A 72,089-nucleotide genomic window follows, 5' to 3' on the forward strand; every position below is an offset into this window, starting at 1 on the left:
AAATGCAAGAGCAGTTGTGAATACTATTGCTGATGTGTGTTATAAAACAGACTGTGGGAGGTTGTTTTTAAAGGAGATCTCTAAATACTCCTTCTAGACATACACTGATGGACCCTGAATTATAATCCAGTAATATGGAGAAGATTGTGGGCCACGGAGACAGACGCTAGTGTCTTTCAACGGCCTTGACCAAAAATATTCTGAATTTACTAATAATTCTCTGCTGCTATGTGTTTGGAACCAGAAAAGGTGATATGTACAAGTGCTGCACTCCTATTCCTATGGATTTCACAAAGCACAAAGTTTTAATATTCTTCAGAGGTCCTGGATTTATCCATCTTCACCTAACTGGCTTGGAGGTGAAGAAGACTCTCACAGTGCTGTGAGGATGTAGACACATTGCTTTACTGGCTCCATTTCAGCAACTGGCTCTGTGCTCAACAGCTGATTTGCTTCTTCCTCCTGTGTTGTGTTTTATGCTTGTTCACATCACATGATGTTGCTGACCTGTTTTTCTTGCTGCGTCCTGCTGAAGTAAATGCCTAAAGAATTATTGTATTAATGACCTTGGACATCGCTAGATAAGGAATATAAAAACCTGCATCCAGCTAAGAGGTATCAGGTTTTTTTTTCCACATTCAGTGGCTGGCAAGGATGCTGCCCACCGTGAGCTTTCACATGCTTGGGACTGAAGGGGTAGGAGAGTTTTTCACTCTTCAGCTGCGTGTCCATTGACACTCTTTGCAATGGATGGGACAATGAATAGGACCCAGCTGTGTTTTCACACAGGGGACAGCTGAAAAGGTTTGGGCCTCCCATGAAGAAAAAGCTGAGTTTTGTTGAGGCAAATGCTGCCTTCAGCGCTAGTGCAGAGGGTAGACGTTTGGCTCCAGACAGGCGGCACAGGTTAATGTGACTAAAACATCCTGAAGTGCTATGGGAAGTTCTGCTCGGTAGCAGGGAGGCAATGGCAGTCGCTGCTGACCTATAAACAGGATGAGGGAGCAGCAGCAGCAAAGTGGAGAGACAGTCGCTGGCGCTACGTTGACAGGCAGACACATAAACAAAGCGAGGGAGGAAGCTCTGTTTATATCTGGAAAAGAATCCCCAAGCTATAGGATGCAAGCGATGGATGTACATGGCTATAAATAGCTACAAAAGCATAATGTGACTTAAGAGATTTAGTTGTGCCGTAAAGACTCCATCTCTGTACTTAGAATGGACTGCATACACATTATTTTTATTTGATTTGCTTATTTTTCACATATTTAGTATTACTTAGTATACTTTAACGGAGCTTTTTTAGACAGGGAGGAGAAAATTTGCATAAATCAAATAGTAATCTTGACTTCTTTTACAGAAAGGAAGAGGCTAAAATTGTTGTGAGACTGCCAGACAACTTTTCAGGTAGTGGCCTAAGAGACCCTGTCACCAGTAGTTTGGTACTTGGGTATGAAATTGTGTTTTACTAGGTTAATAATAATACTTTGGAAGTCAAAGGGTAAGGAGAATACAAGCAATATTTTGTTGGGCTTTTGATTGTGTTCTCAGGGTTTGGAGATATTAATCAGAAGGCAAGTGAGAGTGTCATTCTCTAAACATTATTCTGCCGAGGAAACATAAAGGAGAAACAACCTGTATGCAGCCACTCCCAGGTGCAGGTAGAGATCTTATTCTTTCTACCTTTACATGTAGGTAGTTACGGACCTTCACCTCCAGCTTTCGTTGGAATACCAGATAGATCTCAGCATGGGTTTTTTTGGAGTCAGTTGAGTGGGGTTTTTCATCAGTTGTGGTAGTTAAGAAGGTTGTGAACAAGAATAGGTCAAGATACTTTTATTATAAATAGTTTTTCTGCTGAACTGGAAGTGGTGATATAGTGCTGACAAGGTACATATACTTAAAGTATTTGTGGATGTGGTCATTTTTTTCTTAGTGGAATTATTTATGTGGTATAAAAGAAGATTAATTGTGTTTAAAAAACAAACAGTCACTGGGAATAAGATGCCTGCTGGCACTTTTTTACCAGATAACAGCTCTGTGACCTTTGAGGAATTTTGTCTAGCAGTCCTACTATGGGTTGCTATGCTTGTAGTTTTTAATTTTCCATTTTCATTTGTAACACCCAAACTGCTTTCACAATGGCCTTTCTGGCTTTTCTAAAAAAACCTAACGAGTATTATTGTTTATACATACAACATAAAAACCTGTGTTTAGTACTTTCTGGTATTATGTGCAGACATGAATACCTGGTTTAAGGAACAAAACAAATTAGCAGCCGTTCTGTGTTACAGTAACATGCTGAGTCAGACTTTGTCTCGCAAAAAAAAAAAAAAAAAAGCTTTTCATTCCCACAAGTCACCTGGCCTAATAGATACTGCATAACAATTCCAGTTTCATTTGGAGTGGCATTATGATTTCCAACTTGACTGTCAGACTCATTTCTTTCACAGCAGGGCATGCTGTCTTTTCTGCACTGTGCAACTTCCACAACTGAGTTTCTTTACTGAGGTTCAGAGAGGAAATGTCAGACCCTCTGAAGCAACGTGGTTCTCCACCTGACAAACATCCTCAGCCTGTCAAATCTTTCTTTCATGGCTTCAGGATCAGCCCAAGAAGAAGTAAGACTTTCATTGTTAAATCTCTACAGGAGCTGTTTAAACACACAAAAATAACGTTGTTAGCTTGCTTTCTTTACAGCTGTCTTTCTTCTAACTGGAGGGGAGAGTTTTGCTCTGTCCTTGGCAGAGCATTTGGAGCAGGATCTGACCAGAAGGCAGGAACCCAATGGCCTACCCACAGCTTGGTCTTCAGGACAAAGGTGAATGCCTTCTTTTCCTTCTCTGAAGAAAAAGGAAAAATCAAACAAACAATCGAGGAGCAATCTTGATGGGAGGGAACACAACTTCTCTTTTCCTGTCTGTGGTAGTGGGACTGACGTGATACATCAACATATGGCCTTCACCAGTGAAGATATTAAGCAGTAGTGGCCCTGGGGTGCACCACTAGTGTCTTGCCTCCAACTGGACTTCGTGCTGCTGATCACCACCCTCTGGGCCCAGCTGTTCATCTAGTTCTCAGTCCACCTCACTCTGCACTTTTCTAACCTGTATTTTGTCAGTTTGACTATAAGGATGTGGTGGGAGACAGTGTCAAAAGCATCCTTCTCTCAAAATCTGCCTTGCTTTTTTCTCTGCAGTAGTCCTGACATTTCTGTTTTGGTTTGCTTTGTTTGAAACTGTTTTTAACTATTGACTTCAATGGTTTGCTCTAATAGGGACATTTCTGTTCTCTTTTTTGGTGAGCAAAGTGTGATTTCATGTGTTAAAACCCATTGGCAGTTATGTGCTCTGCAATGCAGTCATTGCTGTGTAAGCCCCCTTCCTTAGCTCAGACATGTTTGTGCCCAAGCGCTATTTTCCTTACAGCATTGAAGGGACTGAGGCTTAGTCTGGGAAGTGGAAGACCACTGCCACAGGCAGCAGCATTCGCCACCGACCAAACACAGCTTGCACAAGTGTTTACATAACATGTAAGACTTTCAGCTGCAATTTCCAATTCTAACATCCCTCTGGTGCTTTCTGCATTTTACTCAGTATGTTAGTAATAGGTTAGTCGCATTTCACAGAATCACAGAATCACAGAATCACAGAATCACAGAATGTTAGGGATTGGAAGGGACCTCGAAAGATCATCTAGTCCAATCCCCCTGCCGGGGCAGGATTGCCTAGACCATATCACACAGGAACGCGTCCAGGCGGGTTTTGAATGTCTCCAGAGAAGGAGACTCCACAACCTCTCTGGGCAGCCTGTTCCAGTGTTCAGTCACCCTCACCGTAAAGAAGTTTTTCCTCAAATTTAAGTGGAACCTCCTGTGTTCCAGCTTGCACCCATTGCCCCTTGTCCTGTCAAGGGATGTCACTGAGAAGAGCCTGGCTCCATCCTCATGACACTTGCCCTTTACATATTTATAAACATTAATGAGGTCACCCCTCAGTCTCCTCTTCTCTAAGCTAAAGAGACCCAGCTCCCTCAGCCTCTCCTCATAAGGGAGATGTTCCACTCCCTTAATCATCTTCGTGGCTCTGTGCTGGACTCTCTCTAGCAGTTCCCTGTCCTTCTTGAACTGAGGGGCCCAGAACTGGACACAATATTCCAGATGCGGCCTCACCAGGGCAGAGTAGAGGGGGAGGAGAACCTCTCTCGACCTGCTGACCACACCCCTTCTAATACACCCCAGGATGCCATTGGCCTTCTTGGCCACAAGGGCACACTGCTGGCTCATGGTCATCCTGTTGTCCACTAGGACCCCCAGGTCCCTTTCCCCTACGCTGGTCTCCAACATCTCTGTCCCCAACTTGTACTGGTACATGGGGTTGTTCTTGCCCAGATGCAGGACTCTACACTTGCCCTTGTTATATTTCATTAAATTTCTCCCCGCGCAACTCTCCAGCCTGTCCAGGTCTCTCTGAATGGCTGCGCAGCCTTGCGGCACATCAGCCACTCCTCCCAGTTTTGTGTCATCAGCGAACTTGCTGACAGCGCACTCTAATCCCTCATCCAAGTCATTAATGAATATATTGAATAGAACTGGTCCTAGAACCGACCCTTGCGGAACTCCACTAGACACAGACCTCCAACTGGACTCTGTCCCGCTGACCACTACTCTCTGGCTTCTTTCCTTCAGCCAGTTCACAATCCACCTCACTACCCGATCATCCAGATTTGGACTAGCTCATGAGTAATATGTGATAAGTGACCTAGGGAGAAGTTTATCAAAGACACAGTTTGGCAGCTATTCCCCTGCTATGAAGTGCTGGAACTTTTTGGGGTGATGCACCAAGTCCCTGCTTGTGACTCCTGGGTCTTCTTGCCCCAGCTCATTATTGACCAAATTCTTTTCTGAAGAGCTTATCTGGGCACGGGGTCATTGGGTGCTGGGCATCTCTGAATAGCTCTGCCACATTTCTAAGTTACCTATTTGAACCAGGCCATGTTTGGAGGGCTAGACTGACCACTGCCATTAAAATAATTTCTGTTGCTCTGCTATTAAAAAGGAACAAGGCCTTTGCAATGTGGATATAAACTGTGGCATTTGTAACATACTTAGCAATTTTGTTAGTTCCCTATTAGTCATTGCATTTGCATTCATTGCCTTAAGTTGTCTTAGAGAGTTAAAATATGAGCAAAGAGAAAGTGTCAAGAAAATGCTCTGAAAAGGTATTAAAATTTTCTCTTCTGTTTTTCTCAGATGGAGGAGTTCGTTGTTATGTGCTGCTCTGCTCGGTGGATATGTGCCTGGCTACACTAGGTTAAAAGGAAATCAAGGGTGGTGCTGGTAACATTCCACCCTCAGCTCCCTATTCACCTCTCGTCATCCACCCTTGTGTTTGAACTCAATCGTTTTACCCACCCATCTAGTTTCCATGTGAAATTGCACTCATGGAGATCTGTCCCACAACATGTGGAGGGACTTGAGCTGTTTTTGTAATTTCCAACTTTTTTTTTGAATTTCAAGTGTTTCCGACTTGCTAAATCCTGATCTGGGCCAACATCCGGATTCCGTCCACACGTGTGTAATTCAAGGATCATGCCACATTGAAGTAAGAGACTGATTATGCCTCAGATCTAAACTTTGTTGTGGTTCAGGGACATTACATACTGGGATTTTGGTATAATTCTGTGTCTGCCAGGAAGGAAAAGGAGAGAAAGGGATCTGATAATGATTTGAATGGAGTAGGACCTTGGGCATTTGCATTCTGCATGCCCTGCAAGCTTTGCACACCCATCAGTGCTGATGCAGTGTTAGAGACATGCCTGGAGCCAGAGGGAGGTCAGTCCTTTCAGGAATACTTGCTATATTTTTATATCCCGTCATCTTCTACCTGTGTCTTGGCAGAACTAGAGCAATGCAGTGTAACACCAGGCTTTACACACCTTATCCATGTTTCTCTCTTCCAAAGGTCTTCCACTTCCCCTTCTCAGTCCAGGCTTCCCTTTCTCTTTCTTTTGTCTTCTTCTTTCAGTTTCCCTCCCCCTCCACTTCAGGAGAGGCCAAAGCTGGAGTTGTATCAACAGGGTATCTTGTAGGAAATAAGCACTGGGTTGCAGTGTGAGCTTTTATGGTACTCGCAGCACAGACTGCTTTTACACTCAGCTGTCAGGAGAAGATGTGCAAGAGGACGTGCTTGGCAAGAGCTCAGGGCATAGCAGTGGGGTGAAACACCTGGTGTGGAGCTGGCCAAAGCTCCCTGCCCAGGGAAAGGAAAACACATTTTATTCTGGGCCGCAGAGGAGTCTTTGACTCTGACTGGATTTAACACGCTGAATGTTTTCTGGTGCTGGGGCCTGTAGCAGCCCTCACTTAAATGTGTGGGAGAGGAGCTAGGCAGAGGTGACAGCAACCCTACACTTATTATCAGCGGTCAGAGCATGCCTGGCTGTGTGCAGGGGCCAGCAGGGACTGGGCTCTGTTTCTTTCCTCTGCCTACCATGAGCTCACATTTTACCTGACTTCTGGTGTTACAGACTGTCCCAGCTTCTAGGCTGCAGGTTTATTCTCGTCCAATAAATATTTAATCAGTCTGTGCAAAGTGGAATTACTTCAGGAAGAGCTGCCTTTTTATGTCTGTTTAGAGCGCTCACGGGTGACATGCAATCTTAGGTATTTTCAGGCTGAGGAAAGACCCTGAGTTTAAGTGCCGCTCAGCTGGATCAGGGACCTCAGCTACTGGCAGGAGGTTTGTCCAAAGGTAAGGTCCTTGTGGGGTCATTTTGAAAACACCTGCCTGTTGGATTTCTGCCCTATTACTACAATTCAGGAAGCTAAAAGGTTGTTTAGACACACTCAATCTTGGGCTTGCTTCTTTACATATCTGGAGGATTTAACTGCTAGAGATGTAGGAAGAAGCTGGATGAAGCCATATATCATCCTTTCACAGATAACTTAGGAAAACTGTCTTGCTAAACTACACACCCTCCTATGGCTATTTCTGGGGCAAAACCAAATGAATATGAGAGAACAGAAACAATGGAAACTGCAACAACTGTATAAATTGTATTCTAACACAAGGCCTAGACTTCAGAAGTGTTTACTCCATCCTCAAATCCCTCAGCTTTCATCCTCATCCTCTCCTATTTGTTCACCTATCAGAGCCCTGACTGTATGTGCTAAGATAGAGCAGCAACCTGTCATACCTCAGCTCTTTCTGCAGAAATGCTGAGTAATATTTAATTTCCAAAAAACTCTTAGCTGCAAAAGCATTAGCTTAAGAACTGTTCCTTAGTTTGACACTGACACTTGGCCAGGTGTTTAATGCTCACAGCTATAGGATAGTGTTTCTCTGTCACGGGAAACATTTAAAAGCCTGACAAATAATAAACCAAAGAATGTAAAAACAAAAAAATGGAAGCAAAACCATAATTTAGGGACTGTTAGACTGTTCTGTAAAGTTTTGGTGCAAACTTTATTCTACATGTTAACAAAGCCATAGTTCAAAATTTGCTTGCCATTTCTTTCTACCAAAGTGTGAAGTGTTCATTATCAAATTGCTCATGCATCTTATAAACTTGACATGTTTCATTTTGTAAGAGCAAGCTTTCCTCAGAAACCTATTTTCCACTGCTTGCTGCAAATATAATTCTACTAGCCAGTCTCTTTTGTCATAAAACCTGGCTCTTATAATGGATACTGAAACTATTAGGATAAAATAAGAAATTGACTGGTTTTGCTCAAAGCTGTTGATGCTGGATTGAGGTGATTATTATTGTTGTTAGTCTTGTTTTGAGATAGATTTCACACCTCCTGACTCACCAAATGTGAAAGGCATCTTAAAGCACTTTAGAGCTTCCAAATCTCCTGAACAGGGGGATTTTCTGGGGTGACCCAAAGAGTAGAGGGACATCACTGACTCCAGCAAATCTAACTGACATCAATCACTTTATGCAAACTCAGTTACTCTATATGACTGTGCTAAAAACATTCACAATTAACTGGTTGTGTCCTTCTCTCTCCTTTGGTCAGCAATGACATAATTTTTTTAAAAATATGGCATACACATATGTATATTGCTATGTGACAGCAGAAAATTGTATTCTGTCATTGTGATTATCTGTTGTCTGTTTTTTTCTTTCATCTGTGGTATGTTTTATCCACAGTTTATTTTCTATTTTCAAAAGCCAAAGCCAAAACCACAATGATCGTGTTAGATGTGTCTTGCCGCAAAGGAGGCTAATGGTGTCCTGGGCTGCATTAGGAGGAATATCGCCAGCAGGTGAAGGGATTTGATCCTTCCCCTCTACTTAGCACTGGTGAGGCCACACCTGGAGTGCTGGGGCCAGTGCTGGGCTCCTCAGTACAGGAAAGACATTGACATACCAGAGAGAGTCCATTGAAGGGCCACAAAGATGATTAAGGGATAGGAGCATCTCTCCTAAGAGGAAAGGCTGAGACAGCTGGGACTGTTCAGCCTAGAGAAGAGCAGGCTCAGGGGGATCTTATCAGTGTATATAAATACCTGAAAGAGGATGTAAAGAGGATGGAGCCTGGCTCTTTTCAGTGGTGCCCAGTGACAAGACAAGAAGCAATGGGCACAAACTGAAATACAGGAAGTGTCATCTGAACATCAGGAAACACTTTTCTATTGTGGAGGTGACTAAGCACTGGCACACGTTGGCCAGAGTTGTGGAGTCTCCATCCTTGAAGATACTCAAAAGCTGTCTGGACATGGTGCAACTGGCTCTAGATTATGTTGGACCAGATGACCTCCAGAGGTCCCTTCCAACCTCAGCCATTTTGTGATTCTGTGATTCTGTCTTCAGTAAGGCCTAAGGAACCAAAGAAGGAACAGAAACAATATTTTGTGTCTTCAGTGAGATGAGCAAGCAGTCGTATTGGGTAAATATTGAAAAATGAACTTAATTTGCCAATAGTCTGCATCAATACATGAGCCTCAAAGAAAAAATCCATCTTTCCTTGCTTCTTTCCTTGCTTCTTTCCTTGCTTCTTCCTTGCTTCTTCCTTGCTTCTTTCCTTGCTTCTTTCCTTGCTTTTTCCTTGCTTCTTTCCTTGCTTCTTTCCTTGCTTCTTTCCTTGCTTCTTTCTTTCCCTCCCTCTCCCTCTCCCTCTCCCTCTCCCTCTCCCTCTCCCTCTCCCTCTCCCTCTCCCTCTCCCTCTCCCTCTCCCTCTCCCTCTCCCTCTCCCTCTCCCTCTCTCTTCTTTTTATATATGTTTAGGAGAAACTTCCTGAAAAGTTTCCTGACCCTCCATCAAACAAATCACAGATAGAATCCATTGGCCTCCTTTTCCCTGTTTCACTGTGGCATGTGATATTTATCTTCTATCAGACTTTGTTGTACAGTCTCGTGGAGGCCACAGTTAACTTTGGCAGACATTATATCAGTGACTCAGTCTGCCCTGGCCCCAAATCAGAGTAGAAACAGGAATGTCACGCACCTAAATTAGAAATGATAAAATGATGAAAATGGAGAAAGGAAAGGGGTTAAAAAATATTTATTCTGGGTAGGATTCAGAGAAGCCTCTGACCTTGGCCTCTTTGCTTACTGGAGAGGACACTGTACTCAACTTGATTATGAGATAGAACTGAAATGCAATGTAGAAGTGATTCCAAATATCTGTTGGCAGGAAGCAGATGACATACTAAATTGCTCTGTAGATTGAATGCTTAATTCAGCGATTTCCTGCTGCAGGAGTTGCCAGTATACAGCCATTTTGTCTTTTTTGGCAAAGTGGCTGCTTTTGGACGGCTGTCTCCAGTAGTCTTTCCTATGCTTCCTGTTGTAGGAAGGCCTGTTTCCTGCCACGAGATTCCTGATTAGGCTCTGCACTATTTTAGTCTGCAAAATGCCTGTGTAGCAGGTTGCTTCTCTGCATTTGATACTGATTTGTGGGAAGTGAAGCCAGATCACAGTCTGGTCACAATAGAGCATCTGAATCCTTTGAGAAATCTAAAAAAATACCATAGCTCAACTGAAAAGAACTGATGCTTAAAGTAGTATTCAGAGGTACAATGGAGATCCAAGTATTTATTTTTTTAGTGAAGTTTCACTCTCTTTGTTTCTTTTGGCTTTGGTAACCAGGGCCTATCAGCTTCACACTGTCTTTTTTAAGTATCTATCTCCCATATTTCTCCCATATCTTTTAAGTATCTCCCTGCCTTTAATGTTCACAAGATCTCCTGGTCTAGATCTTTTGTACCTCTATAGGTATAAAGATATTTTCCATCTCCTACTCAGTATATTGTAGACTTAGATTTTTAGCTCTGCTGGTAGTGGGGGTGGGAATACAGTCCTGACACGACTGGAAAGACTTTGCAGCTGTATGACTTACTTCTTTTGATGTGGGAGTGTATGCTCAATGGCTGGTACTAAAAAGGAGTAAGAGGCCTTTGATACATTCCCTATAGTCACAATAGTGAGGTCCTATTCTAGGTCTGAACAAACTATGAGATAGTATTCCTCAACTCTCCAGATATTTCTACTGCCCAGTTACAAATGGCAAGAAATAAAATAAAGTTTTGTCCTGACTGCTATTGGTACCATTAACATGGAAGGGGACTTGTAAAAAAACAAAAGTATTTACTTTGGAATAATGTTTCATTCATATGTCTTGTTAACACGTTCTATTTCCCCCATGTTTGGAAGTTTCCTGCATGCCTGGCCACGGATACCCCATTGCTGCATCTGACTGTAGGATAAGGGTCCTTGAATTCCCAAAGGCAGAGAGAAGACAATTCAAGAGTTTCTTCATTTCTCTGATGAGTTGCTCTTCAGTCTACATCCTTCTGCTGTAAAGCAGTCATGTAATGCCTGTTGCTTGCTCTTGACCTCATGTTTTCCATATTTAGCGGTGAGGAGACAAATGCTGACTTCAGTGACGCTGGAGTTCATGTTGTCATGGCCTTGCAACGTAAGAAAGCAAGGTGCTGTTCCCCCTGGGTTGCAACACAAGACATTGTTTCTTGAGGTCTCTTCCCCCTTCTCACTATTCACTTTTTGTATTGTTTTCTCATTATTATTTTTCTTCATCCTCTTCTTGAGAATCCCAACCTCTTTTTCCTTTATCATGCTTCATCTCTCTTCACTTCCCAGCTGAGATGATGGAAAACATGAGTCTTTTCTGCATGCAAATTTGTATGAAAGATTCTTTAATTTTCTTAAAAAAAATATGAGGAAGTTAACCCCAGCAGTCCTTATCTGATATTTTAATAAATGAGAGGCTTAGGCAGAGGCCAGGAAATTTGAAGTTAATTTAACACTGATCCAAACTGCTGCATTTGTGGGAAAGTGAAGCTGTTCTGTAGCCCTGGTGGAGGCCTGTATTCACTTTAGCTTTGCTGAACCCTTTGTAGTGTCTTCTGTAGCATTGTTATGATTTAGACAGTTTTTTGGTGTTATTGTTTAAGTGTATATATTGTCTCTTGCATACCTTTGCTACTCCAACTCACTTTTGTCAGAAAAGAATTAGGTTATGCTTCAGCAGCGTCAACTGCAGTCCCAATCTGAAAGTCCCTGTGGTTGTGTCAGGAGCACTCTGACACACAGACACACACACACTCAGTGATTTGTACTAACTGTCAAGCCGCAGCTCTGTGACTTTGCCCCTCCTTCCATGAAACAAGACTGTTTCTGCTGCTGCATTTGCAGCTGTCTGAGGGCAGCACAACCTGGATTGCCAATAGCAGATGTGGTCAGCTTGTCTGTGATGGTCTTTCAGTGAAAAATGTTGTCCTCATAACGTAAATGAAATCCTCATACATTAGAGGATCTGAGTGTATATTTTTCTAGGATGGGGTTCCTTGAAGGAAGAACTAAAAATGGCATTCAGTAAACTACTCCAGGGAGTCACAAGATAGACAACAACCTCCTTTGCCATATGTTGTAGCTATGAGCCCAATATAACTTATATGGAGAATACAGTAAGGCCTCTGCATTCATTTCGGGTTTTGGAAGAGCAGAGCAAAAAGGGTTTTAAAGTGTTAAAGTCTAAGGTCATCTGCAGAAGTCATCTGTCCTCTAATCAACATAAATTAGAAAAGGTTTCCCTAGTTCTTCTGCTCTAATGTTCTCAAGTTCTGCTCTAACAGCAACATTTCTGAGGCAAAGGCAGCTGAGCATAAGGTACCCTTTTTGCTTTGTTGCTACTTTCTTGGACAGTCAGTATTTGTTATTGACTGGTCACCAGAGTCCCACCTGTCTTCTTGTATCACTCACTCCCTGAATCCCATCCCCTTGCCAGTCACGCTTCGATGGTTGGTCAGAAATCCTACAAGGTCTTTGGCCCTTCTGCCTCATTGACTCCAAAGGGACAGTGGGCTACAGGGCTACGAAATAGGGGCATTGCTGTTGAGGGAGAGAGGTCAGCATGGGGTTTATGGCACGTGCTTGTTTGAGTGAGCTACCAGCGTGCTGCTACCACACCATTCACCAGGGTATGTGTCACTGCAGCAGTGTTGTAGTCTAGTTGCTCTGTTGTATACTGTCCGAGGAAGGTCTGGATGGGATTACTGGCATTAGCACGGGCATTTCTCTTTTAAACTGAACAGCCATCAGGGAGCTCGGAGGAGATCAGCAAAATCATTGGCAAATAAAACCAACAGTAGGAGACAAAACTGGGGGAAGCTAATTGAACAAAAGATTGAAGGGCCATGACTATATATCTGGCTTGGGAAAGGGATATTATGAAGAAGGCGATTACTCTTATTTGCCGGAGAGGAAAGAGGCAACAGGGTAAAATTGCTGAAATGACTTACTGAAATCGTAAGAGGAAAAATACAGCCTCCTGACTCAGCTGAGCGCTCTCGCTTGGAAGTGCAGTCCTATGCTAAGTGCCAATTGATATTTTCTGTTTGCTACCTTTGTCTGCCCGTCTAATCTCTGCCGGTATCTTACACTTGGCTTCCATCTCCCCTCCTATCCATCTCTATTAACGTCACCAGCATCCACCTGCAGCTAAGTAAACGTTAGCTCTAGCAACAGTATGTTCTTTGGAGCAAACTGCCTGGCTACACAACCAAGGCTGGCTCTGCAGAAAATGTTAACCAGAAATACTTTAGGAATCATGGATTTGATCCCCCAGTGCAGGAAAATGGATCAGTGGCTGCTCCTTAAGTGACCCATGACAGGACAGTCTGACAAGAGTTGTCTCTTCATCTAGCTTTTGACCTTTTTTCTGAGGATACCATTATATGGTTGAGTAACGGCAAGGTTAGTCTGAACAAAGACAGGGGCTCCTCATTTTTTTTTAAAGGCAGGACTCAAAGTTTCCATCTTTTTCTCCACAAACCCTTCAGGACCATCAGCCTTGGAATCTCTTGCAGGTCTTTGCCTCTCTTGCATTGTATCCCTGGCACTGCCGGCTTTCTCCTGTCCCCTGCATTGCCTAGCATCTCAGAGCTGTCCCTTGAACTTACTATTTTGCCACATCCCAGTCCTGTCCTCTCCAAGAACAGAACGTGTGGTGTGTGCTTTGCTTTTGATGTTGGCTAGCTTCACTGCCAAAGTATGTCTCAGTCTGGGTGTAAGCTTATAGCACTGTGACTACCTTGCAGTAATTGCCTTGGTAGAAACAAGTGCCATAGATACGAAATAGTTTATTCCGCTTTCACTTAGGAGACAGGTAATGCACAGCTGTGGTTGGGGAAGAACTTGTGCACATGTTGGTGATCTGGAGTAGCAAACAGGCAAAGGAATTGCGGTTGACAATTTGTTTAGCTGTGTCTGTAATTTGGCTAATTCACAGTTCTCTGTTTCAGGTACGCATCTCCATTTTCAACAACAAAATCCTGTACAGAGTAAAGACAGAGTAAACTGTTTTACTGTACTGCTGAGCAGTAATGACAACTGCATCTTCTCTGCTTCAGAGAAAAGTAGGCCCTGTGTATCTCCAGAGAGGGCATTAGTATCTGAATTATGAAACTTTTAATATTTGACAGTGGCTTCTGGGCTTGAATTTTATAACTTCTGTGTTGGAACAAAACAATGAAAAAAATTCCCAATATTTATAACAAAATTAATAAAAATAGAATTCCTTCTACGAAAAAGGCTTAACAATGGTGTTTAAAGAATACGTGCAAAACCAGACAGAACTGTATCATCAAACATTGTATTTTGATGAAAGCACAACCTGTGTTGAGTGTCAATCACTGTATTTACTGCTTGCTGCATTTGCAGACTTACTTGATACCTGACAATATCTCAATCTTTGCTTACATCTACCCTCTTATTCTTCCTCATTACCGTCATTAATATCTACTTGAATTCCTTGCAGGCAGAAAGACGAAGTGCCAGTGTGCAGTAAGTGCAAAGAGTACTTGTCACCATGGCTAAGAGTTAACGTAAATCAGCAGGGTTAATATGTAAGCTTATCAGATGCTTTCAAATGTGAGTGAAGTCCTACCTGCTAATACCACTGTCGTCCAGCTGTTCTAATTCTTGCATATTGCCAAAACACAGAGGGAGCCAAGAGTTTTCCCACTTGATACTGTTTGTTTTTTTTTTTAATGAAAGGACAGACATGACCCACAGTCCTTTCTTTCTCCATAATCTGCAAAGGTCGAGCAGCTCTGGCACTCACAATAGAACAGGCATTTATTTAGGAAGAGTGAAGAGGAATCATTGCCTGGCTTTTCATGGGCTGTCAAAGGACAGCAGAACAACCTGGACTGTGTGCATGCATGCTGGTACAAGGTATAAGAGGGTTTATTTTTCTGTGCAGCCCACCAGGCTTTGAGAGTGGGAACATATGAGTTCTGAAAACCGACTTTGAGGGCATTGTATCACTCTTGATCACAGTGTGGTGTGTTTCCTACTGACCTCAATGTACAACTTAGAGACCTAAAACAAAATTTTGTTATGTATTTTATATAATTATAAAGGTGTCAGAACCTCACTTTCACTCTTCCTTCAAGAAACAGAGTTTGTTACAACAGAGCAAATCACACGTCCTTTAAATGCAGTTTTCTTTTCATGATGCCATGATTCAGAGGGAGGAAATTCCATTATTAATGCACCTGGCCAAACATCCAGGGCTATAAGCAGGGAGGGAGGGGAGAGAGGAACCTATGCTGGCTGCAGGCAGCACGGATGTAGAGCAGTGGTGCTGCAGAGGCAGCTGCAGTGCCTGCAGAGCACTTTAATATAAATATGAGCCACATTGAGGTCCTTGGTACCCAGAACAAGTTAGCAGCTTAGTGACATTCCTCACCTCTGACTTAAACAGAGGGTCAATGGGTTTGGGAAAGCTCATCTCCAGGTGGGTGAGGACACCTGGCACATCCAGGGTTGCTGACACCAAGGTGTCTGCCAGGGATCATGGCCAGCAGGGACCTAGGAGAGGAGACTGTCACACAGGGCACTGCTCTGTTGGCTCTGGAGAGGGTGCAGTGACCTCTAGGGCTGTCTGGAGTTGAGTGTGCTCGATGTGAACGAAGTCTTGATGTCTCAGCCTGGCTGTGGTGTGGAAAAGCTTCAGCAGAACAGAAACAGGCCTAGGAAACACAAGATCTTGCCGCCCAGTTGTCTAGTTGTGACATAAACAATGATCTGTGTAGACATGATTAAAAAGCAGTATTTAAAAAAAAAAAATACTGCAGTATAAATCAGAAAGGGAGATCTCAGTCCTTTTTTTAATGATTTTTCTCCTATGGCACTTTTTTTATCACTGCTAGGTAGCTTATTAATGCAGGGTTGCTGGTTGACACTGATATGTATTTAATGAAGGCAAAGCATGGTTTCAATGCTTTTTAAACATCCGGTTTTTCTCTTTTTCCTCCAGTCCCTGTAAAAAGATACATAAAGTTTAGAAATCAATATAATGAAAAGTGCAGGAAGATGTTAGGTCCACTGTGATAAGACAAGAACCATTCAGCTGATGTCGAGTGGTAGCTGAGTTTTTTAGAAATCAGGGGAGATTGTATAATTATTCACACCATTGATATTCTTTGGCTTTCACTAGGCCTGTGAAAAAAGGTAGGTGCCTAGCACAATTTTTTTCCTGGTTAGAAGTAAATAAAAATAATGGTTCTAGGGATGAAGGGAAGTAAGTCTCCACTGAGTAAGTCTCAACAGTTACCTTGTCAGTTTGTCACATTAACATTTGTCCTTCAGAGTTGTGCAACTAGCGCTGAGACTTTGGGGTCTGGACCTTGCATTGAAAAACCCATTCTCTTCCGCAGCACTTAGCAGCTCATGTTTAAAAGAGAATTTAATTTGTTCTACCACTGCAATAAGTCATCTTCCCACATACATCAATAAGCCAATGCTATTTAAAGAGCTGAGAGAAATATTTATGACAGATCAAACAATGAAAATGCTTTGTGATGAGGAAGTGAAACCAGCTCATTTAAGACATAGTGACACATCTTTTGTATTTTTCTTGTTGTATCATGAATAATTGCTTACCCTCAAGGTGTATGTGTTATAAGGCTGTACGTTTATTTGGGGCCTTAGACAAAAATGCAAATCATTCAAAGGTCACTTGGGAGCTCTCCCATTCCAGATGGGAGAGGTGTTTTCCCAGCCCCTTTAGACTTAGGGCAAAATCAAGTGCTCTGAACCAAGGCTAAATCAAACACAGAGTTTAAACACTGTTTTAAAGTAATCTGTAGTTTTAGACCAGTATCTGGACTGCATGCTGGAATAAAATAGAAGAGGAGCATGACACAGTCAGGTGTTAATCTCAGCTCAAAGATGATACCTAATTCCTCAAATCAAAGCTGATGCTACTGCCTCCCGGCTGAAAATCTCAGATGCCAGTTTATCACTTTTAAACCATCAGAGTCAAGGACTTGCTGGGACAAAATATAGGCCATGTTCATGTGAGCTGCTTAGTGCCTGATCTGGGTTGTTTCATCCAAGCTGGCAGGGAGCTCGAGCTGTTTTATTTCTCAAACCACATCTCTGGGCACTAGATTTATTACATATTTTACAAGCCATAGGTTATATTTCAAGATCATGAGACTTATGTTCTGTTTGCAAGTCTCAGAACTTGCTCTGCCTATGCCAGAGCTTCTGCTACTTTGACCTGGCCAAGTTGTGACTCTCCACTCCCAAACTAAGAAAAATGGGTTGGCAGGAGGAAATGAGCATTTCTAGGTTTTGGGCAAGGAGGTGTTTCTGGCGAATATGGGTTTAATGCACTAGGAAAGAGGATGGTTTGGCTTTTCTTTCTGTCCACACAGCAGAACTGTGCCAGTGTACTGTTCCTAAGGAACCGAAAAGAGATAAACATAGGCAGGGAAGTTAATTCTGGTGATGTAAGGGTCAGATTTTCATACACAGAGAGAATTTTATACCACAGTAAATACACATATGTGTATTTTTATTCAAGCAGATGCAATGAAACACAGCAAAATCTCATGCTGCCTGCCACCGTAGGTATCATGTCACTCTGATACCTAGCCAAAAGCAAGCAAAATCTGCACTCCTGCTCATCGCATGAATCCCAAGAGAACACTTCATTGCTCTAATCAAACTACTAGTTTCATACTTTAAAAGCTGCTAAGTATTGTTATTATCATTATGACAAAGAGGTCAGTGTTTTCTGACTCTTCCAGCTGGTGCCTTATTTGAATGGAGATCAGCATGAGACAAGTACAGAACATTGCTGGTTTTGGTGCATTAGGACTGCGTAGACCACTCTCATCACAGAGCTCAGTCTGAATTTCTTCTGCTGCTAGTACCATCCTTTTTGCTGTTTATATAGGTATCACAAATGAAAGAAGAGAGGCCAGGTGTTAATTGCTTTCTGCACAGTTGGTATTGAAGTGTAAACAGCAAAAGGATCTTTCCCAAACATCCTGCTAGATAATTGGCCACCCACAACTGCAAGCCTGTTTAAGGTCTTCCCTCCTGTCCTGTTGCTTCAAAAAAATGGGACAGCAGGATGTGTAATTATAGTCACATTCAAAACAGCATCATCTCTGCTGCCACCAAGATCCATAAACACATGGGGAAGCAACTTCTCCTGCTCAGACAGCAGGCTCACGCTGCAGTGCATTGAGTAAGTTGGAGGAAATCTGTCTGTCTAGGACATAGTGCCACTCCATCCCCTGATGGGAACTCCTTCAGAACTTTATCTTCCTGTCTCATTGCACTGAGCACATCACCATTAAAGAAGAGGAGAAACAGACCTATTCATACCAGTGGAGACAAGTGATTCAAAACCCATCTGTATATTAATAGCCTATGTAAATGGCTGACTGAATGACTTGTCTGTGAAAAGTAGAGGTTTCTGTTTCTAGCTGTTCCTTATTCCCCAGTAAATAAAGTCTGAGACATCTTGGTCACTTCATTTATTACAGTTAGTCACCATAGTTACCGATAAAGTTCAGGCTAAATTCTGTGGAATTGGTGAAACTTAAATGCATAGTGTAGCAAACAAAGTAATACCTTAGATTCCAGATCCTTTACAGTTTCTATGTATTTGCACAAGCAAAACAATTCCTTAACACTGAAAATAGTAGTTAAGGCTTTTATTTAATTTTGACCCAATCTGGAATATACTGTGACTATTTTGGGGGTACCCACTTATTTTTCTTTTGATTGAGTGTCTAGCAGTCCTACTTATGTACAACAAACAGTGGTGGTAGGTGCAATACAAAACTCAAGCATAGTTTGTGTCTCAGGCATTTTACAACCTGAATTATAAAGGGAGGAACAGATATAGAATTACAGTCAGAGAAACAAGTAGACACAGTGACTATCTACATCTTGACAAATTACTTCTGTAGGTTTTGTGGTCTGCAACAAAGAGTTTTCAGGAGACTCTTGAAGAGGGGAGCTTTGCAGAAGTTTGTAGGGAGATTTTCCTAGGCATGGGGAGAAGGTTGGAAAGATAACTCCTAGGTGGCATAAACTGCTAGCAATGTTTTTTGGAAGGAAGAGTCATCAAGTCAGTAATGAATCAGACATGGTAGATAAGATCACTGAATCACAGAATCGTTGAGGTGGGAAGGGACCTCTTGAGATCATCTAGTCCAACCCTCTCTTCAAGCAGGGTCAGTGAGAGTAGTTTGCCCAGGACTGTGTCTAGTCAGGTTTTGAATATCTCCAAGGATGGAGACTCTACAACCTCCCTGGGCAACCTGTTCCTGTGTTCAACCACTCTCACCATAAGAAAGTGTTTTATAATGTTTAAGTGGATTTTATTGTGTTTCAATGTGTTTCCATTGCCTCTTTTCATATTACTTGAATCTTCTGAGAAGAGTCTGAGAATAAGCATGATGGTCTGTGAAGAGCTATAAAGGTAAAAAGAACCTGTCTCTATTTCATATCTTAGAGAAAATGAAGAAGTGTGAAACACATCTTAGATGAACACAAACCATAAGAGAACAAGCTATATGAATAGAAATGAGTGGAACAAGACATATTTGTCCATGTCAGAGCTAACGATGCTACTGGGATGTGGGATGTGAGAACTACTGAGATGTGAGAACTTAGTGGAAGACCTTAGCTGTGTGGATGGACTGAAAGGCTATGCCTTATAAAGCAGTCTGGACCACAGGGCAGAAGTACATGTTAGCTTTTGATCCATCTGATATAAATTAAGTCATGAATGAGCCTGCCTATTCTTCTACTATGAAATCCACTATATATGTAGAAGATGGATGTTTGGATCCAGCTGCAGGATCTGACATAATACAGCTACAGGTTCTCTCACATGTGGTATTGACTCCTATTCACTGACTACTGCTATTGAATGTCCAAGTCACCTTGGCTAGCTATTTCCAGCTTGGCAGCAAATTGTTGTACCGGCTCATGTATCAAACATAGTCTGTGAGCATAATGTAGTAAGGCAGGTGCCTTCGAGTTCTTTCCTTCCTATCCCTCGATATGTATCAGCTGCACACAGTATGGTGATTAACCATCTTGAACACCTGGCAATATTAAAATCCGAGATTAATTTAAGATTAAAATAGCAACAAGACTATTCATATATATGTATATGCGTGTGCATGTCTGTGTATTTGATATATACGGGTACATGATGCTGACTGTAACAATCCATTGCAAATTAAAATAGCTTTTTTAGTAATTCTTATCTTGATATTCCTGAAACTCATTAGGCTCTTTTGACATCATTCCTTTACTTATCCTCATTCCTAAGTTGCTTCTAAATGCATTCTGTTTTCTGTCTATGCTGTTATCTACCCAGTTTATTATAACTCATCTTGATTTCCCTGGGAGTTACTGATCAACAGCTAAACCACTGAAAGAGGTGAAGATAAGAGTGCTTCCCCAACATGGGATTCATTCATTTGCTTTAAGTGATCGTTTCATTGTAGACAGCTCTCCATGTTTGGATTAGCTTTGTCTGTTGGGAAGGGAAGGGAAGGGAAAGGGGAAAGCCTCTACAAACAAATGTTTGGAAGTAGAGTGCCCAGAACGTGAGGCACTGACAAGTACTTTCTCAAGGGGAGATCTGAAAATGCTTCATCTTCGACTATGTTGAAATAGAAGTTAGTGGAAAGCATGTTCCCTCTGAACTGGTGGGGCTGCTGAATTAGATCGTGTATGTCCCATTAACTGCCATCAGACAGTTTTTTCCTAGTTTCCATGAACAATATCACTCCTACATTTCCAAACTCCTTGTTACTTGGTGAGCAGTTCGTCTGCTGACTCAGACGAAAGAGCACGTCCCTGTCTGATGAGCTGCTCAGTTCAATCTGCTCTGCTCAATGTCTATATGACCTCTGGCAAGTTATTAAGGTGCCCTTCAGGTGAATAAAATTTGAAGATGAAATGCATCTGAGGCTGTAGCTCTTCATAAGCAATACACTTGGCATGAGATTGAATATTTTCAGAGGAACTGCGACATGTTTGATGGATTACTATTCTTTAAGTCAGTGCTGCTGTTTGATAAGGCAGGGTGGGAAAGAGGTGATATTGGTCAGGAAAATCTCACTCAAATAAAACAAAGTTAAAAAATTCACAGTAAATCTATTCAAAACAAAACCATGATTTTTTATGCCAAAATGAAATGCAAGTTTGTTACTTTGCTGATGACACAAAACTGGGAGGAGTGGCCGATACACCAGAAGGCTGTGCTGCCATTCAGTGGGACCTGGCAAGCTAGAGAGTTGGCTGGAGAGGAACCTCATGAAGTTCAACACAGGCAAGTGCAGGGTCCTGCACCTAGGGAGGAATAACCCCATGCACCAGTACAGGTTGGGGGCTGACCTGCTGGAAAGCAGCTCTGCAGAGAAAGACCTGGGTGTTCTGGTGGACAACAAGTTCAGCATGAGCCAACAATGTGCCCTTGTGGCCAAGAAGTCCAATGGTATCCTGGGGTGCATTAGAAAGAGTGTGGCCAGCAGGTTGAGGGAGGTTATCCTCCCCCTCTACACTGCCCTAGTGAGGCCACACCTGGAGTGCTGTGTCCAGTTCTGGGCCTCCCAGTTCAAGAAAAGCAAGGAACTACTGGAGAAAGTCCAGCGGAGGGCTACAAAGATGATCAGAGGACTGGAGCATCTCCCCTGAGAGGAGAGGCTGAGGGAGCTGGGTCTGTTTAGCCTGGAGAAGAGAAGACTGAGAGGGAATCTCATCAATATTCACAAATGCCTTAAGGGTGGGTGTCAAGAGGGTGGGGTCAGACTCTTCTCAATGGTGCCAGTGACAGGACAAGGGGCAATAGACACAAACTGAAACATGGGAAGTTCCATCTCAATATGAGGAAAAACTTCTGTACTTTGAGGGTGACAGAGCACTGGAACAGGCTGCCCAGGGAGGTTGTGGAGTCTCCTTCTCTGGAGATATTCAAAACCCACCTGTATGTGACCCCGGGCTACATGCTTTAGGTGAACCTCCTCTGGCAGGGGGTTGGACTAGGTGAAGTCCAGAGGTCCCTTCCAACCCCAACCGTTCTGTGATACTGTGATTCTGTAAACCAAGTCAATGTAGTTTTTCAGTTTTGCATTCATCCATTCTCCCTGTTCCTCAAGAACTATAAATAAAAAATGCTATGATGTGGTTTGAAAAAGCTTTTCTCTGATAACACTATTAGATAAAACCAGACTTACTGGTTATTCTTTTCATCGTTTCAGATCCCATTATTCCAGAAGGTGCAGTTTTTCTGTCCTTTATGTAAATGTTACCATGATACATAACTCCATACGAAATTATAAATACCACCTGAAGACTGCAGGAGGAATTACTGCATGTTGTTAGCACACCAGTAATATGTGAGACAGTTGCCATATTTCTGTCTGGAAGTTCCCAGCAAGATGTATGTCCAGATGTTTGGAAGTCATGGAAAACTGGAAAAAAAACAACCCTCAAATTCTGCACAAACCAACTTTCAGAGCAGAAAAAAAAGTTGTGCCCAGGAATCCCAAGAGTAATAGTGGGTCTGTAAACTGAGTTATACCAAACTGAATGAGATTTTTCCTGTTGCTATTTCATAGAACTCTCTGTTACTAGCTGTTGTGAAAAGTAGTTTATGTGCACTAGACCCTCTTTTTTTTCCAGTAATGATAATGTCTCTGATTCTGTTTTTCCCTTTATCCAACAGAAAATCCTAGTCCAAATAATTGGCTAGGCAGCCTCCATTTAAAATAGGGAAGCCTAGTTTTGCTCTTTTGCTTTTATGGTCCTCCCCACGTCTTCCCCAAAGTTGATGGAATTACATGTATGCATGAAGGACAAGAATAATGCCTACTTGTTATAGAAATAAAAGAGAGGGTTTTTTTCTGCTAAGAAAAATACTAATAATCTATTTTTGTTTTTGTTCTTCAGTCTTTAAAGAAAAAAAATAGCTAAGCTGATTTAAATTAAATTTTCCAAAGCATATGCTCCTGGGCAGAAATCTTATAAATCCACTTTCAGCCCAAAGCACATTTTTATGGCCAAGCTACAATAAACCACTCAGAACAAGGATTCCACTGGAATTGCTTACAGAATATAGTAGCACGAAAGGTATTATTGCTATAAAGCTTCACAGTAATGTTTGAATTTAGTTGACAGAACCAGCAGGGCCATTTTTATTTAGTTTGACCTCTCATTCCAAGAACTTACTAGAATCTCATGTTACAGAGAATAAAACACAGCCAAAAATTCAAAGCAGAATAATGATTAAAATAATAAAGCAGAGGCCAGGGTGTACCAATGCTATAATCATTTGATGCATGAATGCTGCTATTCTGAGTGTCTTGGCACAGGGGAAAAGTGAAAAAAAGCAAAGCGTTTGCGAAGTAAGTTCCCGTTCATCAACAGTTAAAAGCCAAGGTGATCTGCGATGGACATGGCTTTATTACAAACTTAATTTAGCAGATGCCTGTTAGCTTACAGTGAAGCTCAGTTTGCAAAATAGGGTAATCTGTCTAGTGGTTATACAACATAATGTTGCATGGCAATACAGACATATACCAAGAGGATAATAAGTGACAAGGAGAGTTTAAAAAAAAAGATGAAACAGGAGAGCATGTTGGGCATTATCTGATGATTATGCAAAGTGCATGTTAAAGGACTAATGATAGCTGTTCACTATTGAAATGAAATGTTTACATAAAAACTTCCCCATACAGATGCCTCTGTGTCCTTTGGGTAGGTTGCCAGGTTATTTAATGACCTGGTTACTCTTGTATCAAACTCAAGGTATGGTCTCTATTTCACATAAGAGAAATATGCTAGCTACTAAAATTGGAAGATCTTTTTCTGCCTTATCTAATGGAAGCATCTTAGTTTGGCTCTTGGGAGAGGGCTAAGGTCACACAGGAAAAGGTGTCAGAGGGAAAATATAGACCATGTGGCTGCATTCAATAATCCCCTATGCTTGCTATTCTCCAAATTAGAAACAGTGCAACTGGTAGAGCTCCAAGTATCAACAGCAGCAGCTTGAACATAAAAGGTCTGTCCAGGATCTCAAACAGCAAATCTCTGCTTTGGCCTCAGCACACCACCATAGCCAAGATAACACAGTGTGCACTTTTCTTCTGTAATCGTTGCTACACGCAAAGAAAAGCATTGAAGTTGGGTGAAATTCACCCTGAGCAATGTCTCATACATACTAAAAGATAAAGCCATTGTGATTGCTATTAATTTTAGTTAAGGAGCTATGTATGGGGTAGCTCATACACATGGTTGCAAATGAAAGACAAGAGAGAAGGGAATCATAGGGGATCTTATAGGGGATGCTGAGGTGCGTGGAGGGATGTGCTTTTGTGGGCACAATAGCAGTTTTTAGCAGCAAGTTGGCTTCTGACTCACTAATGTGACAAGAAGTAGGAGAGAGACAACCAGTTTGAATAGGTGGAATCAGGATGATAATTTGATCTTAATGAAAGGAAGGTGCATTTTCTTAGCTTCTTTCAAACTGTCAAGAAAATGAAAATGGCACGAGAGATGGGCAAATAAGTCTCAGGAAAGATGTGCCAATGTCATGTCCTTAACTGAGAACCAAGAGGGATCACAGGATCAATGTGTTCTCAAGCAAAAAAGCATGAAGTGAGAGAGGAAGAGGCTGTCAATCATGTATGCCTCCATGATAACCTCTTCAAACAGCTTCTCTCTTTTCTGTTATTTCAAAGGGCTCTGAAGTATACAGCAGTAAGGGTTAAATAACACAATGCTGATACAGGAGGGCTGCTTGTCTATATCTCTTCTGTAAGTGCTAATAATTCAATGAACCTGTGAAACAAATGATAGTGAAGGAAAAGGACGGCTGGTGCCTGCAAGATGAACTCCTAATCCTTCATTAGAGGAAGAGCTAGTTAGCTCTGTTTTCTTGATCAATGAGCCAGAGAAAACTGCCAGTATGATGGGAACTTTAACCACCCATGGATGACGATTTAAAACTGACTCCAACCAATAAGATATCTCTCAGTCCTTGCCATCAGCACTTACGGCTCCTTTGAGGGAATTCCTGGCACTATGAATACTGTTAATTCATATGGAAGGATTTCAGGCTATTACTGTCTCATTTAAATATCTCCATTGCTTTAAATTTTATCCAGCTCTCAGAAAAAGAGAAAGAGAAGCCACAATATTTCTATGGAGCAATGCATATTTTTTAGCTAATTAGTTTTCCCTGAAAGTGTATTTGACCATCTGGGAGGTATTGTTGGCTGTGTCAAGTAAAAGACAAAATTCAGAGCTTGGCTTGAGTTAACAATACATGCAGCCAGACTGTGAAATCTAAACCACAAGTTATTCAAACTATTCAGACATCTTCAACATGTAGAATTACCCTCAGAATCACCAACAGACTTCTTGTGTAATTTCTGATATCCCTAATTCTACTTAGTAATTGCTATGCAAATACTATGTAGGTAAAAAATTTCCTTTTTGGTATTGACAGATGGAGATGGGATTTTTAAAAAGTGTTCTGGTCTCTCAACATGTTTATTTTATTTACAACACGTATTAAAATTTCTGTAAGGTGCTTTTCCTCCTACCTGCTTCAGATAGATACAAAATGAATCAGCAAAAATGCTGGGGAAAATCACACCCTTATGCATCACATACCTTTCTATAACAAGCTTTCATATTTTGGAAAGGATACGGCGGCTGAGATGAAGCATGTGTACAAGAACAATGAGGTCCTAGTCACAGTCTGTAGCTCTTGTTTTCATACCCTTTCAAAGCTGCTTCCTTGCCATCCCAAGCATAGGATAAAGAGGCAGTAGTACACAGTGGGAAAACAAGTTTCTGATGAGACACAAATGTAAGTGGGCATGTAAAAAGCAATCAGCTGCACACACGCTCCTGCTCTTTGCTGGGGCTCTGCATGGTCAGAGCTGATTCAGAGCATACTGCAGGCTGGCAGAAGGCACCAGCTGAATCCAGGGGGTTTCTGCAAGACCCAGGCAGTGGGTTTCCCAGGCTCCTTTGCACAGCTGTTTTTTTATATGTGCTCTACAAGTCTAAAATGCAAAACCCTCAAGGTCTTTGTTCTTCTGAATGTTTCTAAGGTTCATCCTCTGACTCTAGGGAAAAACTCTGTGATGAATCTGTAAATTTGTAAAGCTTTTTGAGATGCTTTCAAGAAGTACCGCTGTGTTTAAAGGCAGAGATTCAGTGAATGTGTGTCTGAAAAACAAGCATTTAAAATCCCTGAACTTCCACTACAGATGACTAAAACATTCTTATAGATATTTTTCCTCATTATAGGAATATCTGAACACTTTGCAGAAGGATATTATTGAGAACATGCCATAATCTGAGGGTATTTTAATGCAATGAAAAGATTTAAAGAATCTGCAGACTGCTCCAGAGGTTTCTTGAATAGAAGAAAAGAAGACCATTTCAATTTTGGGGAAACAAAAAGATACACCTGCTTGCTTTGTTGGGTTTTTTGTTCTTTCTTTTTTATTCACTAACTAAAATGAGAGAAACTGCTGTCTCTTGAGATGTTTCACATGTTTTTCATAGTGCTTATTTAGGAATGGGAATACCTTGCACCCACTGATGGACAGGCTGGCTGGGAGGCTGGTTTCAAAGCAGAACCCTCTAAAAAGTAGAGCTGACCCATTTTGTAGCTGCTGCTCAGGTTATCCAGTCCTATCCAGGAATGTGATTTAGACTGCAAATGTTCCCACTGTTCCAAATACAAGAAATTACGCAGCATGCATACGCACTCATTCATCCCAATCTTCCCTGCTGTCTCTCAATTTCTTCTCTACGTATATCTCTTCTTGTTTCAGGGCAACAGGGAAAGCCTCTCCTTAACAGTTATTTAATCTTGGTCCCCTTCCACTGGTAAAGCACTGATAAAGTCACATTACAGCAAATTAGCATCTGGGCTTTTTATCACCATTAAAAAGCTTAAGTGAAATGGTTCTGGGAAGACATTGTTATAACTTGTGTGGTCATCAGTGGTGCAACAGAAAGAACCAATATTGGTCACAGAAAACAGCTGAGCTTAACTTTTCAGCTTGAAATCCTGATGAATAATGAGTCTTTTCATCAGCACTTGCAGGTCCAGTGTCTGGACTCTGCAGCTCACATTATTGACTTCCTCCTCCCCCTTATGTCCTGGCTGCAGTCTGATGAGAAACGGTAACACTAATCTTTGAATCTTTGTTATTTAGTAACTAGTTTCATGTCACAGGAATCAAATGTCTTCAAGAAACTCTCAAGAGAAATGAATGTGACCTCTGCGTACTCTGAGGCCCGTTCGGTGCGTGCAAGGCCCACCCCGGGTGCTGCCGGGCATGTGGCTGCCAGCCACAAAGGGTCAGGTCGCACTGCTGTGAAAAAGAAGGAAGGAGACAAAGAAAAGGGACATATTACAAATGGACTTTCACAAAAATATTGTTTCCTTGTCCTTAAAAAATGATCGTGGAATGAAACTGGTTTAGAAGGGAGGCCTGGAGGTTTATTCATCAGGCAGATTTTGGCACATAAATCCTGGCCCAGGTACAAGTACACCCAACCCCTTCCGTGAAAGGAACGCCAGTCCTGGGCAGGCGCTGCCTCCACATAACTTCTGCTGGTCAGCTCTCCTTCCTGGCACCCCAGGCAAACGTTCTCGTCTCGACCCCAGGGACGGGGCTTTTTCTTTCTCTCTGGCCCCACAGAAATGCAGGTACATAAACTCACCTTTCCTCTTGCCTGGAGTCGAGTATAGGACAGCATGGACATGTCTCCTCAACAAACCTTGCATTGTAGCTAGGGTGAGAGCATCACCTGAGGCTGCTAAAACACAGGGGACACCTGCCCACTGGTCTCAACAACCCTCCTTACAGCTTGAGTACTTGAGTGCACTTGCTGAAGGCAGCACATCCTCCTTGCACTGAGTTCTTACAGATGAGGACATGTCAATCCAAACCAGCCTGAAGCTAAGAGAAACTGCGTGGCTCTTCTTAGGCTTTCCTAACACACCAGGGATGTCAGGGAGAGCAGGCAGTTGCATTTCGGCAGAAATGAGCTGTCCAGGGAAGCCAAAGAAGGAGTTTACTTGGGAGCCAGCGATGTGTCTGCTGATGGCCTGGGCCAGCTGGGGTGCTCGAGGGCCTTGGAAGGGGGAGCCCGGAGGACTGGCCCTGGCAGGGGGCAGCTGTGGCCGAGGGGCTGCACAGTCTCACAAGGCTGCCTTCTCGCAAGGAGACTGCAGGCATCTTCCCAGTGCTGGTGTGTGAGAAGCTTTGAGGCAATCTTTCTGTCTGTCACTCGAGGAACCAGAAGCTTGCAAGATCTGAACATGTTTCTGAAAATATTACTTGGCGCTTTTCTTTTTACAGAACAAAACCTCATCAGAATTTCCGTCTTGCAGGAAATACTGTTATTTTCCTTTCTAATTGTAACTTGAAGCACCTGAAAGTCAACATTGAAATTCTCTAGGAGACAGAAATTTTGAGTTTAGACAGCTTTTTTCACCTTTCATGCTCCAGCTTCTGCAGCAGCTGAAGCAGAGAAACTGCAGAGAATAACTTTTGTCACTGCACAATTCATTCATACCAGAACAACTCCGTTATGTGCAGTGACTGAAAGAAAAAGCCTGTAAATAAAGACCAAGTGACCAAGCAGCTAATAACATCACCATAATGCATATCAGCAATGGATCTATATCAAATTTACCACGTTGTCCTTACTTCTGGCATTGCTCCATCTCTTCTGAGTACTTGTCTTTGCAACCTTAACATTTGAATTGGGGCATACTTTGTGCTTTTGGAACAGTGCTTTGAAAGCGCACTGTATAATCTAAAGGGATTTAAAGCCATCCTATTAGGATACAAAGAAAATAAGAGACAAAATTATTTTTTCATGTAGGGACATAACAATGCATGCCTCTAAACTAAGGCCTGCATTTGTGGTAAGTACTACTCAAGAGTTTGTATCCAGAACTCATGATTGTGATTTTTATGGTGGAAAAATGATTGGAAAAAATAGTGTTACCTAATATAGTAGCACATAAAATTCCAAAGGGACAAAAAATTTCTCCTATCATGAAGTTTCCAGATGGCAACAAGATTGCTGGTATCAGGACTAGAGGAGTGGTATAGTCTCCAGTACTTGAAGAGCTCAGTACATTAGTTTCTTGAGCCTAAACACAAGAGACTGGTTTTATCAAGCAGTTCTGAAATAGGGGACATAATTCTTTTGACAAAAGAACTAAATGGGCAATATATCACTTTATATCCAATATATCCTGACCTAAGGAAAAATGTTATTTTGAGAGAGAATGTGAGGCTTATGAGATGTATCATAGATAAGTTGGTTTCAGCTGCCTGGTATGAGCTTACCGCTGCTATTGTATTCATCTAAGCATGACTTTTGTGTTCAGTGGAAAGGAGGAGTGTTAATTATTTACACTACTATAAATCTGTAATTACTGTGATATGGTGTCTGTAGTCCCTTTATCATTTGGAGCAGTGGAATGGCTCTCACGACAGTAGACACAAAATGGAATGTGACTGAAATGAAAGCTGTTCATCACTGGCTTGTACAGGAGGCAGCAGCACATCTTGGTTTAGCGGGCCTCCGATCTCTTCAGTGACGAGCATGTCACTTTGTAAGCAAGCAGGGTGTGTGGTTGAGCTATTTACAGTGCACTAAAATAATACAGCATATATATGGATAGCATGAGGTGTGATTTACTGTTTGTCCTCTGGTAACTGCAAAGACACATCTCACATCCCATGAAGACCCTAGTACTAAGTAGTATCATCATTCAAGCAGTCACTCCAGCTTCAATGGGACTCTCTGTGCACTTACAGTCAGGCCCATAAGTAACTGCCTTGTTGGATCAGGGCTTGTCTTGCTTGGTATCTGGGGATTTTTCAGCCCTATTTTGTATAAGATTCAGATATCACCACATTTATTACAATAAATGGAGAGTGAGATGGAAATAAGAAGTGAAAAATGATAGCAAGCTTTTTGACTCGGCTTTTTTCTTCGCAGCTATAATTACACAGCCTACCTGGGTCCCTACATAATTCATGCAGCCTATAATTAAAGATAATCAGGAAAGCAAAGAGGTAACACAGTACATTCATACTCTCATTTATACGATGTTGCCCCTGTTAGTGTGAAACTGGATCTGCCATATCCCATGTCCTGTATTACCCTTTTTCTCATAATTTGACAATATTTCTTCTGTCTTGTGCTTCCAGTATTTTGTTATTTATAAAGGATAACCTCTCTTTCTGCAGAGGATGGCTTCTGCTCAGATCAGCCTTAGCTTCTTCATCTTTTTCTGAACAAAAAAACTGGGTGGAGCCTCCTTCTTGGACATAAGCATTGCTCCGGCTCAGAATTACTTTAACACAGTCTTTGGCTCTGGACACAGTGAGCCATGACTATTATGGAAATTGTTTTTCTCTTTTCTGTGACAGACTGGTGGTGATCCGTGAGACAAGTTTTTCCTACATGCTAGAAACACCTCAGGATCTAGCATTTTTCTTTTCTTTGGAAAAAGCCATGTTTTCTAGCTTCGTCTGTGATACTGTGACAATATAGACTGTGTTAGTGTGATTTATTTGCAGACACTAAGAATATATGAAGCTGTATGAAACTAATAGCTGTTCTCTGTGGGGACTCATAGATTCCCCCTTTTTTTTTGCTTCAGAATGATAGCAAAGTGCCCGAGCAGGCTGGCTGGGGAATGGCTGGAAGTGCTAGGAGGTCCCTGAGAGTCCACTAGGGAAAGGCTCTGGGGAACGGGCTATGTACCGTATGCCTGCCCTGCCCAGGGAAGCAGGAAGGACCAGTGATGTCTTCAGCTTCCTTACAACCTGTTTTTCTGTTAGTTGGGTCTGTACATCACCTTTATCCTCTCTGTTCTGGGACTTGGAGTTCAAGATGAATTCCCAGATTGGGACATGAAAGAGACAGCTGTCATTAATCAGCAGTTAAACTTTGCCAGCTTTAAACTGTGACAATCTTACATGCAAATTGTGATGACTTTGAGGCATCCATCAAACTGAGTCCATTGCTCTCAGGTACACACTGTTGTGGTACTGCTGGTTTGGCTTAGTTTAAATATAAAATAGTGTAAAACCATTAACTGAGCTAACATTTGTGTCAGCCACTGGATGCTGAAGTGTATGAACTCTGATAAACTTGAGCTGAGTTTTTATTTAACCACTTATTTATTTGTAATGTACTTATAATGTCCCTTAGCACTGAAGTGTGTAAGCGGACAAGGTTTCTAACAGTAATGTGCTCTTGGTTATGTATACTTAGTGTGACTTTCCTCTAACTCAGACAATGATCTCTATTAGTCTAATTTAGAGTATTTAACTGAGAATTTTGTTTTAAAGTTCCAGTATCCCTCAAACTTTTTTTAACTAAAATTTTTAAAATAAATAATAAATTTTATTTTAAAAAAAATCTCAGAAATCAACTGCATTTCACTATTGTTTCTGAATTAATATCCTAGAATATAGACAAAATAGAAATTATTTCTGAAAGTAATTGAGAGAAATAAAATTTGTCATATCACTTTTTGGAGGTCTTTTGGCTGCTGTCATCAGAACATCCTTCTCTACGGTTAGGGGAAGATCTTTAAAAAACTGCACTGCACCAATAACAGTTTGTTTCACAAAGACTAACAGAAGAAATATATCTATGGAAGGTTTCATAACTTCTTTGATGGTTTCTCTAAAATAGTGTTCCTTTTATCTTCGTTCTGCAGTAATCCTTCACAATTCAATATTGCAGAAGAAAGGTTGCTCATTATTGCTGTAAATATTACCCTTGAAATTATAATGTGAAAAGCTTCCTTAAGACCTCGTGGAAGAAACTTGAACATGTTAACTTAGGAAATTCAGTGGATGTACAAATTAGATTGGTTAATTATATGAAAATTCATGTGTTTTTTTCAACTTGCTCATAAAGTTTCACAGCTGCTCTGTTGCTCTGTTTGCTGCATAGTATCAGTGTGCCAAGCAAGAGGAAGCACAGACATAGAATGGCTTCACTTGTATTTTCCTTTTAGTTTCACTTTCTTTTTATTAACATCCATCTGAAAAACAATACATTGAAAAATAATTGGTTTATAATTGATTGATGACATCCTTCAGTAGGATATTATATTCTCATAGTTTAGTAGATACATTATTTTTGTAAGAACAACGTTTAAGTGCTGATTTTAATAGCAAAATGATGACTTGAAATGTGACTGTTGGACATGTTTTCTCAGTTATTTCCAGACTTTTTTACAGTTAGAGCTCTAAAGATTGAAGTGTGGAAGAAGTATTCAGTTATCAGAAGTTAGCTGGCAGAATTATTCAAAAGAAAATTAAAAACAGAGTATTAACTGTACAATACCTAGTGTGGCGAAGATTTGTTTTATCAGTAACTGAGGAGTTAAGATGTATATTGCAGAGGGAACAGGCAACTACAGTATCTGAGTACGCAAACCTCCCATGAGAACATCAGCCAGATGTGTTACCATCCTTTTCTAACATGACTGCATTAATGGATTAGTGCAAATACTTTGTGGAGGATGTGTGCTTCAAAATACACTCTTACCTTTGGCTCTCTACTGTTTTCAGTTTTTTCTCTCAGCAGTGTCTGAAGTCTGATTCTTAGAAACCATCTTACTTTGAAGTCATGCTCTTATTGCTCCCAGATAGATCTTTATTCATGTAGATGTTATCAGTTCAGTGCTCATAGCTGGCTCCCTGGTACAGTAGCAGTACGTTCTTTGAGCAGACACTACCTTAGTGTCTGGAGTAATAGAGGTAGCACCTTATGCTCATCAGTGGTTTTATTTAATAAAGGAAAAATCCTTTCCATTGTACTACAAGATTTTTTTTACTGAGGTATAAAATAAAATAGTTTCTGAATGTGTGTAAAAGGGGGTAAGGAAGCAGGTCAAATTTGGTTACGTATTGTTAAGTCATTCTCTGAAGCTTAGTTTGTCCTGCTTGATCAGCAGTGAGCTAACATATACAGGGCACAGTGTGCAGTTGCTTGGTGATGGTCCAGCACTGACCCTTTATTCTTAGAGATTATAGCTTGCTTCTTGAACATCCCTTAGTGTTCCACAGGAGTGTAGACAAAAATTGAGTTTCAATTTTGACTTTGGTTTCATGACTGAAATAGAAATAGGAGATTCAAAAATGATCATCAATGGGTGTGTAGTCACCAACATTGTAATTTTTGATTGAAAAAAGGAACATGATTTTACAATGCAAGATCCAGTTGCTTTTGCTGAAGATTTAACAGAACATTTCCTTGTTCACTCCTGGGCAAAGTGAGCGCAACAGGAGCACTGTCTTACACGTCTGTCTGAATGAGTTCAGCTGAAAGCCAGATTTGTTGCTTATAGTGTCTGTATTGTTGTGCTCATTCAGGGCACTGAAAGGACCCCTGCGTTTAAGGCTTTTTGTGTCTATGTTGAAAACATTTGTTTTTTTCAGTACCTAGCCAATATTATGTAATATCACATCAGCCTATGCAACGTGGTACAACATTGTGTAAGGCTATTACTTTTGCCCTTTGGCATGACAGAGAATAAAAATGGGATTAAAATTGTTCCCTTCATACTTGAAATATCCCAAGGCACTTTATGAAGTAAAATTCTAAATTATATGAAGGAAAGCTGAGTGGGTATTAGGTAACCAGCAACATCCTGGACACAGCAGTAGAGAGAAAGGCTTCTGCTTTCTTTGCAAAAGAAGAATCTGTAGGCCAAGACAGATGTGCTGTGTTTGAAAGCTCCACATGCAGCTGACAATAAGAATTACTTGAAGTTCATCGTGCCATTTTGCACTATTACAATGGAAAGGATTTTGTGGACACAACTGTGTATTTTTAGATATATTCAAAACAGTAATTATATGGATGCTGCTGAAATAGTAATGCATTGTGTATGTATTACTTTCATAATTTGATATTATATATTGTATTTGAGAGCTATGAGTTATTTATAGATGAAGTTTATTTATAACATCTTAGTCATAGGGCATAGTGCAATTATGACAAGGAAATGAGATAAATATGAAGATTAAGAACTACCCAGCTTGTTCAAATTTTGAAAGTACAATTACCATCACCTCTGTCCCCCAAAATATTTCAGTGTAAAATTTCTGCAGTAAGAACTGAGTTCCATGAGCTGTAAAATTTATCAAATCTTTCTTCTTGTGTCTTTTCTGTACTGTTTCTCTGGTGTCTGATGGATGAACGCTTAAGCCTTTTCCACTTTTCCTGGAGTCTGGGCAACTGGCTCTAGGTGGCCCTGCTTGAGTAGTGGTTGCACAAGATGACTTCCAGAGGTCCCTTCCAACCTCAACTATTCTGTGATTCTGTGAATAATTTGGATGTGTTTCTTCTTCCTGCCACTGATTTTTCAAAAAACTTGTACACCATTACTGTTTCAGAAATGTTGTTACGGCTGTCAGCCTTGGCTGAAGCTGGTGATAAGCTTCCAAAGCATTTGTACGGAGTGTCACAGTTCAGTAGTACAGGAGCTTTTGTCTTGATTCCTAAGAAGTCCAGTCCCAAGAATACATAGGATAAAACCATTAAAACAAACGGATCAGACAAAGGATTCATCTAGCCCTGTATCTTTCCTTCAACACTGGACATAAGTAGGTGCTTCAGGAACAGTAATAACAAGATAGACTTGTTTGATAGGGCCCCTAGAATAAAATGTTTCTTTTCCATGTACTCATCCAATTTCCTGAAGAACTCAACTAAACTGTAGTTTTTGTGACTTCTTTGGGCAGTGAATTTCATAGTTCTAGTGCCTGCTGCGCAAAGGATCAGCTCTCATTGTTACGAACCTTGCTCCTACCATCTTCATTTGATGGGTCCTAGATTTTTTATTGAGAGGGAGTGAAAACCTGATGCCTCTTCACTCTCTCCAAGGCACTTGTAATATTGTAGACTTCTATCATTAGTTGTCATGAGTTGTCTCTTTCCCAAGCTGAAGAGTCCTAGCCTACTCAGACATCCTTGTGCCAAACCAATTACCTATCTTAGATAATACTTGTTGTTCCCCCTTGAATCTTTCTGATTATTAAAAAAAAGAGACACAAAGAGTGTGAGAAAGAAAGAGAGAAGTGATAAGCAATCTCAGCCTCACATGGGCCTAGGCATGTGTTTCTCACCACTGACAATGAGGATTGCAAGCTGTACTGCCACAAATCTCCAGGAGCAAACTTAATTACGTGTCTCAGTACCTGTGTGCTTGTATTTCAGACATTCCTTGCACTATTTGAAAACACAGCTCTAAATGTTTTCTGTGGCACAGAAACGATTTAAAGTACAACTTTTAAATAAATAGGCCACTGAGTTTGTGAATGCCTTCGAAAGTGTCTGAGGCATAGCAATATCTCTGATACTACACTGAAAATCATAGAATCATAGAATCATAGAATGGTTTGGGTTGAAAGGGACCTTAAAGATCATCTAGTTTCAACACCCCTGCCATGGGCAGGGACACCTTTCCACTAGAGCAGGCTGCTCAAAGCCTCATCCAACCTGGCCTTAAACACTGCCAGAGAGGGGGCATCCACAGCTTCTCTGGGCAATCTGTTCCAGTGTCTCACCACCCCCACAGGAAAGAATTTCTTCCTAATATCTAATCTACATCTACCCTCTTTCAGTTTGAAACCATTACCCCTCGTCCTATCACTACATGTCTTTGTAAAAAGCCCCTCTCCCGCTTTCCTGTAGGCCCCCTTCAGGTACTGGAAGACTGCTATGAGGTGTCCCCGGAGCCTTCTCTTCTCCAGGCTGAACAGCCTCAACTCTCTCAGCCTCTCTTCATAGGAGAGGTGCTCCAGCCCTCTGATCATCTTCGTGACCCTCCTCTGGACTCACTCCAACAGCTCCATGTCTTTCTTATGTTGGGGGTCCCAGAGCTGGATGCAATACTCCAGGTGGAGTCTCACGAGAGTGGAGTAGAGGGGCAGAATCACCTCCCTTTTGATGCAGCCCAGGATATGGTTGGCCTTCTGGGCTGCAAGCGCACACTGCCGGCTCATGTTGAGCTTCTTATCAACCATCACCCCCACGTTCTTCTCCTCAGGGCTGCTCTCAATTCATTCTCCGCCCAGCCTGTATTTATGCTTGGGATTGCCCTGACCCACATTCAGGACCTTGCACTTGGCCTTATTGAACTTCATGCGGTTCGCACAGGCCCAGCTCTCAAGCGTGTTGAGGTCCCTCTGCGTGGCATCCCTTCCCTCCAGTGTGTCGACCACACCACACAGCTGGATGTCATCGGCAAACTTGCTGAGGGCACACTAAATCCCACTGTCCATGTCGCAGACGAAGATGTTAAACAGGAGCGGTGTCAAACCAACATTCAAACATTCCACATTTCAAATCAAACCAACATTTCACAATGACAGACATTAAAACATTGGCCATGCTATATGAACATAGTCTGGAGAAAAAAAAGCTTGATTCTATCAAAAGACAGCACATCGCTATCTCAATGTATACAAACTCAAAGTGGGAACAGGTTGCTTCTTCCTTTAACTCATTGGATTAAATAAGGCATATGTAATCAAGAATAACTTTAATTTTTGGTTTCAGTTTATCCTGAAGTACTACAACAAACATTTCAAAGGCTATACTCTTCCATAAACTGCATTTGTAGTGATTTGGTCAAGATCTAGTCTTGAGTCTTCTTTTGCTGCTGGAAGCAAAAATTTTTGTCTTGGAAGTTGACATACATCGATTGATCAATGTGCCCTGATGTTCAGTGTAGCACTAGTTAACACGAAGAACAGCACTAAATGCAGTCATTAGACACAATTTAGACAGCTGAGTGTCCAGTTTTTTTCAATAAAAGTGAAGTATTGATAAAAGGAATTTCCTTTTTGCTTATGTCTATCCTAACTAATTTTGTACTTATGATTAGTTTGCTGCCAGGTCTTCTGGATGAGCATTATAAGCAGTGGCATTGTAGTCATTGTTGTTCTAATGCCATCCATTAGTGCCATAGATATTGCAGGGACACGGTCTCCAACTTTAGGAGTTTATATTGAGACAAATCAGAAGCATAAATAGGAATGGAGGAGTAGGAAAGGCAGGATAATGGTTATAATAAAAGCAATGTCATACAGTTCTTTAGTGCACAAGCATACATAATTCATACACATTTGTTCCTGGTCCTGCAATAATGGCTTTGGTGGTTCTATTTCCATACTAATGAAATTCCATTGGTGAGACAAAGCAATGGGAGTTTTTTAAGATGGACATGAATGAGAGGAGGGAAGTCCAGCATATTTCAGGAAGGCCAAGAATTTGGAATTCAAACTATTTATTTTAGAAATACAGAGCACATTTCAAAGGTTTCCTGCTTGTGAGGTGACTGATGTTCCCTAGTATGGATTTTTTCATATTTACAAGTCATTTTAGTGAAAAATGTTATATTCTTCTCCAGAGTGCTTGAGGACGTGCCTGCAAAAAGGGGGACACAACAGAGAACGTTTTAGCAAGCTGCTTCTCTCTGTCCAGTTATGCTCCTAAAAGATTTCTGAGGGAAAAAAGGAGCGGACTAATTTTATACGAAAGAAACATTGGATAGTGTTGCCAGAAACTGATAAATATCATTACAATTGACAGAACAGGTCAGCTAAGGATTTTAGTGTAATCTTCTGGACTTCTGTGTCACAAAATTAACACCTCTCTGCTGAAACAGTCCACAAGATTTATTCACTGGGGCTGGCTATTTGTGATGCTGATTTTTAGAGTGCTGCTGTGTGTCCATGACTCACTGCTTTGAAATGAAAAACTCATTTTATACAAAAGAGCCACTGCGCAAAGCGGTTTGGCAAAAAGATAACATGTGATGTTTCCATTTAATAGATTGGTGCAACACCTAATGAATGGTGTAAGCTTATAGCTTCTATTACATGAAGACCTGAACCATAAGAATAAAAAAGTGCATGAATGAGGCATGAAGAATAGACAGATGCAATGATGAGCTACGAAAGACCTTCCAGTTCTTCCTACCTGAACTGAAAGTTCTTGCATGTCAAAGCATAGAATGTTAAGTCAGTGAATATTATTGTGGTGGGTTGACCTCGGCTGGATGCCAGGCACCTCTCTTCCCCAAGTTGCTCTCTCACTCCCTTTCCTCAATAGGTCAGGGGGAGAAAATGTCATGGGTTGAGATAAAGACAGTTTAACGAGAAAAGCAAAGGCTACACAGAGAAGCAAAGCGAAATGAGGAGAACTATTCTCTACTTCCCATCAGAAGGCAACATTTAGCCACTTCTGGGAAGGAGGACCTCAGTATGTGTAGTGGTTGCTTTGGAGGACAAATGCCTTAATTCCCATCCTCCCCTCCCCTGATGCCCTTTCTCTCAACTTTTATTGCTGAGCACAACATCATATAGTATGGAATATTCCTTTGGTCAGTTGGGGTCAGCTATCCTGGCTGTGTCCCTTCCCAGCCTTTTGCTCACCTCCAGCCTACTGGCCTTTGGTGGGGAAGGTTGGAGAGACAGCCTTGATGCTCTGCAAGCACTGCTCAGCAACAGCCAAAACACTGGTGTGTTATCAACACCACTCTAGCCACAAATGCAAAGCACAGCTCTATATGGGCTGTTATGAGGAAACTTAACTCCATCCCAGCCAGATCCAGTACAATTCCAAAAATGTAAATTTACGCTTCTTTTTACACAAGTGGGCTTATACCAAATGATGTACCACAGATATTTGCAAACCTGGGTACGGATTCCAAAGCAGATTGCTTTTACCAGTTACAATCTCAGTTCCCAACCGGGAAAATAAATAAATTGGCAGTTAAACAGCGGCGGCAGCAGTGACAGCGACTTGAGGTTAGTGCGGGGGTGAGGGCAGCATCGGGCTGTAACCGGGCGTTTTTCGTACTCTTGACCCCCCTGGAGCAGCAGCCCCGAGGTGCTTCCCCCCCACCCTGGACCCGGAGGTTCCCGGCAACGAATCAGGAGAGGAGGGGGCGTAGCCGGAGGCACCGCGGGCAATTTAAACGCACCACCCCCTGTTGATTGGGGGTGGTGATTGATTGGGTGATAAAAAGCCTCCTGGAGGACAGGGACTAGTCCCTGCCTAGAAGGGAGAGGGAGAGTCAGCAGTGACTGTGTGAGTCAGCAGTGACTGGGTGTGTCCCAGGGCGGGAGAGGCCACAGCAGTTTGCAGCTCGTTGGGGAGGGCGCTGACTCCCTCCCAGTGCACAAGGCGAGGAAGGTGCCAAGGAGCTGTGAACCAGGGGTGGCACCAACAGGTATTTCCCAGCTCAGTGGAAGAACAATGGTAACTACCCGGTGGAAGAAGACCAAAATGGATGTGGGAACCCAGACAGAGCTCCCACGGAAGGAGGCAATGGTGCAGGTTGCCGGCTGCAGGGAATGCTACAGCGTCTCTGTGGTGTCAGGGGGCTGTGTGCGCTGTGAGCAGGTAGATGATCTGCTCGGCCGAGCGGCACAGCTGCAAAGCCAGGTTGAAAGGCTTCAAGCCGAAGTAGAAAGGCTTAGGAGCATTCGGGAGGCTGAAATGGAGATAGACTGGTGGAGCCAGGCTCTGCCCTCCCTGCAACAAAAATGGGAGCACCTGCCGGAGAGCTCCCAGGATCGAGGGACACCTGTACTCTGCCCCTCTCAGGTAGAAAACAATAACCTAGAGGAGAGGAGTGAGTGGAGGCAAGTCTATGGCCGTGGCAAAAGGCGAGTGCCCTCCTTGCCTCCCTTGCCTCCACAGGTGCCTCTGAGCAATAGATATGAAGCCCTAATGGAATACAGCCAGTCCAATGGGGATGTGGTGGAGAGGCAACCTATATCAGAGGTCCCACCACAGTCAGAAAAACCTGACGGGCGTATAGCTACCTCCTCCACAAGGAAGAAGAGAAGAGTTTTAGTGGTTGGAGACTCCTTCCTAAAGGGATCTGAGGGCCCAATATGCAGAGCTGACCCCCATCACAGGGAGGTCTGCAGCCTGCCTGGAGCCCGAATCAGGGATATCACCAGGCAACTCCCCAACCTGGTGAAGGCCACAGACTACTACCCCCTGCTGATCTTCCAGACAGGTGGGGAAGAAGCTGCATCCCGTAGTCTGAGGGGGATGAAGAAAGGCTACAAGGCCCTAGGATGGTTGGTGAAAGAGTCTGGGACACAAGTTGTTTTCTCCTCCCTCCTTCCATTTTCAGGTGATGACGTGGGATGGAATAGTAGGATTCTCTCTATTAACGCCTGGCTACGAGACTGGTGCTACAGGCAGGGCTTTGGGTTCTTTGATAATGGCTGGTTTTATAAGACACCAGGCGTGACGGTAATACATGGGAAAGGTTTATGTCGTAGGGGCAAAAGGGTTCTGGGACAGGAATTAGCAGGGCTCATTCGGAGAGCTTTAAACTAGATTTGAAGGGGGATGAGGTAGTAGCTGGGCTTGCACCACTGGGGCAACGCTCTAGTGTTGAGGCAGACCAGGAGGCAGGAGGCCTCCCATCCCCCTGGGGTGAAATCGGTGTGCTCAGCTCGCTCCCTGAAATGCCTGTACACCAATGCGCGCAGCATGGGGAATAAACAGGAGGAGTTGGAAATCCGTGTTCGGTCGGGGGGCTATGATTTAGTGGCAATTACAGAGACTTGGTGGGATGCCTCGCATGACTGGAATGTGGTCATGGATGGCTATGTCCTGTTCAGGAAAGACAGGCCGCTAAGGAGAGGTGGTGGAGTTGCTCTTTATGTGAGTGAGCAGCTAGAATGTATTGAGTTCTGTCCAGGGGCGGATCAGGAGCGAGTTGAGAGTTTGTGGGTGCGAATTAAGGGGCAGGCTGGCAGGGGTGATACTGTTGTGGGTGTCTATTACAGGCCACCGGATCAGGATGAGGAGGGTGATGAGGCCTTCTACAGGCAGCTGAGAGCAGTCTCTCAATTACAGGCCCTGGTTGTCATGGGGGATTTCAACTACCCTGATATTTGCTGGGAGGCCTACTCAGCCAGCCATCCCCAGTCCAGGAGGTTCCTCCAGTGCATTGATGATAACTTTCTGATGCAAATGGTGGATGAGCCAACTACGAGAGGAGCGCTGCTGGATCTTATCCTCACTAACAAGGAGAGTCTAGTTGAAGAGGTGAAGGTTGAGGGCAGCCTTGGTTGTAGTGACCATGAGATGGTAGAGTTCAGGATCTCATGTGGCAGGAACAGAATAGCTAGCAGAATCTCAACCCTGGACTTCAGGAGGGCCAACTTTGGCCTTTTCAAGCAATTGCTAGGGGAAATCCCATGGGACAGGGTACTAGAAGGTAAGGGGGCCCAAGATAGTTGGTTAGCATTCAAGGACTGCTTCTTCTGAGCTCAAGATCAGAGCATCCCAGCAGGTAGGAAGTCAAGGAAGGGTACCAGGAGACCTGCATGGTTGAACAGGGAACTGCTGGGCAAACTCAAGTGGAAGAAGAGGGTGTACAGATCATGGAAGGAGGGGCTGGCCACTTGGGAGGAATATAAGTCTGTTGTCAGAGGATGCAGGGAGGCAAATAGGAAAGCTAAGACCTCCTTGGAATTAAACCTTGCAAGAGAGGTCAAGGACAACAGAAAGGGCTTCTTCAAATACATTGCAGGTAAAGCCAACACTAGAGGCAATGTAGGCCCACTGATGAATGAGGTGGGGGTCCTGGAGACAGAGGATAAAATGAAGGCGGAGTTACTGAATGCCTTCTTTGCCTCTGTCTATACTGTTGGAGGCTGTCCTGAGGAGCCCCGGACCCCTGAGGCCTCAGAAGAAGTCAGGATAGAGGAGGAATCTGTCTTGGTTGATGAGGGCTGGGTCAGGGACCAATTAAGCAATCTGGACTTCCATAAATCCATGGGCCCTGATGGGATGCACCCGCGGGTGCTGAGGGAGCTGGCGGAAGTCATTGCTAGGCCACTCTCCATCATCTTTGCTAAGTCGTGGGCAACGGGAGAGGTGCCTGAGGACTGGAGGAAAGCGAATGTCACTCCAGTCTTCAAAAAGGGCAGGAAGGAGGACCCGGGGAACTATAGACCGGTCAGCCTCACCTCCATCCCCGGAAAGGTGATGGAACAACTTGTTCTTGGTGCTGTCTCTAGGCACATCAAGGATAGGGGGATCATTAGGGGCACTCAGCATGGCTTCACCAACGGGAAGTCATGCTCAACCAACTTGATAGCCTTTTATGAGGATGTAACCCGGTGGATAGATGATGGTAAAGCTGTGGATGCGGTCTATCTCGATTTCAGTAAAGCGTTTGACACGGTCTCCCACAGCATCCTCGCAGCTAAACTGAGGAAGCGTGGTCTGGATGATCGGGTAGTGAGGTGGATTGTGAACTGGCTGAAGGAAAGAAGCCAGAGAGTGGTGGTCAATGGGACTGAGTCCAGTTGGAGGCCTGTGTCTAGCGGAGTCCCTCAAGGGTCGGTACTGGGACCAGTACTATTCAATATATTCATTAATGACTTGGATGAGGGATTAGAGTGCACTGTCAGCAAGTTCACTGATGACACAAAACTGGGAGGAGTGGCTGACACAATGGAAGGCTGCGCAGCCATTCAGAGAGACCTGGACAGGCTGGAGAGTTGGGCGGGGAGAAATTTAATGAAATATAACAAAGGCAAGTGTAGAGTCCTGCATCTGGGCAAGAACAACCCCATGTACCAGTACAAGTTGGGGGCAGAGCTGTTGGAGAGCAGCGTAGGGGAAAGGGACCTGGGGGTCCTAGTGGACAACAGGATGACCATGAGCCAGCAGTGTGCCCTTGTGGCCAAGAAGGCCAATGGCATCCTGGGGTGTATTAGAAGGGGTGTGGTTAGCAGGTCGAGAGAGGTTCTCCTCCCCCTCTACTCTGCCCTGGTGAGGCCGCATCTGGAATATTGTGTCCAGTTCTGGGCCCCTCAGTTCAAGAAGGACAGGGAACTGCTAGAGAGAGTCCAGCGCAGAGCCACGAAGATGATTAAGAGAGTGGAACATCCCCCTTATGAGGAGAGGCTGAGGGAGCTGGGTCTCTTTAGCTTAGAGAAGAGGAGACTGAGGGGTGACCTCATTAATGTTTATAAATATGTAAAGGGCAAGTGTCATGAGGATGGAGCCAGGCTCTTCTCAGTGACATCCCTTGACAGGACAAGGGGCAATGGGTGCAAGCTGGAGCACAGGAGGTTCCACATAATTATGAGGAAAAACTTCTTTACGGTGAGGGTGACCGAACACTGGAACAGGCTGCCCAGAGAGGTTGTGGAGTCTCCTTCTCTGGAGACATTCAAAACCCGCCTGGACGCGTTCCTGTGTGATATGGTCTAGGCAATCCTGCTCCGGCAGGGGGATTGGACTAGATGACCTTTCGAGGTCCCTTCCAATCCCTAACATTCTGTGATTCTGTGAAACCTCTTTAAAAAATAGCTTGCTACGTGGATTCCACCCTGCCTTTTAGGCCCTGGGGCCAAGGCACAATATCATGCTTTATATTCAAATAGGGCTTGTCGAGATAGTACATTAATGTCCCCCTTGGTAGAGAGAAAGTGGTGAAGCAACCACTTAATACTTGGAATGTGCTTGTGAAGCCTGAAACAGAAGGTAAGTGTTTAAAGCACTGTTTTAAGTTAATCTCACTTGGACATCAAGCAAGTTAATTAATACTGAACTGTCACAGATTGCTACAATTATGAACCATGTTATTGCAAAGAGGTTTATAATGAGAAAGTATTCTTTTAACATGCTACCGGCTTAATCATGTATTCCTAAGTAATATATTTCCCAGCATTGGTAGATTTTAGATTAATTTATATATTGAAAGCATACTCTTTTCCCTAAGTTAATTCTCATCATGTGGACAGCAATCTTCTGATATGAAATATTGTTAAGAATATCAATGAGAAATGTATTTGATGTCTGGCTTTTCACACATCAAAAGAGCTGAAAATCTCATGAAAAGAATATACTTATGAAAAATAAAATGCATTTAACAAAGCAAAGCATACTAGAAAACACAGAACACCAATGGCAGAGCATGGAAAACCATGGTAGAGATAAAGGAAGAGCTACTTATGAGCTGTCATTAGTGCTGGAGTGTGAGAGAGCAGTGCAGCTAAATTCTGCTGTCTTTTATACTCATTTTTTTCAGTAGCTTTGTATTTTGGCAACCAAATGCCCAAACTATATCAATTATTCTGACCCGACTTGGTTAAGGTGTGTATTTTTTAAAAAGATTTGAGAATACAAGCTCTTGTCAGCTATTGTGCGGATATACATGGGTGCAGAGGCTGACATCACCTGTCTTGCTATAATTCCACCCAAAGTATCTAAGGAGCATGACACTTATTTCCTCTTCTTAGCTCTTGGGTCTTCTTAGTTCAGTCTCAGCTGCAACTTGACTTCTGTCATGAAATGATCCATACATACTACTAAGTATGGCACCTTACTGTTAGTGACTTTTGATTAGATGATTTCTGTATCACTACACACAGACAGCACCATTTTTTTTTAAATCCTACAAAGAATTATTTAGGCAAATGGCATTTGGGTATACCCCAGTTGTGTTTAGCCCCCTTCTTTTTCCCTACAGTCCTAGTAAGACACTTAGTTAATATTTAGTTGATTTAACTTCTTGGATAGGGAAAAAATCCAAACCTGCTGGCTAAACGGACTAAAGGGAAGGGCAAACTGAGCCTACCCACTGCTTTAATAAGCTGCTATTGCTTTTTCAGTGGGAAGAGAGGAGCTTCTCTCTGACTTCACTGCACTCCACTATGGGCAGCAGCCTATGACTCACTGCCTTGAAGAGATAGTGACTTATTTTAATCACCCTCAATGAACCCTGCATTTGCAGGAATGAGTCATAGCCTAATGCAATTTCATAATAATTATATAAGAAGCTTTTTAAAGTGATGCCTTGTAGCTTTGCTGATTTTATTCATTCTCCAGGGTGACTGGAGAACATGATTCATTTTAAATGAGCTAGTATATATTATTTACTAGCAATAATTACTTCTGTTATTTATAGATAGATGGTGCGCATGGTTCTATACAGACCAACAACATGATAAGGTTCCTGAGCCCAGGGGCATGTTGCACATGAATGCAGACATCAGAGTTATTAAAAATATGGTGGGTGAGATTGGTGCTATGATAAGCAGACAGAGCAGCTCTCTGAAGAGTGTTTTGCTTACCTTTTAATGAGTAATGTGGGGTCAGGTCAAGTGCTCCCAGTCATGTGTAGGGGTGCTAATGGCCAGGGGAGTGCATGAAGCAGAAAGGCAGGCAGTGCAGTTTGAAAGGAAGTGTGTAAGAACTGGGGGTAAAGACCTCAAACCTCCTTTCCTTCTCTTTTACCACTGACAAACACCATTTTGTCACAGTTGCCCTGTTTTGTGGAGAGTTATCAGGTTGGACAGAGCACATTTGCTGGAAAGGATTCCAAGCGCTTGCTCGTGTACATTTTCCACTTAGTACTGGAAAGGACATCTGTTATTAAGTAACTGATTATACAATGCTCTGGTAACAATGTGCTGTTGTTAGAAGGGGGTATAACAATGTACAACATATACCCTTTTACATGCTTGCTAGGGATTTTTGCCTTACTCATTTGAAGGAAAGTGGGGGAATCGTCACACAGCACAGGGGCATATATGCTTCTGTTAGAGCACGCAATCCCCATAAGGGAGCCTGTTGCTAGGTAGAAAAGACTGGAAGGTTGGTGTGGGTTTTTTTTGAACCGTAGAGAGCTAGTTTAGGCGTGTTTGTGTGCTGCTGGGGAGGAGCTCACCCATGAAAAAGGAATTTTCTTTGTTTTCTATCCAGCTGCCCATTGCCTTGAGCTACCTTCCTTGGGTGGTGTCTATCTACTTACCATAACAAGGCTTGGTTGTCTTGCTTAGCTGGTGTTTGCTTGCCCAACACTCTTAGCATAGATATAGACTTCAGGGAAAGTTTGGTTAAGAAAGTTGGTGTAGATGGATAATTACAATATAGCACTCTTTATGGTAACCTAATTAGTCATATTTGCAACTGAAACTAGTGAATGTGCTTTCCACTGTCAAAATGAAGCAAATACTGACATTGTCCCAGAGTGGTTTGAAAGCCCTGTTACCCTAATACTCTCTTTAGGGGAAGGAGACTGGAGACAAGAGGTAAGGTAAATGGTACAAGCTTTTACACAGAAATCATGGCTCTGCATAAGAAGGGAATCCATATGTCTTCAGTCACAGGCAAAGTATCTTAACCACAAGACCATTCTTGCTCCTGTACAAACAAGCAGCTTGCTTTTATTTCTTTTTTGTCCGTAGTTATGATTGATAGACAGTTCATGCATGAATTTTAGTGGTGGATGGTTTGCTATAAGAAACATGTTTGGAGTGGAGACTTGAAAGATGAATGAGTCAATGTGTTCACAGAAAAGAAAAGCTTTTTCATTTATGTGAAGACTATTATTGCCTGGTACGTCAATTTTATTTCTGAAAGGATTAGCTGGAGCCGAGAGGTTTAAGCTGTGAATCAAAATGCGTGCAGGTATTGTGAGAAACAGGAATGAACAGACTACTTTTTAAAATCATTCTGTCTATCTGCCTATCATTATTATGAAGTATGTCATCTTATTTGGATTTAATCAGGAATATATGTGAATCGCTTAGTACCGTTGTGCCTGTGCAATAGACATGGCAGAAGAAAATACTGACAGGTTTCCAGACAGGTTTGGTCTAACTGTCAGCAACTGGTTTTGGTTGTGGTTCCAGATTTTTTCTTTTTGCTCTGATTCCTTGATGAATATGTTGACGAGCAGTGTCTCTTCCTATGCTGATATCACTGAACACAGTAATATTTGCAGTATGTTATATCTGGCAGAGGGAATTCTACTGAGCATTTACTGCATGGGATGTTGTGTCATACTGTTCCCAAGAGTCCGAATGGGAGATAAACAGCTGCTTGGAGAGAAAGTATAAAGCTATTGTAATTACTCTAAGTTTAACTCACATTTGGCCTGACTAATTTGACCACAAATTGTTTATCTGCAAACATTTTTTTTCTGTCCTTGGAAGTGACTGCCAAGAATATAGAGAAGGGACAAGGACTGGATTGCCAGTAGAAAACAATATTGCTTGTAGTCCCATATGCTATTCAGGGTAGATCAATATTACAGCATGCTGAAGTATTTTCTTGGTAGTTTGCATGTTGGCCCTGAAAATTACAGTTTCTGTCAGAGCGAGTGTTGCTGCCAGAGCTGTCCTCTCCCCATGTCCTGGCTAGATTTGATACATGTTCTTTTCTGAGTGTTAACAGCAAACATTGCAAGAATGCTTGTAATAAAGATGCATGAGAGATCAAATTAAACTACATAAACCCAGCCCTGCTTTTGAACTGTTTGCTTCCGTAAGGGGGGCTGCGGCCACTGGCGCCTGTGGCTGGATGACAGCTTGTTATACAACAGCAAAACAACAAAGTTGGTTCCTGAGGAGCCTGGTGCTTTGTTCTACAAAGGCTGGGGGAAGAGAAGCGGCTGCTCTGCTGTTTCCGTGGAACAGCTCCATTGTTAGATAGACAATACTTGGACACAAAGTACACATACCTTTTGAAGCCTCAGGGTCCAACATGGGTCTCTTACTTTCACTGTAGAAAGCATGTGACATGTTTGTAAAAGAGGCACACACAGCTGGCAAAAGCTAATAGTGCAGAAAAGTTGGGCTGATCTGTAAATAACGTCTTTGACAATGTTTCTGGCTTTGTTTTTAGGACTTTCTACAGACCCTGGGTACAAAATCTGTGCACGTGAGAGTGGCCAACCCATGACTGTAAGACTAGATACAGCTGTTTCTAAAAGAAGTACCTTTTCTTTTTCCTTATTATGCAGTGGAAAAAATCTGCAAAGGTGGAGATGAACTAGAAGAGGTCATGAAGCAAAGAAATGTCATCCAGTTTTCTGAGGATATTCCTGAATTATTTCAAATGCTCTACCTCAGTAATCCAAAAGAAGTGCAGCACCTGCCAGAAACAGAGGGTATGAATGTTTTCAGAAAAGTGAAGCACAGCTAATTCCAAGTCCAATGAATAAAGTGCTTGAAAACTGAAGCCTGAATAAGTTTGTCTATTTCTTTGCCTTGGCTGAAGACAAAAGGATGGTTGGAATACTTATGAATAAATCATGAATTAATATTTTTGTTAGCATATGCCATTTCACCACTGCCAAAACAGCATTGCAAAGCAATATTGGCACTGACAAAATTAGAGAGAAAGAGGGAAAGTCTGAGATCTAAAGTATGAGAAAGCAACTTTGCTTCTCCTAATCTAAAGAGACCTGGAAGGAAAGACTTGCTTTTAATCAGAGCCAGGGTTTGTAACAAGCTCACCCTCACATTTCAAATTTCAAACTGAAAATAGGCTTTTTGAAACAAATGTGATTTGTGAAAATGGATGAAGAGGATTGCTTTCAATCTGTGCTTGTGCAGAATTGGAGGATTGGTCTGGATTAATGCGCTGTTTCAATAGTATGGATATGTGAACAGGACCAGCCCTCTAAATGCTGAGGTTCTGATATCTCTGAGAACATCAAACATGGTTGTGAGGCCAAAGCAAAAGGTGGCAAGATGGGGAGCAGCTGTGACACCAGGGAATACATCCTCCAGGCAGACCTGCTCCCCTGGCTTCGTTGCAGCTTGCACTGCAGCTTCTCCTGTGCACTTAGACTTGCCTGTCACAGCCCTGGATCACGCTTCTCCCAAAGACCCAAGCCAGGCACCACAGATCCTGCTGCAGGAGAGAGACAATGGTGCTGTGTGGCGAGTACCGGCAATGTAAAGTTGGAGCATCAAGGTGGGGTGCAAAAAAGTAGGTGTTGTGTTCAGTCAGTGGGATCTGACTAGCTTGAATATGGGGTTTCTTCCTAAATGTTTAGCTTTAGAAATCTTTGGAGTCTGTCACAACGTTCTGTCCTGGGTTCAGCTTTTTGTTCTGGTGTCACTTGTTCAAGGTTTGTAATGGCATGTCCTCCCTTGCTGTTTGGCCAGGTGGAATGTTTACATTGACCTCATGCAAGTTAGAGTGGCTTAAACACTTCCAGTTTCCCTAATAAACTATTTCTGGCACAGAGGTTGCTTCTGAGGTTATTATAAATAGGGCTGGGCTGTGCAAGTGCCTGGACAATTTGAGTATCTTTTTATGAGAACTCAGAGTACTCCTTTAGAAGAACTTTCTCCTTGTCAGATGACTACCCCAAAAGCAGGCAGGTAGAAGGAAAACCAAGCAACACAACACTTCAAAACATGAAAATTAAATCATCATGAACATCAAACATCCAAAGAGAACAGAGCACTGTAATGTCATGAATCATTTGACTAAAATCAAAACCTCTCCCTGAACCTGTGGGGTGACTCCTCAACACGGTTTTCTATGCAAACAGTTGCAGGAGGGAACCCTTCTGGTCAAGTCTGTCAATCTAATGACAAGGTCTTTGTCTGAAGACAGGGAATTAAAACTCTCCAGACATTTTCAGCAGCTGTCATTTTAAAACCCATCTATTAAGAAAAAACAAAATTGAAAAAAAACATTAATTTTGAGTACTATTTTGAGGATTTTAGATCCTTTCCCTGTTTTCTTCTGTCCCCTTGCCCCCTTTAACTTTGCTTAGGACATGAAGTGTGTATTAGATTTGCATCGTATCCGAGGCTGAGGACAATGAAACTGTTTTGGTGTAAAATCTGTTGAGGATCAAGCTGTTTGGTTTCTCATGTTTTACTGTGAAATACCTAACTGTGACCAGCTTCAGTCAAATTTTTAGGTGGATTAACTGGTTTGGTTACTGCCTGCTATTTTTTTAGAAAAAAATTTGTGGCCTGTTGGCTTGGTCATGTTATGGTGGGTTTTGTTCACTGATTTAATACAAGGAACGTAGATGTCAATAGAAAATCACTTGGGCCTTATGTCACTTTGGACAATATTCAGGATGTGAACACAAAGTTCTTGGAGGTGAAAGGAAAATGCTTTATCCTGCCTCTTCAGCCTGCCCTCCATGGACTGACAGGAAACCAAAGTACACAACACCCTCCAACAAAGGGGCCCTTATGTTTGGAAGGGACAAAGAAATAGAAAATGTTATCCATGACACGCCACTGGTGAAGCAAGCGCTAGATTTTCCGTGTGGATGTTCAGTAAGGCCTTAAAATGCATTGCAAAATTCAAAGTTGATTTGCCCCACCCCAGCACTTTTCTAATGATGCTTCCAAATCAGAAAATGGGCTGTTCAACTGCTTTTTGTTGCGCAACAACGTGGCAAAGTATTGACTGAGTTCCAGTCTTTCAGAACTGGCCCCACAAGCAGCTGGCATTTCAAAACAGCTATAAAAAATTGTACTTCAGATATGACTAATCCTGAAATTCATGGAATGATTGGAATATCCCATCATAGGAGTAAGTCTTGGGAGATTATCTCCTTCATGTGAGAGGCAAGTCCTAACAGCTACAAAATAAATCCCTTCTGTTCCTTGGATTGCTTGTGTTAACTTGTGGGCCAATAGCAAGGGAAAGGACGTACAGTGTAGTTGTTGCAGGACAATTTGGTATAGTTCTTGGAGAAGCATTTTGCTGATGGTGTTTCCTTTGGGCAAATAGACTAGTCTGAGTTGTAGCTACAATATCCTTGCTAGAAAACAGCCTGGAACAGGGATTACAAGTTTTAATGTCAAAGTGTGATTGTTGCAGGTTTTTAAGATTTCATGAAAAGTGCAAAATAAGTGGCTTATAAGAAGGTCAGGTTTTTTTGGTCATAGCTTCTTAAAATTTTTGCGGTTGTTTGTACAACTTGTCGCATGGTCTTGCCAGACACCAGCTGTGCTTGTTCTGGGGTTGTGTGACACCCTGTATATAAGCTGTATATAGAGAGCAGAGCTGAACCACTGGTTCGAGTGCCAGGTTTACTGTGTAGCATAAAGCTTGAATGGGGTTGTTTGTGCAGGTCCCAAGACAAACACTTATCATGTCCTCCCAATTCACCACTTCCCCTGGTCAGTCTTCTCTGCAGCCCTCACTGGGTCTGCCAAGACCACAGATGAGATCTTTGAACTTCTCTTTCACCTAGTTACCTTTCTGGATGGAAACTGAAAATAGTTTTATAACTACCAGCTTTACACACAGGGCTCATTTGGAAGTGACTGGAACACATCCAACTTTCGTCTTACTGTATGTTCACCAGATAACAACCTTGTTGTGGCTGTGTCTGGACTATTTTTGTCTCAGAGGCCTGGAGATGAATGGCTCTGTATGTTATTACAGCTTTACTGGCCCATTAAGCATTGCTCCCAGTAAAAATATAAAAATTCTGCATTTCAGCCTTCACCTCCATAATTATATTTGCATTTCATTTAGCCCAAAGAGAGCAGGGATAACGTCCTGCAGTGCTGTAGGGTTTTTTTCTTGAGAAAACTTGAGGGAAACCTCTCCTGCATGCATGTTGTCTCTACCACGGCCTATTTGTCTATATTCTTTTTTTTTTAATCAATGCTGAAACTAATTTAATTTTGTAAGTATTCTCACGGTGTCATCAAATTAATGCCGCCTGTCAGCTGATAAATTGTAACTTTTGTTGAATATACTGCTAATTAGTAAAGAGTGATGCTTAAGCAGCATGTCAAAGCAGGTCTGACACTAGAGATCTATGAATCAGTGTGAGGCGCTCATCCTGCAAAACAGTTTACAAGAGGAAGGGTTTCATTTCCATACTATTTAGATTTGTGTTGAACAAAGTCATTCTCCCAGGGACCTCTGAACTTAAAGATAGACATGACAGATCAAAAATCATTTCTATGAGAAGAATTTGGATCAGATACACACTGCGTCAAAACCCCTTGGTTAGTACCAACATGCTGCAGTAAATCACATAAAGCCATGGAAAATATCTGTCTGGCTTACAAAATCTGTCTCAGGGAGAGGAGACTGTTTTGGTTTTGTATAAGTAGCCATTTACACTGGATTATTTCTTTGCTTAATGAGTCCCAAATGGAAGCAAGGGTCTTGGCTCCAGAGTCTTGGTCTGAGGAGCACTTGCTTACCAAGTGCTTAGCACTTGGAGGCTACTGAATTTCATTAATAGTAAATAATCTTTTTGCAGATTGCCCTTAGGTGTCCTGCTTGCATTGTCAGCTGCCTGTGGAGGGGTGGCTGATTAGTGAAGAGAGACAGCTGTTTATTCCCTCATCCCTCACAGTACGCCAGGATCCTGAGCTGCTGCTCTTGATCGATTCGTTCTGACAGTGCATGGAAATTACAGCACAGCCTTTTCTAGGGCAGCCTCCAGTTTCAACAAATGCATTTTAATAGCCTGATAGGTTTCCCTGAATGTGGGTATGTCCTGGTAATTGGCTGCTGTGCTCCCAAAATTGCATTCTAACATTCCACTGTATGTGATTGACTGAAAATTACTGTATAAATCGGAAGGATAATTGAATTAACTGCAAGATGACAGTGATTAAGATCCTAGCCTGGGTTTTCGATCCTCTCTTTTATCAACAACATCCTGTGTGACTGAAAGGAAATCAATAAGGGTTAGATTTCCCCATACCCTAGGAGACCTGGGCTTTAGTTTCTCTGTGCTGTCTGCAAAGCAGGAACCACAGCATCCTTCCATTGCACCAGATTTCTAAGAGTACATGTTTTAAGAGACTGTGCTCAGATACCGAAGATACAAATGCATATCTGCTCCATCAAACAATGGGAAAAGTTAGGCTAAATCATATTATCAAAACACAAATCCTGACTTTTCTGGACTGTTTCATATGGTTTGAGAGAAGCAGGGAGAAGTAAGGGAGGCTGAATTGGAAATGTTCCTGCCGATGTGCATTGAAGTAGTTTATGAGGAATGTCCTCATGGGACCAGGCAGAAGATTTGGTCATACAAGTGCATGGGTAGGGCATTGCGTTTTGTCAGCCTGCAACCTGTACCAAAGCTAGCTCTAGAGGATCCTCTGCCTGTGAGCATCTCTGTGTCTAAATGTCCTTGCTCAGGAGCTATATCTCTCTGTGTACCTGCCTGGAGTGATTACTGGCTACTTTGCAGAGAGCAAAGACCTGAAGCTGTCAAAGGAACAGCCAAACATGCAAACTGAGCAAATGCTGGGGCAACTCCTTTCTACTCCATTTCTTACATAAGATGTGTCTATTGGGTGTCATCTGATACATTAAAAAAAATGACACCAGCTACCATTCCCCAAAAGCCTATTGTCGTAAATCCTGCTGCTTACTGCACAGTGGCCAGCCATGGCCAAAAAGTGATGAACAATTTGTTTATCTCCTTTCTGAGACATTTAGGGCTCAATGCATTTTCTTTTGTGCTGCTGTGTGTCTGCACTATGTCAAGTGACTGGACAGGAAAGGGCTTATGTGAGGTTATATGGGGATTGGGTAACACAAAGCTACAATTTCTCTTAGGAAGACCCAGCAAGGTCCAGCGAGAATGCTCTCTTTCTTGGTGGCTTCTTCCTTACCTCATGGGGGAGGTCATCAGAACAAGAGATACACTGACAAAGTGTTTTTTTGTTTTTTTAACTGGAGGGGAGGGGGAAATCAACATAATTGCATGAGGAAAAGTAATTACAAGAACCTAACATTCAGTGTGTGAAATTTTCCTGGCCTGACAATGCTCCTGTGAAATGTCATTTGTGGTATTTATCAACTTGAGTAGCTGCTAAATTATGTTATAAATATATATGATGGATTAAATGGATGACTATACAACCATCTAAGCCTTATGCTGCTGCTTCAGTGCTCACAGTAATATGCCCTGTTTTTTTTTTCGTTCTGCGATCCATCCAGAAAGAGGTGCCAGTCACACGTTACAGTTTTGTGGTTTAGCATGTCCTGTATAGGTAATTTTTTTTTAAAGAAACTGTTAGCTTTATTTTCTAAATCAATATTACTTTACCATACCCAGATCATTTATGCTACAAGAAGAAAAGCATTTGCAAATTTGAGACATTTAATTGCCGATCAGTGTTCCAGACTCATGTCAACTGATTTATGAGTTAACAGTCAGTGATAGCTGAGTGCTGCCTTCATTTCTAGTCAGGGAGGTTATGCTTGGCAGGCATCACTGCTCTGTTATGTTCAGCCAATGAATACTTACCAAACTGGTACAAAATAGAGCGGAGTACGGAAATAATGTTTTCAAGTAGAAAGTTCTGGCTAGGATTGTCTGGCATACGTGGGGAGGTGAAAAAATACTTGGTCAAATTACACGTTCTATCACTACTAGGTACCTCAGTTTAATACAGTAGTACTTAATGATGAACATAAAGAACAAATAACTTTCCTCAATTCATCCACCCTGCTTGGATTTCTAAACATCTGTGGCAATGACCACACACACACACAGGCTCCTGTAACAACAAGCATTGAGGTTTATTTAAAAAACAGGAACGGATTCCTCAGGCCTGTGCCAAACCTCTAGTGAGGACCATGAAAAAGTTTTTAAGACACTTTAGTCAGGTCTTCCAGTGATGTACATCAGGGCAAAGCTTTGCTCTGTCTTGTTTTTTCTCATACTTTTATTGACCTTCACTTAACCTCAGAGGCTTCATTTTCACAATGTATATATGAATACCTGCTTCCATTTTTATCCCTCGGGGATTACACAGATTGGATGCTCCACGATGTCAACAGGATTTGCAATATCAGGCTTTTGGGAATTACATTATGTGATCAGCCAAGATATTTCAATGTAGTGATCTCATTAGTTAGATGTATCAAGTGCAATCCTGTATGTGTGGGAACTAGAGGGTATGTATTACTAACTTGGAGCTCAGTCATTTGAACTTTATGATCCCTTGGTTTTCACAAACTGATTTTTTTTGTTTGAAGAGAAGCATTCTGTTTCAAACTAGAACCCCAAACAAGTAATTTCTATTCTCTGTTGATTGCTTTTGCAACTATTGGCATCTTTTAGCCACTCTGGATCACAGTTTCTCCATTCGTAAGATAAAGATGAAAGAATGGGACAGGCACTTGATACTGTAATTTTTATTGTAACTGTTGTGTTGGTTAGATCTGAGGATTTCTTTGTACGGATATGAATAATTGTAAGCATCTAGCTTCAAACTTAACACACTCCAGAACACCTTGAAGGTTCCAGATCCACAATTTCCTTCAGGCCAACAATAAAAATACAAATAAAAATTAAATCAGATTAAATAAAAATCCAGTTGAGATATGCTTTTTGGCTTGCCACTAGGGAAGAGCCCTGAAGAAATCTACCCCTGCTTTCACAAAACACCTGAGGATGAGTCAGTATGTTTTGGTAATCTTGTTTACAGTATTTTCTTTTCAATTACAGCAACAGCTAAATATATTAAAAAGAAAGCTACCTCTGCCAGGTCTTTTCCTTGGCAGAATTTAGTACGAAGTATGTTACACTGTTGGCTCGCAGAAAGACTAGATGATGCCTGGGTGCTTGATTCTAGTCCCACCAAAGCCAACAGGGCCCTGGTGTAGTTCAAACCCCGTGGAAGCAGGACTAGGATGAAGCTGGTCTGGCTTCTTCCTTTCCTGCTGAGGACTCTCACCTGGTGCTTTTTCCTCACCTAACCTGTCTCAGGTGGGGCTTTGCAGGAGATTCCCAAGAGAGACCTTTCAGTAGTTATGGCCACGAACTGAACGTCTGCTATTTTCATAGACTTGCTGTAGTCTTAACAAACTATGCCTAAAAATAGTAAATATAACAATAACAGTAATATTTTGTGTATGTGCCATCAATCCTAAGGACGTGAAAGCCCGGCACCTATTGTGCTGACTTAATTATTGTTATAATGATTGGCATGAGAAAGGAACATCATAGTTCCTTTGATACTTTAGGAAACAAAGACACACTTTTCATCCCCGAGTTTATTTACAAGACTTAAGGATGAGACTGAACAGTGCAAGGATTTGGCAGTGTCAGTGGGAGGGGGAGAATGGAGAAACCCACAGCTTTTATTTCCACAAGTAAATAACGCTTGTTTTTATTACTTCTCCTCTATGAGCTGAGTCATGTGCTGTAGCACTGTATCACTTCAGAGGATGTTGTTGCAACAGAAAAAGGTATTTTCCAACTCTTATACACCCACAAATGTATTATCAAGAAAGGTCCTTCTAATACGCATGCCTCAGGAAACCAACATTTATGATCCCTGATGTTAGAAATGTGCCTGCTAGTACCGGCATGTTCTCCTTTCCCCTGTCTCTATTTGGACATTTTCCATTTTTTTGTTCTTCTTATGTTTACTGGTGAAACCTTATTCTTACACTGATCTGCTTTATCATGCCCCTTCAGCTGAACCTGCAAGAAAGCTTCAAATCTCAGCATGCTTCAGCTCTTGGATTACGCCAGTCTCCGTTTGAATTGAGAGTGTACCTCACTGCAAGGCAGACGGGCACGGCCCTGGGGCTTTGGACACAGTCTAGACCTGAGATGCAGTGATGAGGTAGGGCAGGGAGGATGTCACAGGCTATGAAACTCCAAACTGTTATAAGATAAAAATGGAAATAGTTGAGGGGGAGGCTGCAGGTCAGCTGCTGCAAAGAATGTAACCAGACTGACTGATCAGCTTGTTTCAAAACAGTGAGTTCCCCTTTTATAGTTGCAAAAGAATTAAGCACAGAAATATTTTCTGTTTTCTAGAAATAGAAAGGAACTGGAATATCAGTAAGTTTAGTGTCCTTATTAAAAGTAGAATTGCCATTATTTTGAGCAGAAGATATTAACTACAGCATCTGACTTTTTTTCCAAAAGACTAAAAAAAAAGATCTTTTAATTACTACAGTTATTTCCATATTTTACTGCATTTTCTTTTTCAATTGCCCCAGGGTTTTATTCTTTACTGGTAATTGTAGGGCATGGATAACTGGTAATTAGTCAAGCAGGTTACAGATCTATCGCTGATTTACCAGCTCAGAAAAAATATGAAGTGAAGATGAAGTATGTTGTTTAATTATACCAACGTGGAATTGCTTCAGTTAGTTACTGAGTGAATATACTTTAGAGCTTTGAAGTCAAAGCTATATGATCATTTTTAATAACTCCACCATGCAAAAATCTTCCAAATCATTACTACTTTAGAGCGTACAGTCTGACTATAACAGATTTGAATCGTCTGAATATTTTGTTTACCCTCATTCGGCTGCTTATTTTGAGTCCAAGTACATCTCACCCGTATTTAGCCATTAGACATGAAGGCAACAGCTCTTCAATACATGTGTCCTGAGCAAGTGAAAAGACCAAGTCTCTTTAGCATATTAAGTTTATAAATGAGAAGCACTAGCCAGTCTTCTGGTCATCAGCCAGGGTTAGCACAGTGGGACAGAGATATTCCACATTGGGCTGCTATGCTGTCTATGACTGTGAGCAGCAGTAAAAAGTATACCAGCGTTTTTGTTTGTAAATTTATTTCCAAATTAACTCACATAACTTGCATACCAACTTTCCAATTGCTTGGGTTAAAGTTTCCAAAAAAGACCTCACTTAGATGCTATTTAATCTTAATGCTTTAATGGTGATTTTTAGCATAGAAAGATTAAGGTATGACCTGCGGTATTTATTCCCATTTATGGTGACCATTTGGAGAGATCTATCTTTTGGACAGAAAACAGAGTGAAAGAATGCTGTACCAAGACTTTTTTCCTGCCTTATCTCTATTTCTAAAAATCCATTTGACAATTTGCCATGACAGTCTGAATATGTGTATTACTGATTAAAGTAATTAATATTAAACATTTAATATGAACATTTTAACTACATTCCCTTTAAGTTCCTCAAAAAAGGAGAATGTAGAATTGCAGTAGACTGTTGTTAGGTGTTCATCTCTCTCTTCCATCTAGTATTTGCATTCAGATATCTCAGAAGGAGAAGACAGGAGGATAGGGTTATGGAATACCCTGCCTGGAGACCTAACTTCTTATTAATCTTGCTTTAGAGCATTTTGAAAAATAATATAATGTCACACTGTGCCAGACAATTTCCTGATCTTCACCACTGAGAGGTGTTAATATCATCGTATTACTGCAATAGAAGTTGTGGCAAAAGGTGTAGAGGAACCTCTCCAGTATCAGCTGCCATTCTGCAGCAAGGCTGGGCATCGATTCGTCTGGCTTCACAGCCTGTATCCACCTGACCTCAAGTTCCCTTTCTTCAGGGTGCACACAAGACAAATTACTCTGTCCCTTCTATTTACTGAACTAAGTTTTTAACTTCACAGGTAGTCTTCCATTTCCCTTCTGGATATGTGAAATAATTTCTACCTTCTTCCTTCCTTCATTGCATGTTTAGTCGGGATGAGAAATCAACATTTGTGCGGCATTGTTAAACAATCATAGAATCACAGAAATCACAGAATGGTTGGGGTTGGAAGGGACCTCTGGACATCATCTAGTCCAACCCCCTGCCAAAGGAGGTTCACCTGGAGCACGTTGCACAGGGTCACATCCAGGTGGGTTTTGAATATCTCCAGAGAAGGAGACTCCACAACCTCCCCGGGCAGCCTGTTCCAGTGCTCTGTCACCCTCAAAGTATAGAAGTTTTTCCTCATACTGAGATGGAACTTCACATGTTTCAGTTTGTACCCGTTGCCCCTTGTCCTGTCACTGGGTACCACTGAGAAGAGTCTGGCCCCACCCTCTTGACAGGGGCCCCTAAGGTACTTGTAAGCATTCATAAGATCCCCTCTCAGTCTTCTCTTCTCCAGACTAAACAGACCCAGCTCCCTCAGCCTGTCCTCGTAAGAGAGATGCTCCAGTCCTCTGATCATCTTTGTAGCCCTCCACTGGACTCTCTCCAGTAGTTCCTTATCTTTGTTGAACTGGGGGGCCGAGAACTGGACTCATACTCCAGGTGTGGCCTCACTAGGGCAGTGCAGAGGGGGAGGATAGCCTCCCTCAACCTGCTGGCCACACTTCCTAATGCACCCCGTGCCCTATAAGCAGCAGTAGTAGGAGAGATGCTCAAGTGTGCCAGACCTTCCTCATTTGCACGTTGCCCCCCCTACCAAAATCTTCCTGTGAGCCCCCCAGACCTGACGCAGGGGTACCCGGGGTCGCCGGGGACAGAGCAGGGCAGGGTGCCGCGGCCGGTGTGGTGGAGCCCGGCGGGGCGAGCCCCGGCGGCGGCGGGCGGAGGGCGGCTCCGGAGGCCGCTGTGTCCCGGCCCGGCGGCCAGGCTGCCCGGGGACGCGTGCGGCCACCGCAGCGGGCGGCAGGGCCAGGGCCAGGGGCAGGGCCAGGGCCAGGGGCGGGGCCAGAGCCAGAGCCAGAGCCAGGGGCAGGGGCAGGGGCAGGGGCAGGGGCAGGGTAACCGCCCGCGGCCCCGCGGGTAGGGGCGGGCCGGGCCGGGCCGGGGGACGCGGCGACAAGAGACAGTCGCTGCCCTGAGCCGCGGCGGGTCCAGCGTGATCCCTGCGGTAAAAACCAATCCCAAATAAGACGGCTGGGGACAATATAGTGCTGCAGAGAGGCCTGAGAGAGCACCAGGAGGTGTTTTTACTAAACGATCTCCCCGAGAGCCAGGCATTTCTGTGACCTTCAGGATAAGAAAAAGCCGATTTTTCAGTCTTCCATGCAGAAACTGGGGTCTCCTTGTCAACCCCCACCTTCTCCTTCTGCTTGTCATCCCGCTTGTGCAAAGATTGATCACGATGGCATGACGTGATGCCAAACGGTGAATAAAATGGAGTCTCCCCAAAGGAGGTTTGGCTCTTTATTTTCCCAGTGTGTCATCGTGTGCCCACTTCCTAAAAGGCAGCCCACAGCAGTGATGTGGATTGCTGTCACAGTGATGAGTAAGAGCAGGAGAGAAAGCACAAGGCTGAAAATCATTTGTAGAACTGTAAAAAAAATCCAAGCTTACAGTTCTTACCAAGCCAAACTCATGCAGGATAATAAAAGACCTACCGTATGCTGTAAACAGCCTCCTTTTAATATTTGCAATGAATTATAAAAAAAAAAAATCAACTGATATTCATCAAATGCTATTAACATTGCAAATGCTGTGGGGCAGAAAGCTTGCTCTCAGTGACCTTTTCAGCTTTGCAGTTTGGGGGTTCGCCTTGTGCCAATACCCAGAGCAGCCAGCATCAACTATCTGCAGGGCGAGGTGCCAGGCTCCCAAAGATGTCCCCGAGAGCAGCCGGGGCACAGGCAGACTGCCTGCTCGGGTGCAGTGCTGCCAGCAATCCCCTCTGGGGCCAGCCAGGCCAGCCGCAAGGCAGCTTGGCACCAGAGCAGAGCTGTCCCAGTGCCGCAGAGAATTGGGGTCACTGGCTCCGGCTCTGCGTGGCCTGGGTGACATCCTAAGCCCACAGCAGCCAGGGAGTTGAAGGGCTGGGGATTACTGCAATGTCGTGTTTGCAGTATCATGGTAACCTACCCAAGATTTAGCCACTCAGGCAGTAATTGTGGCAGGAACACTCAGAGTAGGTCACTACACTTGTAATTTTCCAGGCCCTCATTTCAGCTTTTGTTGGGAAAATAAAAAAAAGAGCTGTTGCCTTGAGTACTACCGAGCAAGGCAAAACCCAGTGGCTGGCTAGAGATCGCCCATGAGCTTGATTTTTAAGAGGGTTAGCAGCACTGTGATATTGTTCCCATGCCGTGCTGACATTTAGTCATGCCTGATACTAGAAGTGCCATTTCCAGCAGCTCAGGGTGGTGTAGCCCGACAGCCTCTCTTTATGCCCCTCCGCTTCCCTTGCGGAGGACTTTGCTTTGCCTCTGCTCATTGCCGCATCTCTGTCCTCCTGAACATCTTCTTCTCAGCTGTTTATTAACTTTGGAAATGCTATCCTTATTGCTTTATGGCCTGAAATATAAATTCTTATTCTCTGTCTGATCTTTTTCCTCACGCTTTTTTTTCACCAAATGGAGGTGAGAGGTAGCAACCTGTTTATAGCCACTCACTGCTCAAGTTCCCATATTTCCCTTTTATTTCATTAAAAAAAGTCTGTACATATACCCACAGAAAAATGCTGACAAACTGAATGGCGAGTGCCAGGAGCCACAGCTTGGAGGGGCATTACCTGGGTCTGCTTCTGTATATTGGCAGGCACCTGGCAGGTGAGATTTAAGAACACCCTTGAACTCAGAGCATTCCAGGAGGTCTCTGGGGTACCCACATCCCCACGAGATTTCTCCAGGGGAAATAAAGCCACAGGTCAGATCCTTCCCACCTTGCCTCGTACTGGAAGATATGACTTCCACTCAGAAAAAAAAGGTGAAAATAAGAAGGTCACAGAAAGCAGGGCTGATGATTTTCCTGCTACTGGTATGCAGAGGTGCAGCAAGGAGTTTGGCCGTAACTTTTGCAGCACAGGAGCTGAGCGTAGGAGCCTTCTGAAATGGAAACAGTCTGGTAGCACGAGAATTGTCTTTGGCACACCTCTCTGTAAACTACGCCTACGCTTTTCGGTATCGTTAAGAAGAAACTGGAGATGGACATGTGATCTCTGCAACTTGGAGTAGCTGGTAGGCACCGTGGAAGGAAGCAGTGTCGGGGCTGGTGGCTGCTGGAGCCTGTTTGTGCTGGGGCAGCGTCACTGTGTGGCTCTGCTCACAAGCTGCAAGAACAACCAGCAGGCCTGTTATTGCTGTTATTATTGGAGAGGTTAAGAAAATGGGATACATCCATTTCAGTGCTTAAAATCATTAACAATCTCCATAATTCACCTCACTGTTCTTGCTGACATGAATAATTTTCAAAGGAGTCTTCATGATTGCCAGATTTTGAAAATATCATAAATTATTTCCCAGAAGCCTTCCTTTCGAAATTGGTTGGTTAAAGGTGGCATAAATTATACTCCTGTTGCTTTAATAAACAGGCTGTTAAAAGACATTGTGATAGCACAGGAATGCTTTACCCAGAGATTCAATTTACGATTATGCTATACTGTTTTATAATGACCCGAAATCTTGTATTGAACAGGAACATGCATTGTTTTAATTGTCTTGATGATACAGCCAGCTTTATAAAACTCGCTACAGGTTCATCAGTTCAGACCCAGGTATAATTCATATTTGGCACAGAAAAATTACTTAAAAATATAATGGCACCATTGATAACAATCATTGCTCATATGTTCTTTAAACACAATAAAATGATCATGTGATGTTTAAGGTCGCCAGCACCAGGGGATTTCCATTTTCCTAACTGGTTAGAGCAGTTTTGTACGGTTTCCCCATGCACCTGTTCAGCTCAACACCAGCAAGCCTACCTCTGCAGGTGACAGCTTGGCTGCCAAACCTATTGCATGACATTGCGCAACCTTCCTTGTCTGCCTATACAGGGTTGTGGTATACGGTTAAGTGCTGGGATAGTGCAGCCAGGTAAGATAATAACCAAGAATGACTGTTCAATCTCCATCTCTGGCAGCTCCATGAACAGCTGGGACACATCAGGAACGGTGTAGGTCAGTCTTTGGATAAAAGTGACTTTTTGGAGTCCGGCCCCTCTTTATATTCTGTGATATTATATTAGTTTTTATTGCACTTGAACTCCTGCTTGATCAGTAGACATGGCCTGTCAGGATTTTTACTGGGGAATCTCACTTTTTGGTCTTTAGTCTGAGCCTGGTTTAATACAAAACTAACTGTAGTATTCTATTCATTTGTACCCCTAGTTTTGCTCGCCTAAAGCTGTGCCTGTGGAGTGCTTTCCAAGGCCCTACCTGCAGACACTGATTTTTGCAGTCATCTTTTCTCTCTGTTGTAAAATCTTCACATGCACAGGTTGTATGCAAACGCAGAGTACTGGCTGTAATGTAGTTACGGTGTTGTATACAAATAAATCAGTTTCAGCTATACTGCTCTAAGAATTTCCAAAGCACACCTGGAACACAAGAATAATATAATTTCAATAGAATTTAATGAGGCTGTAACTGAAGAGCAAGGTAGTGGGAATAACTGTAATGCAAGAGCAAAGCTTTAGTTTCCTGAATCCTAAAATAGATTCACGGCTTTTATGGCTGTTCTTCTGAATATACGTCAAATAAAAGGCATGCTTGTTTTCACATTTCTTTCTCTGCTGCATGCCTCATATCATATTCTCATCCTCATCTGTTCTTTGGCTTTTGCCCTCCTTTTATGAGTTCCTCTCATGCTCCCATATTATACTGGTTCACAGAAGTTCACTCATAAAAATGTCAGTATTTATTTACCTTGTGAAACTTTCTTATTATATCCTCTCTGAATGTACTGTACATTTCTGATTCCAGAGTAGTACATGATGTTCATAACACCTGAATGACAAAGTGCATGCGTGTATCTGGGATTACATGCACATCCCCCACCATTTTATAGGATTCTTTTCACTTATGCTTGCACTCCAAACTACTGAAGTGTTTTAGCTGTTTGTCATAATTCTTTTTAAACTAAATAAATGCAATTCTGAATAATGCCACATTGCTTATTGTGTTCATTAAAATAATAATTCCTAGTGAAATCCTACCTTGCATTATTATATTTGCTTATTTAATGAATCCACTGAAGTTTTACTTCACAGAATCACAGAATCACAGAATCAACCAGGTTGGAAGAGACCTCTGGGATCATCGAGTCCAACCGTTGCCCTGGCACCACCCTGTCAACAAGATCATGGCACTAAGTGCCATGTCCAGTCTTTTCTTAAACACATCCAGAGATGCTGACTCCACCACCTCCCTGGGCAGCCCATTCCAATGTCTAATAACCCTTTCTGTAAAGAAATTCTTCCTAATGTCCAACCTGAACCTCCCCTGGAGAAGCCTGAGGCTGTGTCCTCTTGTCCTATCGCTAGTTGCCCGGGAGAAGAGGCCGACTCCCACTTCACTACAACCTCCCTTCAGGTAGTTGTAGACTGCAATAAGGTCACCTCTGAGCCTCCTCTTCTCCAGGCTAAACAACCCCAGCTTTCTCAGCCGTTCCTTGTAGGTCAGACCCTCCAGACCCTTCACCAGCTTGGTCGCCCTCCTCTGGACTCGCTCCAACCCCTCAATGTCTTTCTTGAAGTGCGGGGCCCAGAACTGGACACAGTATTCACTTCGTGAATCACTTCGTGATTCCCATCCTGATCTACAGCTCAAGGTATATTGCCTTGTTTTGTTTAGTAGCAAGCATGCTTTGTTCTTCCAGTATATACAAAAAAGATACTTTTGTATGGGTTATGGTCCTGTGTTGTATATGTGGTTCAAAGTGCATGTTGGACTCCTCCAGGATGTCAGAATCAGGAGCAAATAAAATATATTTCAGATATATAATATATATGGTGTTACATATCATAACTTTTATCACAGTATAATATATATTATTAATAAACTATTATAATATTAGATCAATATTTTATTTTATAAATGGGAATATATAAAGAAAAGGTCAACAAATACAGTTTTTTCCTTCATAAATCTCTTGTGTTGTGTGGCTCTAGAATAGTGGTGAAATCTTCAGTCCCCGCTGCTCTCTTCCATTGCACCAGAGATACGTGGCTTTTTTTTTTAATTGTAGGTCCAAAGTTTCTTGTAGCAGGATAGAAAGATTCTGCAGTTTGTGGTAAATGGAAGCAATTGAGCAGCAGGCTCCTCTAAATGTTTATTGCCTGTGGGTGGGTGGCACTATGGGAGGACTGGGGTTTGTCTGTGCAACACACTCGGTCTGTTCCAGCCCCATGTTTGTCATGGGTACACCTATCTATTCCCAAGCACCAGTTTCTGCAGTTCTAGATTCAGAGACATGTAAACAATAGTTAAGCTATTGTTAAAGTTCAACAACTTTAAATTATATTTGACTTTTCCTTTACATTACACCTTTTATAGCTTCTACCTTTTGTTGCTGTCTGTAGGCAGCAGGGTGTCTGGACCACAGGCCAGAGGTCTGCATTGAAATGGGCACAAATATACGATATTTTTTTGACGTTAGATTCTTCGGTTTTTGCTTTTCATGTATTCATTTTTTGTATTTAGTTAAATCCATTCTTTCTGTCCCCTTAAAATTGAAGTGGTTTGAAAAGGTCTCTGATTCACTGTGGCACCACTTCAGTGTAATGCCAACATCATTTAACTTGTACATGAATAGTCACAGCTTTCATAGAAAAAAGGAGTGCAAGAGCCAGGAGAAAAATGAGCTGCCATCTCTCCCAGGCCACCTGCCTGCACCAGAGGAGGTAAGGAAGAAATTCCAGGGCAAGCTATTTTTTAAACCTAGCACAGCAAATCCAGAAGACAATACTTTATAAGTCATTACAAAGGTCAGATCAGTTTGTCCTCTTAGATCATAAATATGATGCTGCCACTTTCAAAATCCATCTGCCAGCAACATTACGCAATTAAACTCCTCTCTCCCGCTCCCTCGTGTAGCCTCCCTGCAATGTCCAGATGTCCGTCCCTCCTTCCCTCCTGCTGCAAGGCAGCAAGAGCTTCCCTGAAGCCAGGCACAGGGGCAAGCAGCTGCAGGTGGCCCTGTGGTCAGAGACCAAAGAAGCTGGGCTGGCCAGGCTCCTGGCCTAAAAGAAACCTGTGGGATGGAAAAGCTGCATCTCCTGACGGCTCCCTTCATCCATGTGCATCAGCCCTGGCACTGTGGTAGCCAGTTATTTTGCAGCTAATATAATTAGCTCACTGCCAGCCTCCTGAACCCCATCTCTTCCATACATCTTGGTGAGCTGGTGGGGATTTAAACAATATTTGACTTGGAGGTACTACAAGGCAAACACACAAGCCATCAAAGGCATGTTTTATAATCATGGATTAACATGATTCTTTTCTTTGGCATTTGACGGAAAGAAAAAAAGATAAAAAATAATTTAAAAAGCCTTATGATTTCAAGCATGCAGAATGTCCCAGCCTTCTATCACTGTGAATCTGTTTTCCCATGTTGAAGGGGGAAAGTTTACTCGGGAGAAATAAGCAGGTCCCGTGGGACTGCAGTGTGCTACTGCAGTCATGCGCTGAGTGAGTCGGCCAGGAAAGGGATGTCGGCCAAGTGCCTGGAGTACCACACTTCAAAGGACACCTCATGAGCAATAGCTTTGTTTTCTTTTTTAAAAGAATGATCTGACAAGCATTTTGCTGTATTGCTAGTGGTGCTGCCGAGAGAGACTGTCCTATGCACGTGGAAATCTGAAGGTGTGGTTCTTATCTTCTCTACATGTGCTGTGGTGTCCCAAAAAGGTGGATACGTCATGTAACAAATTTAAAATGACCTTATGCCCAACCTCATGACCAGGCCTAATAGGCAACAGATAAGAATCAAGTTAGTGGGACGCTATTTCCTGAGGAGAGGTAATTGCTTATCTGTGTCTCATCGCTTTGAGCTATTTATAGGTATTTAATCACTCAAGCACTTAGGACAAAGCCTTCTTGAAGAGATCTATTTTAGAGTGGGTTACCTCCACACAAGGTAGGTCTCATTTAGCTTGGCAAACCTCCAGAGCAGCACTGGAGATTAAAGGTGTGTGGGAGGGACGCCTATGGGGATGACATGACAAAAGTGCCAGGCCAGCCCTGCTGCTGTCCCCAGACCAGGGTAACGGAGCTTATAGGGAACTATTTTTGAGCTGTTTCAGAGCACTGTCTCTGCCTGGATAACTGCTCTGAACTGCTGCTCCGCCTCATGATAATTTTGCTAATCCCAAGACCACATGTGAAATAGTATTTTCCTAGTCCATGTGCAGCAGGATGCAGGTAGATCTGAGATCCTGAGTGACAAAGCCTGCCCTCCCTAGCATGATGCTCAAACTGAGGTGAATTCACTGAGGTTGGGAGGTAGCATAGGATTTGGTACCTAATACAAAGCAAACATCTCCTAATGCAAAGCAAGCAGTAAGGTCCCCCTGCAGTGGACAGGGCTGAAATAGTTTGGATCTTGATTTAGAAAGGGTCAGCCTCGTGACAGAACCTGGAATTAACCCTCTTTGGGTTGTGCAACCTCATGGGTAATCTCAGCATCTGTTGTAGGTGCCTGCCTAAAAAGCGTGGGTCCGAAGGCACATGGGTTTATGTGTGATCTTTGTCACATTTATGCAGGACTTAGCTATAGCTATAGAGATACTTTCTTCTTAGTTTTTTACCTGCCAGTTGACAGGTGTAACCCACTCTTCAAGAAATAAGACTTCTTGTTTATTGCTTTTCATGTTGCCTCTATGACAGCAAAACTTTATTTAACTTACCAGTGTCTACACTTTTTCATCAGAGACCCTATGATATGGTATCCAATGTTCCACTGCATTATTTGGAAATCAGATTCTGTTTTTTTTCGAGAAAAATAGTTTCAAATGGGAGAATTAATTACTGTAAACACCTAATTCTAGCTTGATCAAATATTAAAAAATGGACAGGCCTGAGAAAGCAAATCCCTTCACTGAGTAAGGTTCCATGTATTATTATTGTTGGGTTTTAGAGTTTGTAGTTGCAGTAAGTCCAATGCTTGTATGCATTCAGCTGCTACTTTTATGGCAATACCTGGTGACAGTTCTCCTTTCCAGTCTGAAGCAGAGAAGCCAGTGTGGGTTGATCAGCTAATATGTTTGTCATGATGTCAGAGCCAGGGGAATGAAAGAAGTGAGGATTTTGCAATCCAAAGGTTACTGCATGACAGTTCAAGAAAGAATGTTAGGCAACTGTGGAGCCTAAAACTACATTACTTAAATTATTGGCGAAGGTGAACACCTTTACATTAGAATTTGCACCTTTCTTTACATTCTGTGTTAAAGAGCTCCTGCCCTGTGCCACGCTCCCAAAGCAGAGGGTTACCTGGCTCACGGGAAGGGGCTCTGAGATAAAAACACTTCCCAGCCCATGCAATGCTCAGCTCTTTCATCACCTGAGTGGCAGCTGACACCTGTTCCTGGTCACTTCTGCATGACAACATTTCAGAAAGAAATCTCTCAACAGGCTTGTCTTGGGTACTACTTTAGGACATCGCTTTGAGACTGAGAACAGGAGCTACAAGGACCATTTTTCCTGTCTGATAGCTGATCTTACTGTACTCACAGTCTTGGTTCAGCTGCCAGCAGTGTTCACATATTAATATGTATAAATATATGAGGGCTGGGTGTCAAGAGGAAAGGGGCAACCTCTTTTCACTTGTGGTCTACAATAGGACAAGGGGCAATGGCTGCAAGATAGAGCACAGGAAGTTCAACCTCAACATGAGGAAGAACTTCTTTACTGTAAGGGTTACAGAGCACTGGTACAGGCTGGCCAGAGACATTGTGGAGTCTCCTTCTCTGGAGACTTTCAAGACCCGTCTGGATGCATTCCTGTGTAACCTACCCTAGATTGGTCCTGCTCTGGCAGGAGGATTGGACTCGATGATCTCCAGAGGTCACTTCCAACCCCTAACATTCTATGATTCTATGATTCTATGATATTCTCAAAAAACAAAATGAGTAGGCAGTAAAACCCTTAGATCTTCCAATTTGGCAAACTCATTTGTCACTAAATATTAATCATGTGCTATATGATGCCCCTTGATTGGTTCTTTCATTTCAGAAGAGTCTGAAAGACCACCAGTGCTATGTATTTTGGGAACAGACATTTTCTTTTATGAACAGAATGTTTGTTAGATTTGCAGAGCTACCTGGAGAAGACAGCAGACTTCTCGAATTTTCTGAGTATTTTAACCTTTTTTGGTCTCAGTGCTCCATTGCAGGTCCTCTTGAATACTGAAACACAAGAGAGGACATTATTCCCTGCATAATGAGTCTAGGGAATTTTCCCAGAGGGAGTAAGATGAAGAAACCTCATCAAAGGCTCAGTTTTAACATTTTCATATGGCTGAGCATGATTCACCATGTTTATGTCTCCACTTGGATGGGTGTGGGGTAAATGCTTACCAACCAGACAAGGAAGCATCCAGCACACTATCTATCTTTTAATCTTCCTTTATCAGTAGACAGTTCAAGTTAAAACAAAAATTTAACTTCTTTCCTTTTAAAAAAAAAAAAAAAAAGAAAAAATATGGTGCCACAGTGGCTGGTTTAAAGGGTGGTCACATCTTTTGCTAGTGTTACTAGGGCACCAGAAATGAGTACAAACCTAGTTAAGGCTGAATGTCATGGCCTGAGCAACAGCTTCCCTGAGTGACCCTGTGATGTAAGCTATTACACTTGGGTAGCTTAAGTAAAATCATCAAGTATGTTGTATTTATAGCCTGAGTAGGAGTAAATGCAGAGCTGAGCATAAATCAGACTGGGTATATTGTGAAATTCACTGCTATTATACCAAAAGTTTACAAGGTGAGTTTTCTAGCAAGGTTCGTTTATCCCATTGAGAGTGCTCAAGATGGGTGGAAGACAAATTGCAATTATCTTTATCTTGATGCAGAGCACAAAATAAATAGTATTTTTTTCCTTTGCTTTGCAGAAAAACATGCACGTCTGCACTGAAAATGTTGCTCCTAAAGATGTGATTGCTTCACAGAGAAAGCACTCCTGCAGTCTACGTGTTAAAGCAGGTTGATTTCCAAAGTCATGGTAAGGGCACAGAGAGCAGCATATTATGAAATGAAGTATTATCTACTAAGAAAAGCAGAGAACTAGAATCACAGCTCTGGAGTGACATTCTTACCTGTGCCGCCTCATCATATGCAGAAGGCTAAATGAGCTCCTGCTGTCCTTGCTTCGCACCTTCAAAAACAAGTTTATAATCTTTCTTACTTCCCAATAATAAACTAATATTGGCAACATGTTTGGATACCTGAAAGTGAGGTAACAACGTCTGAAGGGAAACCCAGTGTTACTCAGTTTCATTGATGTACAGCACACAGTTACTGGTGATGTAGCCCTTTGCATGGATGAGGACGTGAAAAAGGGTATCTTGGCCCATTCTGCTCTATATCATGGTAGTGACCCCTGTCTATTGCTAAAGCATCAGAACATTTATTTAGTCTTAAATGCGTCCTCCGAGGAGAAGCATGTTAGTGGGGTTCTGCTTCTCATGTCACTTGTCTTTTTTCAGATGCTCGAATCATTAGGTTTTACATCACCTTTGTTTGCACAAGAATGGCCTCTTCTCAGCTCCTCTGAAGCAATTGCCAAATTTTATATTCTTTGGCATTCTCTTCTATTTTGATCACCAAGTAGAGGGAAAACCAGGATGCACTCCTTGTCTGTATTTCTTCTTTTTAGAAAGATACCGAGCATCTGCAATCAAAGCCAGTCTACTGAAGTGTGAATGGGGGCGCATTTTAAGTGCCTTTGTCAGAAAGGAGCAAACACAAAAGGAAACCAGATATATTCTGAAGATCTCACCATTATTCTCTAAATAAAGTGGGAATAAATGTCCCTAAATGTACTCATCTGACTTCCCTCTGCAGTCAGTTTAGAGTAGGACCATCTTTAAAGGGCCATTTTTGGGGGTTTTACTGAAAGCAGAATCATAGAATCATAGAATGTTAGTGGTTGGAAGGGACCTCTGGAGATCATCGAGTCCAACCCCCCAGAACATGAGGCTTTACATTCTCATCTGGACTATTCATCTCTAAGCAATGTCTTCCTGGTCTAGTCACTCCAGAATTTTTCAGAAGTTCCTTCAGGCATAAAGAGAGACACATTTGGCCCATCCTGTCGAATTTATCATCAAACAGAGAAAGAGGAAAGGTTTTGTTTTGTGAAGTCAGTGGCCTGTGCAAATGTCTTTCTTGCATTTCAGTGGGAAAGTTCACAGAGAGTGATCTGAGGTTTTACAAATCCATTTGAAGGAGACCAACAAAAGGCTTGGGCTGACCTGTTTCTTATTCTGGAGATTGGTGTTCCCCTGAGACTTCCTAGAGAGCATTATTTATGTTGCATGGCACGAACACTTTGATCTGGCAGCAGAAGTCCTCGGAGCTGACAACAGCTGCCTCTCATCTTCCCCCAGCACTTCTCCACACTTTGGCCACTGAGAACTTCCTTCTCAGAGCCAAAAAGGAAAATAAAATCAACCGGGGAGGGAGGAGAAGCTAATTTAAACCCATCTCCAAACTGTTGCTAGGTGCTGATGGTTTTATACCTGGGAAACCTTGCTGGAAACAAATGCACACTGATGTCTCACCTGTCCTTTTTGGTTAGTCTCATTGTGTCAGTCAGGAAGGCTGCTGTATTCCCTGGGAGAAGACTGGCTGTTCCTGGAGCAGGGACAAGTGACTCAGGCATGACTCATTGGTGCAGGAGAACCTGCTGGCAGCCAGGCGCTGTCCACAGTGGTGGCAGAAGTCCTCTCTGCAGCTCAGGCACAGGGAACCCTGGCAAGCCAGCCTGTGCCTGAGTGTTGCAATGTGGCACTCTGATGGCACAGACCTGGTAAAGCAGAGGAAGCTCCGCGATCACAGAGCATGGCAACAAGCCCTCAAGGAGCTGACTACACAAGGTACCTTTCCTGGTCTTGCTTCATCTCTGAGGGGCCAACACTTCTGCATGCTGACTGGCTTTATCCTTGGGATAATTTTTCTTCCTCTGCTTCGTTTGCCACAGCAGGCAGTGCCACAGCCCTCACATCCATCACAGCCAGCAGGAGACAGCTCCCGCCCAGCTTCCCTGTGCAGTCCTGAGGCTGGACCGTGGAGATGAGGAATGATGCTCCCTGCAGTGGCAGTCATGGTGCCCAAGGCGGCCATTCATCACCATTGCCTCCGCTGCAAAAGGCACCCAACACAGTCTTTTCATGAAGCAGAGCAAATGATCTGAGAGGTTGTTCTCCTAGGACCAAGCTAAATATGTTTACAATGGCTGGCATTTAATTCAATGAGTAGTCCCAAGAGCTACTATGAACAATTTAAAGAGTAAAACATTACTCCTCATAAGAGTTTCAGGCTTTGCTTCTTGCTGGCACAGGCTGTTCCTGGTAGGTCCTTTTCCTCTGAGGTTAAAGTCTTATCTTCCATCTTAATATTCTTCTTGGATTTGATACTTTTCTGCTCTCTTTTCTACTGTCTGTGAAATATCTAGAGACAACGATTAGATTAGAAACTGACAATAATTTGAGGAGACCTAAAGGTAAATCCTACACACTGATGTGAGATCAGGAATTACTAATGTTCTTGCTGCAGATGGGATAACTGGCAATAGGAGAAAGGAAACGATTTTCCTGATGTCACATGAGGAATCCCTGTGAAACTGCTGGAGAAACAAGAAGTAGTTAGGCAAGTGACAACTGCAGACGTGCTTTCCTGCTTGAGATGTTGAGGGTCATGCTCACATGGTTAATATGTGATCCCAAAGGAGGAAAGATTAAAGATCTCTGTTGGTCAGAGATACCGTCAGCTGATCTGAGGCTACAGTAGGTCATGTGAGGCAT

The sequence above is a fragment of the Nyctibius grandis genome, chromosome 1 (assembly GCF_013368605.1).
Source record: "Nyctibius grandis isolate bNycGra1 chromosome 1, bNycGra1.pri, whole genome shotgun sequence".
In the NCBI taxonomy this organism is placed as follows: Eukaryota; Metazoa; Chordata; class Aves; order Nyctibiiformes; family Nyctibiidae; genus Nyctibius; species Nyctibius grandis.